General features: G+C 41.1%; 2 protein-coding genes and 2 pseudogenes across 3 annotated transcripts; 1 reads left to right on the top strand and 3 right to left on the bottom strand.

The window, feature by feature from the left end:
* Positions 1-20,299: 20,299 nt before the first annotated feature.
* Positions 20,300-34,505, bottom strand: LOC147316747 (glutathione hydrolase 5 proenzyme-like). Its single transcript, XM_086313313.1, has 12 exons — positions 34,108-34,505; positions 33,122-33,249; positions 32,940-33,047; positions 26,866-27,043; positions 26,617-26,777; positions 26,242-26,388; positions 25,987-26,108; positions 24,935-25,110; positions 24,677-24,768; positions 21,404-21,510; positions 21,124-21,234; positions 20,300-21,037 (listed from the first exon to the last, which is right to left on the bottom strand). The coding sequence occupies exons 1-12, from the start codon at positions 34,434-34,436 to the stop codon at positions 20,900-20,902; spliced, it is 1,797 nt and encodes a 598-aa protein (XP_086169439.1). The 5' UTR covers positions 34,437-34,505; the 3' UTR covers positions 20,300-20,899.
* A 2,545-nt stretch (positions 34,506-37,050) lies between these two features.
* On the top strand, positions 37,051-38,805 carry LOC147316746 (ribosomal biogenesis protein LAS1L-like; annotated as a pseudogene).
* Positions 38,806-41,750: 2,945 nt separating this feature from the next.
* LOC147316745 (uncharacterized) lies at positions 41,751-48,535 on the bottom strand. Of its 2 annotated transcripts, none has more exons than XM_086313315.1 (7): positions 47,612-48,535; positions 45,778-45,896; positions 45,507-45,695; positions 44,756-44,908; positions 43,151-43,309; positions 42,615-42,710; positions 41,751-42,536 (listed from the first exon to the last, which is right to left on the bottom strand). In XM_086313315.1, the coding sequence occupies exons 4-7, from the start codon at positions 44,876-44,878 to the stop codon at positions 42,216-42,218; spliced, it is 699 nt and encodes a 232-aa protein (XP_086169441.1). In that variant the 5' UTR covers positions 44,879-44,908; positions 45,507-45,695; positions 45,778-45,896; positions 47,612-48,535; the 3' UTR covers positions 41,751-42,215. The 2 variants fall into 2 exon arrangements, with proteins under 2 accessions (XP_086169441.1, XP_086169442.1); XM_086313316.1 differs by lacking the exon at positions 47,612-48,535 and adding an exon at positions 46,890-47,595.
* A 1,455-nt stretch (positions 48,536-49,990) lies between these two features.
* LOC147316744 (ribosomal biogenesis protein LAS1L-like) lies at positions 49,991-52,220 on the bottom strand (annotated as a pseudogene).
* Positions 52,221-72,089: the final 19,869 nt, after the last annotated feature.

Here is a 72,089-nt window from a genome sequence, read left to right as displayed (position 1 = left end):
CACCTTTATAGTGTGTTGTTTTAGTTGTTTGTTTTCTGCCATAAAGTATTTACTTAAATTCAGTGTACATATCAAGATGGTAGTGATTACACCATTCTTTCGGAATCTTTCGAAATGCATGGATTATCTTTTTAGCATTCATTTTGAAGCGAGTTTCATAAGAAAATCGGCTTTGTCTATGACAGTGGAATATGTTCATTCTCTTTGTCTATCTGATAACGGAACACGTATTGAGAATATGTGAAATCCTATCTCGCTCTTGACGGAAGCAGTTGCATCTTTTCCCTCTCCCTTCCCTTATCTTTCCTGCTTGGCTTCTCATGTCCTTGTGTATTCTCGTGTAACTTTCTAACCCTCAGAGAGTCTCTCAGTCTTGTTCTCTAAGACCTAAAGAATTATGAATTTGATCAACTGGTCCCTTAACGAAATTGACACCCTATTTTTGATGAGAAGCCTGGGCTCGGGAGAGCCTGATTGTCCTGCAGAGCCCCTTGCTGCCGGATACTTGATGGTCGGTTGCGTCGTGTGTCTGGCGACACTCTCAATAGAGGACGTTGAACGAGATCTACCCATTTGGAACCATGATAACAGAGTTCTGGCTGATCGGAGCTGGCTTGAACCTGGCTTATCGAAAACAAAGAAAGCGGTCCCACAAGGCTGGCCGACGTGATTGACGATGGGCAATCTCTGAGTACTCACACTGCGTTTATTGAACGCAATATGGATAAGATCTTAGAGAAGCTCACGGCTCTGCAATGGGAAATTGACAGATCAAGTGACCAGTGATGGACATTAGACCAACTGTGAAATTGCATGCAGTTGTTCACATTAACCCAAACAATCATCTCCTTCACTCATTTGGCTCCTGAACAAGAAATTCTCTCTGATCGTATCCTTCAAGGACACCTGCGTCGGATCAGGACTGTTGACTTTGCTTAACCAGGTAAAAGGACACTCTCTCTCAAGTTGAACAGGACACACACACACGTACACTGACGCAGATGTACACTCACCCCTCTCCCCCCTCCAAACGCCTCCAATGGTTGCACCCACCCGATGCAGACGGCGATTGACCGGGCCAGCTTGGAATCATGCTGCTGTCTACACTGGCAACCTCTCACCCCATTTACCCATCCCTGTTGCTTGTCATGTGTTTTCATGGTGTTACAGTGTGAAGATTCATGTGCTTTTTGTGCTGAGGAATTTTTGTTTTCTGTTCTCATACTGATCCCCTACCAGGAGCTCAGTCTGAGTAGAGTTCTCTTTTTTCCTCCTCCACTCCCCTATTGTGTTGTACATTTCACTGTTTTTCTGTAAGCTCCCTGTTCTGACCTGTCTCCCCAATGTGATGTTTGTGTAATGTATGTATGGTCAGAAGGGGTCCAATTTTGCTGCAGGCAACTGCAAGTGACGAATAAAGCTTCATCATCATCATCATAATGTGAGCTATTTTTGGAAAAAGTAAATACACAGTTGTAATACTATAAAGTAACAAAAGACTGCATGAGCTTGAATTGGAATAAATAATGGAGCAACGACTAGCCACGTCTCCCTGGCTAGTAATTTCTTTCCTGGTTGCAGGAAAGTAATTTTGGAGTAATTTTTGACCAGGATATGTCCTTCAATGCACATATTAAACAAATATGTAGGACTGCTTTCTTCCATTTGTGCAATATCTCTGAAATGAGGAATATCCTGTCTCAACGTGACGCTAAAAACCTAGTTGTAACACATGATACTTTACCACTACAGAACGTAGAGGAAGTTAGGATCTTGGGTTTATGTTCTCTAGAAATCGACTAAGGAGCACGTGACACACAGCTAAAAGAACAGTTAACATTTATTTAAACAAAACCATAAATAGTCATTCAACAATTCACAATGAGAAAATTCCAATAGTCCATGTTTGTCAGCCTGTGTACTCAGTTCAGAGTTCTTTTCAGTCTTTTCTGTTCAGGTGTGTGAAGTGTGTGTGGATAGTGTTAATGTTAGTAGTACTACCCAGGCAGTGTATTGTTTTGAGATCTCATAAGCTTATCTGTCAGGAAGTAACGCGTCTGTCACTTCTAAGTAGGCTGCAAACCTTCCTCCATCGCAGCTGGGATCCTGAATCCTGGCTCGCTGCAGGTGAATTTACTGGTCTCACTCGCACAATTTCACACTCCAACAAAAAGACCAACCTGCACAGGGCAGTGAACACATTTTGCATTAATATTATAAAACAACTTAATCAACACTAGTGACCATACACCTCTCATTTTCGTAAATGACAACTTAATGCAATCGATAATAACAGAATTAAAGAACCTTAAAACGGTTTCCATAGGCACTTATCACACAAAATTAACTCACATCTCCTCTTTTGTGAACAGCAGTAACAATAATCCAGCGCTTACTGAATTGTGAGAATGCACCTCATCGATGCACGAGAGAAGTACAAAACGTGGTCGCAGTACTATTTATTCAAAGACTGGTCATATTTATTTCACTTCAGTTCATTTTTATTTCAAACATGTACATTCACCATCATTACATAATATCATTCAATTCTTTTGTTTGAAAAGGAGTAGGCAGAAGTATACACTTATTTGCCCCTACCCCCTCAAATTTTACATCTCATTCATTTAATTTTCTTTTAGTCTTAAATTAAACAAACAAACAAATGAAACAACAGCAAAACAAACAAAAAAATGACAATATCATTTCTTTCATATAAATAAAGACAGAATACGTAAATTAGATTCACAAATAATGAAACAAACAAACCAAAACATCACTTCAATTACGGTCCTGGGTTTACCCCGTTTTCTTCATTCTTATATTTGTTTAAGATTTGTTTTTTATATTTTATTTTAAACTGGTTTATGTTAGGGGTGGGTGATATAAACGATATAATTTTGGCCAACGATAGAGATTTTGACTGTATCACTCTATCGCGATGGCGCATGTTGATGATGTCATCAAACTGCGCCTGTTTTGGTTGAAAGCATCGCAGCGGCTACAACCATTATCATCTGCAAATTATGCTGGGCGACAGTCATAGCAAAGAGATGAAGCACTTTTGAAATATGGGGAAAGCCAAAAACTGCGCTTCCTCCACTTCCGTAACATTGATTCATTAATGTTGAATTCTCTCGCAGCTGTTCTATTCTCATGTTGTTGCAGTATATTAATAACTAACCTCGTATTGTGGATGAATAATCTTAGTTGTTCTCCTGACTGAAGTTTGGCCCGTGTATAGCATCCTGCTATGCGATTGCATTTGTCCCTGACCACCAGAATCCCTCACGTTAAGTTTTAATGAGTGATAAAAAAAAGTTGGCGTTCATCCTTCATCCTTCACTGTGCTAATGTTATGCTTAAATAGCTGTGTCGCTAGCAATCACGTAGCACAACATTATATACCAGGTAGTCCAACTTCAGTAACCCTACAAACGCCACTGCTGTTTAGTTTCCTGTTTTCATTTATGTTGGAAGTGGTAGCAGAGCTGTACGTTTGAATTAGTTTCAAAAATCTCTCAGTCAGAACATGGTATGTCATGTTTAGGTGTAAACTAGCGAGCTAACTTCCTGTTAACTTCTAACTCCGTTAAATGTAATAACTTCTGTTTTCATGGACGCATGGATGTTAAACTTAATTGTTACACCTGATAAAGCAGCAACGCTGATAATTTTATTAAAGATGAAAGAATTTAGACCGTTTTTAACTCTCAGTGTTCGTTTGACTTTGGGACCTGAAGCAGACGGAGTTTTGGACCCAGATTACTCCGCGAGGCTCCTCACTACGGCAGCTGTAATGCTCTGACAATCCATCAAGCAGTGCTGCTTAACAAAGTTGTACTAAAACATTTTTTAACAGATTTCTGCACGCCAAAATCGGTTCGAGGTCCGTAAGCACAACCAGAATTCATACATAAGGCACACTCTCGATTTTTGAGAAAATTAAAGGATTTTAAGTGCCTTATAGTGCGGAAAATACGTTATACAGAAGAAAAGAATATATCGCGATATATATCGTTACTGCACATGCTTCAAATTATATCGCGATATGAATTTTAGGCCATATCGCCCAGCCCTAGTTTATGTTGTTACTTTCTTTTATTTGTTCTGTTCTGACTGTTCCGTAATTTAACTCCCGCTATTGAGATAGACATACTTTGTCGTTCTAGGACTTTGTATTTTTAAATTCCATTTTCCTCTTAAGTTATACCCCCCTTCTCTTTCTATAAACAATTTACAGATGTCTTTTGGAAGCATTTTATTTCTTGCTTTATATATTATTTGCGTTGTTTCAAACTTCACCAAGTCTTGGAATTTCATGCATTTTGATAAAGAGTGCATTTGTATGTTCCCTGTACCCTGCATTATTTATTATTCTAATGGCCCTTTTCTGCATTATAGTTATTGTTTGTGTATTACTTCTGCATGTGTTTCCCCAGACCTCTACACAATAGCTCATATATGGTAGTAGTGAAGCACAGTATAATATGTGAAGTGCTTTCTGATCCAAGATTTGCTTTGTTTTCCCCAGAACGGCAATGCCTCCTTTCCAATTTCCCCCTAACAATGATGGTGGTCAATGATCACACCAAGAAATTTTATTTCATTTACTCTTTCTAAATATACATTGTCAACACATATTTCTACTTCGATATTTTTCTTATGGTTTCCAAATAACATAAATTAGCTTTTATCTAGATTTAATGATAATTTATTTATATCAAACCACTTCTTTAATATCTTTAATCCCTGTGTGATCACCTCCAAAACCTGTGGCAATTCCACACCTGAACAAAATATATTTGTGTCATCTGCAAATATTACAAACTTTAGAATCTTCGATACCTGGCAAATATAATTTTTATACATAATAAACCTTCTGCCCCCCAGGCAGGAGGCTCAGGAGCATTAAATGCAAAACCACCAGACAGAGAAACAGCTTCATTCCAGAAACTGTGAGACTTCTCAGTCAATAATGGACAAGAACTGTTATTGTAGCACCTAATCACTACTGACATCGTCACTTTATCAATGCTAGACATCATGCCATTTGCTGCTAAAGTATTTATACCTACATTTCTATATCTATACTCCATACTGGTACTCAGGTTGTTGCACTCTATTTATTTTATTTGTATTATTTTAATACTTGCATTTATAATACTCAGGTTGCTGCACTTAATTTATTTGAAATACTTATTACTTGTTATTCTGTTTTCTTTTTATTCTGTTTCTTCGTTACTCTGTTTCTTTCGCTCCGGGACCACGTGCACGTAATTTTCGTTACACCTCATGTAAACATGTGATGCGAATGACAATAAAGAATCCATGAATTCTTTTGGACCTAATACTGATCTTTGAGGTATGTCACAAGCAACATCCATCAATTTAGATTCCTACTCATTTATTTGTACATATTGTTGCATATTCACTACATAGCTTTTTATCACTCCAAAACCACTCCCCTAAACCCATACTTTCCATTTTTTTTATTAGAATTTCATGACTGACAGTATCGAATAGGGCTGCCACAAACGTTTATTTTGATAGTCGACTAGTCACCGATTATTTTTGCGATTAGTCCACTAATCAGATCATGCAACACAGAGCTTACTGCACCAGCATGCATCTGCTCTAATATAACTATCATTAGCTTACAGCTTTAAGTGTATGTGCTAACTAAAAAATAAAGACAAGATGATAGTTTATTAAATTTTAATTAAATTTGCAGATTGTTTCGGTGAAGTTTAATAAACTCAGCCGTCTGCTCCTTGCTATCTAAAATATAACAGGACACCAGAGTAAATTCTCAAGCATCTCACACTTCTGATGATCAGCTGTCTGCTTGACGTTTATTCAGCTGTGTAAAAACTATAACTTTAATCTCAGCCAAACCAATTTACTCAGGAACAAATAAAATACTGAAAAAAGCCAAACAATAACATTTTTAAGTTATCTAAGTGACTTGGATATCATGTTTAACCTGAGTAGCGAAAGACGGCGGTGGGTTTGAAAATGGTTTGCCAGGAGTCTGGTGTTCTCACCGGCTCTAGCGAGCCTTGAACCCCGGCTAGCTATCGAGCTAGTGGGTAACAGACGTCTCCGAAAATGTCGGGGCGCTTTTGAAAATATGTGGTGTCTTGATAAACTGAGCACATATTTGAAGTTTACACAGCTACATTCTCTCCTGAAATATGTTAAACATTTATTTTGTGACCCAGAAAGAATAATAAGAGTAATATTAAAACTAACTAGCTGCTGCCATTTTTGGAATCTTCTGTTTCAGTCCGTTATTACACTCTTAAATCCTACTACTTATTCCTGTGTCTTTTGGGATCTTACAAAGCTTCAAACGACGTGTCGACTATTAAATTAGTCTTCGACGATTTTGATAGTCGATGTAATCGTGACTAGTCGACTAATCGTGGCAGCCCTGGTATTGAACAGTTTTTTTAATTTAAAAAAACTCCAAGTGTGTACTTCTTATTATGTAGGCAATTCACATTTGTCCACAAAACTGTCAAATCTTTTTATAAATTTTTATAAACTTTTTATAAATAGTCACTGGTCTATAATTTGCAAAGTGATGCTTTTTACCTGTTTTGTAAATTGGAATAACTTGAACAACTTTCATTTTTTCAGGAAAAAAACCTTTTTGAAAAGACAAGTTGAAAACGTATTTTAACGGTTTTCCAATACCATAAATAATCAGCAACTCTCTTACTGTTACAACATCAATGTCATTCCAATCTGTACTGGTTTTGTTCTTAAGTCCTCTAACGATGTCATATATTTCATTCTCTTCCACTGCTCTTAGAAACACTGAGCTTCTATTCCTTTCAATATTTTCACCAGTGTTCCTTTCTATTCCATCGGCCTTTATTTCCTCTGCCAGTTTTGGCCCCATATTTACGAAGAATTCATTAAAACCATTTGCTTTCTCTTTCATTTTGTTAATGCTTTTTGTCCCTTCTATAAAGTACCCAGGGTAATCATTGTTCCTTGATTCATTTTTGATTGTACTGTTTATGACATTCCATATACCTTTTGTGTTTTCTTTATTGTGTTCTAACCTTTTAATAAAATATTATATATATATATATAAGATATAGGGTGTTCTTTTTTTCCTGGCATTTTGCAGTCCTTTAGTCATCCATGGTCTTCCTGCATAGTTGTGTTTCCTGTTGATTTCAATCACCTGGCAGTTTTTACCAAGTAATGTGTTACTAATGTGTGTTTAATGTGTTCTTAAAAATGCTTCATAAGGTTTATTAACTTCTTCGTGTTCATAAACATGAACATGAAGAAGTTTCTTGCTTTAAAAGTTAATTTTTAAGACAGTTAAATGTCTTCTCTGTTCGAATTCTTTTGTAAATAATCTTGTGTTCATTTCTGTTAATTTTATAATGGCAATTATAAGATGCAAAGACTGGTAAATGGTCACTTATATCATTGATTATCATTGATTGATTATCATCTCCTTACAGGAAATAAAACTTACTTCCTAGCTTTCAGAAAAAAACATCTCCGATTGGCTTAGAGTATCAAAGATAATACAGCACTTAAAAAACACATAGAATTTACACTACACTTAACTAACGATTAGCTTGCTATGCTAACGTAGTGAGTCAACTCACCGGAAATGAACAGGGATCATAAAAGAGGTACATCGGCATCAACCAAAAATGTCCGCATTTCCCAACAAGCGGAAGAGTAAAATCCATTTTTTTTTACAAGAAATAGGGAAAAATTCCTGGTGAGTTGCTCCGACCAGCATTTGTAGCCTTAACGTTGTTCTCCTTCGCGATAACGATTCAAGTTCACAAGCACTACACAATCTCAGAGTGCCACCTACTGACATTCTTTGGGAACTGCAGTTAATTTCATGATGCAATTTTAGGTGGGTTACATAGTTCATGCATTTATTACTTCTAGGCTGGACGACTGTAATTCATTATTATCAGGATGTCCTAAAACTCCCTGACAAGCCTTCAGTTAATCCAAAATGCTGCAGCAAGAGTACTGGCAGGGACTAGAAAGAGAGAGCAAATTTCTCCGATATTGGCTTCCCTCCATTGACTCCCTGTTAAATCCAGAATTGAATTCAAAATCCTGCTTTTTGCATACAAGGTCTTAAATAATAAGGCCCCATCTTATCTTAATGACCTTATAGTACCGAATCACCCCATTAGAACACTTCCCTCTCGCATTGCAAGCTTACTTTTTGTTCCTAGAGTATTTAAAAGTAGAATGGGAGGGAGAGTTCTTCAGTTTTCAGGCCCCTCTTCCATGGAACCAGCTTCCAGTTTGGATTTGGGAGACAGACACTATCTCTATTTTAAGATTAGTCTTAAAACTTTCCTTTCTGAAGCATATAGTTAGAGCTGGATCAGGTGACCCTGAATCCTCCCTTAGTTATGCTGCAATAGGTGTAGGCTGCTAAGGGATTCCCATGATGCACTGAGTGTTTCTTCTTCAGATTCACATGGACCAAATTCAAATTCAAATTTTTATTTGTCACGTACACAGTCATACACAGTACGATATGTAGTGAAATGCTTTGACAACTGCTCGTGACCTAAAGAAAACAAAAAAGGAAAAGGCTATGAATAAGATAGGAAATAAATATGAAAAATTAAAAAGGGTAAATTTAACTAGGAAGGAATAAAATATAAATTAAGGTTAAAAATGAAATAACTGTACAACACACTGGGAAAGAATAAGATAAAATATATAAATTAAATTGAAAATAAAATAACTGTACAACAAAATACACAATATAGAACTATATAAGAATGTATGAACAAAATACACAAGAAGTATAAATAAATATATACACAATAACAGCAGCAGTGATTTAAGTGATGAAGTGAAAACAATGTCCAGAAAGTCCAGTGTGTGTGTAAGAACTATATGTGTGGGTCAGTACTGTGTGGTGGTGTGATTGAGAGACCGTATCGCCTGCGGGAAGAAGCTCCTCCTCAGTCTCTCTGTGTTGGTCTTCAGGGAGCGGAATCGCTTTCCTGACCTCAACAGAGAGAACAGTCCGTTGTTGGGATGGCTGAGGTCCTTCACGATCTTCCTGGCCTTGGTCCAGCACCGCCTGCTGTAGATTGAGTGCAGGTCAGGGAGCTCGGAGCGGATGGTGCGCTCAGCTGACCGCACAACCCTCTGTAGAGCTCGTCTGTCCTGCATGGTGCTGTTCCCGAACCAGGTTAAGATGTTTCCCGTCAGGATGCTCTCTATGGTGCACGAGTAAAAGTTCCTGAGCACCTTGGAGGGCAGTTGGAAGTCTCTCAAGCGTCTGAGGTGGTAGAGACGCTGACGGGCCTTTTTCACCACGGAGTTGATGTGACAGGACCATGACAGGTCCTGCGTGATGTGAACTCCGAGGTATTTGAAGCTGTCCACTCTCTCCACTGGGCACTCGTTGATGACGGGGGTCTGGTAGTTCCTCTCCTGCTTAGTGCTGAAGTCCACTATCAGCTCCTTTGTCTTACTGACGTTTAGAAGGAGGTTGTTCCTCTGGCACCAGTTCTCCAGATTCCTAATCTCCTTCAGGTAGGCCGTCTCGTTGTTATCAGAGATCAGGCCCACCACGACGGTGTCGTCAGCAAACTTGATGATGGTGGTGGAGCTGGTAGTGGCCACGCAGTCATATGTGTACAGAGAGTACAGCAGGGGGCTCAGAACACACCCCTGGGGGGCTCCAGTGCTGAGAGTGGTGGAGGCTGAGACATGTCCGCCCATCCTTACTGCCTGTGGTCTGCCAGTTAGGAAGTTGGAGATCCACTGACACATAGATGAGCTGAGTCCCAGATGCTCCAGCTTGGTGGTGAGTGTGGAGGGAATTATGGTGTTAAATGCAGAGCTGTAGTCTATGAAGAGCATTTTAACATAATTCCCCCTTCTAGTGTCCAAGTGAGTGAGTGATGTGTGGAGGAGATGAGAGATGGCATCGTCTGTGGAACGATTTGGACGGTAAGCGAACTGTAGTGGGTCCAGTGTGTCTGGTAGTGAAGAAATGATGAAGTCTCTGACCAGGCGTTCAAAACACTTCATCACTACTGAGGTGAGGGCTACAGGGCGATAGTCACCAGATTGGACACCAGGGATCAGACATCAGTTATAACAGCATCTGTCACCAGATTGAAGAGGGTCTCAAAGAACAGTTTAATGATGCCGAAATTGTGATGTCTGTCATGATATAAAACCTGGTAATTTCAAAGACGTGCTAATGAACAATGATGAAATGACTGTAGAGGACAGTAGAAAGTAGAGCTCAAAGTGTCATGGTCTGGAGTCTGGTGACTCCATGTTCATGTTTTGTGTTTATTAATATTTAGAGTTTTCAGGTTTGTTGTTGTTTTTTCCAGTGTTTAGGTGTTCTCTGTGCTTCCTTTGTGTTTCTTGTGTTCATCTCATTTTACTTTGACGGTCCCGTGTCTCATGTCAGCGTGTCTAGTTTTGTTTTCCCTTGAATGTTATGTCTTATTACTCCCAGCGGTGCTCCTAGCCCTGGGTTTCTCTCTATCAGTGTCGCGTCGTCCCCTCACCACTCCTATGTGTATGCGTTTTTCCTTCCGAGTTCCCTAGCTCTGTTAGCATTTAGTTTCGAGTTTTGGTTTGTTTTTTGCAAGTGTTTTTTCATGGTGTTTTGCAAGTGCAATAAAGCAGCCTCCTTTGGTTAACACTTTGAGTTCGAGTCCTGCATTTGGGTCTACATCCTGCCTGCCACACAGCCGTATCATGACAGAACAATGTGACCAAACAGTGGACCCAAAAGTGGCTGGATCATCCTGAGGAGAAGTATTGCTTGGTTTCCGGTCTCCCCTGGCTACTGAGTTCCCTTCATCCGCTTATACAGGATTTTCTCCTTAACACTTTGCATCTTCACTCACCAACTGCAACCAATCACCTGCCACCTCCGCCGGAGGATTTGCTGCCTGGCCTGCCGGAGGACTCGCTGCATGAACTGCTGGACGTAATGTTACCATTAGCAACTTTGACATAGAGGCATGTGGCTCAAGTCACTTCCATTAATATTTATGTGGCGGGGTGTGGTCAGTGGTGCAGCTGCGGCAAGGTGGACACACCTGAGTAGCATCAGTGATCATCTGTATTAAAAGGCTGTATTGGGTCTTGAGTGTTGTTGTTAGTAGTGTGTATGTTCGGCTGCAAGCTGAAAGGCTGCAGCCGTGTCTCTAAAAACACCAGCCACCAGCCAGGTGATAGTACCTGATACCTGGTACTTTTTTAGTACCTACTCCGTCAGGGTTCCAAGAGATTTGAGGTGATGCCCAACAGTGTGAGCATTCATCCATCCACCTATCATCCAGTAGAGTTAGAAGTCTCGCCTGTATGGGCAGTTAGCTGCCAGTGTCCATCCCAATTATCAGACTCAAGCACCCACCAACCATCTGGGACCAGCACCATTCTTTAGCAGCACAAAAACCCATCATAACATCATTCCAGTATTTTTTTTTTTAAATTTATTTATTTGATTAGCATTCAAATCTCTCAATGAATACAGAATAAAGATCTACCACAAAGTAAGAATGCACGAGATGAGGCTAATCAAAAAGGTACTGGCTGAAGCACATGCTTATTATGCCAAGCCTTTTAACAAAAGATCATTTAGCATGCAGCTCATGTAGATAGAGCTCGAAGCAAAAGAGTAAAACAAAACAAACAAACAAAAGAACAAAACAAAACAAGTATAAACCTCATTCCTCCCTTGCATACCAGCCATCATACATAACTGCACAAAAGAGAATGTAAAACTCCTTCTATTCCAGCCCCACCAGTTAAACTCACAGAAAGATTGCAAGTGTCATGGATGCACCAGATATCCGTCGTGGGGATGTGGGGACTTTTGCGAATTTTGTGCTGCAGATTTGTGCTCTTGTTGGTATACTGAAGACCCTTGGTCTGGATGGTTAAGTGAAACTGATTTGCGGTTCTCACGTGTCATGACTCCTTAGTAAGCTGCCAGCTGAAATGAGGTTTGAGTTTTGGAGACACATGTGACTGGTTGAAGCTGAAAACATGGAAACATTTAGATACTTGGTAAGTTTATAGCAAAAGGACAGAGAGAGGACCATCCAGAAATCAGCACCTGAAAGAGTCAAAGCCAGTAACACGCACAGCCACTATACTCCATGGCACAGAGAATCTGCTGGCAAAGCAGTCTATTGAGCTACTGAACTGCAAATCGTCTGCTCAGAGCAAGAAAGGCCCACTGAAAGCCTACTGTCCATACTGCAATACAGAGGACTAACATTCAAATCCTTTGATAAGGTTCAAATCATAGACTGGGTTAAGACAAACCAACATTGCTGGTGATGTGAAAGATCACATCTAGCAGTACAGTGCAACCTGAAGAAAGTGTGCACCATACATCAAGTCAAACATCTCGGGATCCTACAGGAGGTCAACATCAAGAGTGTGAAGGAAGGTACTTTCCTGGTGAGCTCTGCCACCGAAGTCCTCCAACTAGACAAACCTTCAGACCTCTCCTGTGTTCTGCTTAAAGTGATCAAAGTCCTACTGAAACATGGAGACATGACACTGGACACTTATGCTGTCTTGCATGATGGCTCTGACTGCACCATGCTACGTTCATCTTCAGCTTAGCAGCTAGGATTAACAGGCACTCCTGAGGACCTTTCCATGAGAACTAGCAAATATTTCATGCCTTCACTACTTAGCGTTTTGATTTAGCTCAACATTCATATCCAGCTACTTTCCTCAAGCAATCTACGGACTTCTCAAGTATTTACGCCTACAAACCTTCAGCCAAGTTTCGCAGCTGCACCTTATAAACCCTGCAGAACCTGTGCACTTTGAATCACTAGGGGGGACAGCTGCAAGGGTTGGACACTGCAAGACACAGCAAAGACTCTTGAGTCACAGCTAGAGCTGCAACTGTGCCTCCTGCAGCCCCCTATCTGTTGAGCTTCAGAGGCGTGTTGAAAAACAGTGGCAAGTTGACATTCTACCATAAAAAAGTGAAAAGGAGGTAACAGTGTCCAAGGAGGATCAGAAAGCCCTTTAGATACTGTACCGGTATGCCAAACCCTTGTTGAGGAGAAAGGATATGCCATTTTTCCAAGCAACCCAAGAGGCAATATTGCCAAACTATAAGAGTATAGAGAAACATCTAAGCAATGGGTGCTGCAAACAATGCAGAAATTGAAAAACTGGTAAGCTGTGGTGTTGTAGCCAAACTGCAACCGGATGTTACCTCCCAAGAGCAAAGAGAGATGGTAAATACTTCATCACATGGTCCAGCGCAATGGCAAAAATAGAATGGTCTTGAACTGCTCCTTTCATTACAAGGAACTTAATTTGAACAAGACTCTATTGCCTGTCTTGAGTTCTTCCCCGGTTGGAGTGCGCTTCAAGGAGCACAGCATCAGTGATGTAGGGGCATGTTTCACCAGGTGTGCCTACTCTCCAAAGACAAACAATTCTTGAGGTTTCTTTGGTGCATAAACAGAGATGAGCCCCCATCCATACATGGATAGCAGGTCCTTCCATTTGGGAGTACCTGTAGACCATGTTGTGCATCTTTTGCTTTTCAACCTGCTATCAACATGTCGTCCTACACAGCAAACCCACAGAGGATGTAAGGTTTTTAATCCATCAGACAGTGATTCTATGTAGACAATTATCTGAAAAACTGTTTCATCAGTTAAAACTGGGGTGAAGCGCACCAAAGCGTTTGATTTAGTTGTGATCATGTGACCTGTGTGTTTTGAAAGGCATTCTTTTCTATAAGCTTCTGCAGCTTCATAAAGTTTCCGACTTGTGATTTCCATAAGGGAAATTTGGATGCAATCCAACAATAAAAACAAGGCAGACATTAAAAACTGAAGAAAAGAATTTATTGTACACAAAGCTGACAGTTTCAAAACAAAACATATCCAGTTTAAGTCCAGGTTATCTATTCCTATCAGTAAAACACATAAAACAACTAAAAAGTTCAAGGTCAAATTTATTTATATAGCACATTTCCATTGATTACTGTGGATATATTTCATGGAGCCTCTCGACAATGGTGAAGCCCAAACTTAAGAAGAACGATGCGAGCGATGTAGGCCTCGAAGCCTCTTCAGACTCTGGTCTGGTGCGCCCCCCCGCCTGCACTGGAAAAGGATGAATGCGAGCCGTCGAATAAAGCGCTACTAACCGCTATAACTAGCTTACGTTCAGAGATAAATTCCATCAAGTCTGAATTGTGCGCTACACGGGACACTCGCATATTAGAGATTTCTACCACCATAAGAGGCGAGATATCATCCTTGAACCAGAGCATCCAGGCCTCAATTTCGGACATAAAAAGCGATGTGGCCAGGCATGATAACACTTTAACTGAACTGCAGGCCTGTGCCTCAAACCACTCTGACACCATCGCCACTCTCAAGGCCACTGTGGAGCGTTTGTCTACAGAGTTAAAGAAGTTAGATGAGAAATGTGAAGATCTTGAGGCACGCTCCAGGAGGAATAATGTAAGAATCGTGGGAATACCAGAGGGCACAGAGGGAGTTTGTTTCGCAACTTTTGGCAGAGGCGCTATCTCTCGAGGAGAAGCTACTTATCGATCGAGCACATAGAGTGAATCGCCAACGTCCCAAACAAAGTGATCCTCCTCGGCCCATCATCTTGAGATTGCTCTACTACAGGGGTTGGCAACCCTGGGCACACGTGCCACAGCTGGCACGCGAAGGGTTAAATAATGGCACGACCATAGCTGGACTGGCCAGCGGGCATTTATTTGCCCGGTGGGCCGATGTGATATTTCATTTTTATGGGCCGATGATTTTTTTTTTTTTTGTAACGGTATAAACAATGAAAGGTGGTGGATTGGCCAGATGCTGGTCGTTGTGTAAAAATAACCCAGGATATACAGGAGGAGGAGAGACCCAAGGCGGTGAACTGAACTTCAGGTAAGAAGTTATGAACTGCAGTCTATCTGGGTCAGATATAAACCAAGTTTAGATGTTGTTTATTTTCGTTGTGCTGACTTTTTACAGTCAGTTACAATCAATAGCGGTTTTTGATACGGGCGACACAGGCGGTTGCCCGGGGCGGCATCGTGGTGGGGGGCGGCATCACGGGCATCGGCAAAAAAAAAAAAAAAAAATGCTCGTACTCATGCTGCCCCGACGCCAGCCAGCGCATATTGGGAATGGTACAGGCACCGATCGGTTTTCTATCGCCCATTTGCTGGGAGTAAGGGCGCCCTTCGTTTGCGACGTGCGCCTGCTGCTTGCGGTGCAGAGAGGAGAGGGCGGGGCGGCGGGGGATTTTCTGACCGGCTGGAGCAGCATCTAATAACCATCTCGCAAAGTAAAACAAAATAAAAACAAACCAACAAACACAAAAACATCAGACATCATGATACAGATTTGTAATTTGCACCGATGTTTTTTCGAAATTCTATACACAAAAAGTGAGCGCGAGAGCCCTCGGTGCGCCTGCTCGCTGCTGAAGTCAAAGTAAACTTTGTCATCTCCGCTACATACAGTCCAGTATATAGAGAGACGAGACGGCGAGGCTCCAGTTACAGCAGTGCAAGTAAACAAACAATAAATATAAGAAGAGTAAGAAAATAAATATACACTTTAGGACTCGGGGTAAAGGGATCAATAACAGTTTAAAATTTATAGTTTGATGATTTAAAGTCTCACACACACCCATCGAAAGGGGAGGGGCCGGCTGCTTCCAAATAGAGCACATTTCATTTATAATGTTGTAAATCCAAGCCCATTATGTATTCATGATTTGAATCCTGGGTTGTGTGAAATCTCAGAAATGCACCCTAGACAAAGTGAATCTGTGAACTAAGGTGCAGGTGTGTTAGGTTATGTTGTGGTGATCCTTGGGTTGGGGGATGGGTGTTCATACTGGAGTGCAAAATTAAAACCAATGGAAGATGGACAAGAAAAGTTCAAAGCTATCAGGTCCTCAGTTTAGAAAAAAGAGAAAACAAGAGGAGGAGAAACGAGCAAAAGATACAGGTAAGCAGATGTCTGATTGGACAATGGCAGGTCATCCTGAAACAATCAGAATCAGAATACTTTATTAATCCCTAAGGAAATTATGTGAGTTACAGTTGCTCCAAGAAGAAATGGTAAAAATAGCAACAGTAACAGACTAAACTCCAAACAATACATTATGTTACAGATTTTAATATTAATTAGTCATTGTCAATTGTTGATTTGTCCTGTTCTCATTGTATGACAAATTATGATGGCTGTTTGGTAGCCATTTGCATACTATGCATACTCTCTCTCTCTTCATATGTGTGTGTGTGTGTGTGTACAACAGTTTTATGTTAATGTACAATCCTTAATATGTTTTGTGTGTGGCAGAGGGAGTGTTCGAACACGCCAGAGGGAGTGTTTGCCCAGGGCGCCAAACTGGCTAGGACCGCCACTGGTTACAATAACTTGTACTGCGTGCTAGCTAGCATGACAGAGTTTCTATACATTGGGTGGGTGCTATGATGTTACTGATAGTGCACTATTAGACGGAATCGTCCCGTATTCAGAGAAAATATTGCGCGTTTCGTATTGAGCTGAAAAGAAACACAGTTTGTCCCGAACTTCAGCTAGAATGAAAAAGAGACAAAGCTGGAGTTATTCTGTCTTTGCTGCACAGCTCTTTCTTCTTCTCTCATTTTCTCCCCTCCCTCTCCTGTTGCTACTTCAATCATGAAACTGATCAATGATCAGCTGATCGGCTTTTCTCTCTCGTTTGTTTATCGCCCACTTTGCGCCTGAAAGAGGAAACCAGCGGATGTCGCGCTAAACAACAGCAGCACGTTTAAGCTTGATCAGCTGTTGTTAGAATTTATTTAATATTACGGTAATTTCTAGTATCAGCTGATGTTTGCTGGAGCCACAGCTGTAAAAGCTGCTGGTCATGATGTCGGTTTGGTTATCTGAGGAGAGGGAAACATGAAGATGAAACCAGGAGATGTCCTTATTGAATCATCAGAGCTGAACAGGTGATGGAGAAACAGGTTTACCTTTTAGGTGACATGAATGAGTTGAAGGGGAGTTATGAACTGTTTCTGAGAGACAAATAACCCCAGGATCCTTTTCTAAGTAGCTGACAGCTGGTAACTGTGCAGGGGCAGGCCTAGCAATGTTTTGCCAGGGGGGCCAGGTAGGGCATTAACAGGGAAAGGGGGGCACAAAGAAATACTTTTCTTTCTTATTCTCATTTAAAATGTCTCGCTTTTAACAAATAATTATCTGAATCTTACAACAAACGTTTTCATCTGATGTAAAAAGTATAGAAATCATACATATACCAACAAGACTGTACATCACTGTCACAACAGCGTTTGTTTTCATTCAAAGGCTTTATGGCTTTAATACCTGGGGGGCCGGTCTCTTGTCAAAATGCCCGTGCCGATTTTTTGTTCCAGTCCAGCCCTGGGCACGACACGCAGTGAGTTTATCTGAGAAGGTGCATTAAAAAATAAATGGCCGGGCCATCACTACCTGGCAAGTTTAACTGTCTTCAGAACATTGCAGAGGCCTTATTGACTCTGGCTCTCCAGATCTGTGTGAGAAGATTTTCTCTCACATGACTGTCCTCAGGTAGCCGTCTGAACGCTGGACACTCGGAGACCTGTATCTCTGAGTGGGAGACCAGAGATCACATTAAAATGTGTATCTCTGTATTAACAGACATGCCATATTGGCCCAGTTTATTTTTCTATTCATTGTTGTGAGGAGACAGTCAATAGCATTTGCATTTTCTGTTGTACAGTTCATTTGCTGATGTGGAGTTCTTGTTATGGATCAAATGTCTTTTTTTTTTTGTTTCAAAATATCTGATAACTATTCACTGATAGCTGCCAACATCTGCGAACAAATGTAATTCTATAAAGTTGTTCTATATAGTGTTTAACTGTTAATATAGAGCGTTATTAAATTTATTGCTAATGCAATCATATGGAAGATTGACTTCTGAGGAAATTTTAGATGGCACTCATCAACCAAAAGGTTGCCTACCCCTGCTCTACTACCACGTTCGCAGAGAACAGGAACCTGACGTATAAGGGGCTTAAAATAAACATCTTCCCAGATTTCCCTCTCTCTGTTGTCAAGCGCAGAGCCACATTTGCAAATGTGAGAGGAATGCTACATGGGATGCCCGGCGTCGGGCACGGACTGGTATACTCTGCAAAGCTGTTAGTGACCCATGGTGATGTGAGGAAAACTTTTACCGATCCCAAAGAGGCCCTCGACTACGCAGAGAAGCACCTTTCCCATCCACCTTAAAATGTATTAAAAGCACAGATATATCTATATCTATAACATTGACACAGGACTGTGTTTTTTCTTTTCTATTTATATCCCACTTAAATGTGAATACGGAGCGTTTATTACTATTGACGAGCTGTCAGTTAGAAGGTAAGAGTTACTAGGTTAACAGAGGTTAGCAGTAACAGTACGGGGAAGTATATTGTGTTGTTCTTTATTTGATTTTACTTTACTTTTTGATTGTTATTTTACCTGTTGTGAGTGCTTCCCGTAGTTCTCTTTTCTCACGCCGCTGCTTGTTTACCCTTGTATATGCGGCCAGAGTTCACACCCATGTTTACTGATTTAAATCTGTTTTTAAATCTGTTTCTGCTGTCTCCCCTGCCCATTCAAAAGTCTACATATGATGGCAATGTGGTAATACATAGCACCATACGTATTCTTAAGCAGATTAAACTACACTTTAATTTGAAGTCTCTATCCCCCATTGCACCCATTGTAGGGAATCCATGTTTTAAACTGTCTATTCTAGACAATACATTTAGACTTTGGAAACAGGTAGGACTTTGCACAATCAGTAATCTATACTGGGAGGGTGTCTTTGCCTCTTTCAAGCAGCTACAAGAGATATACAAGCTATCAGGGAGAGACTTTTTAAGATACCTGCAGATAAAGGACTAATAATATTTCCTGACATAGTCTCTTATTTATCCAGGTAAAAATCTCATTTCCAAGAGAGAATTGGCATCATGGCAACATTAGGTTGCAACATGTACAGGGCTTCGAGAGTCTCAACATTTCCGGTCTCGAAAAGTGTCTCCAACTTTCACCTTGTAGTGAGAAATTTATCTCTGGCACCTATCAGAATCTAATGTCAATAAGCCCTGTGACCTCATCCTTTATCAAATCTAAATGGGAAGAAGAATAAGGGATCACAATCACAGACATTCAATGGGAAGAAGGTTTACAAAATATCCATAAATGCTCCTATAATGCAAGACACTGCTTGATTCAGTTTAAAACTTTACATCGTCTACACTTTTCAAGAGAAAGGTTAAATAAAATATACCCTGAGGTCTCTCCTATCTGTAAGAAATGCTCCCTAGCTGAAGATACGTTAAGCCACAGTTTTGTTTTTTGTCCCAAGGTAAAAAAAATATTGGGCCGACATCTTTGATTTAAGCTCTCAAATTCTTCATGTGCAGTTGAACCCTGATCCACTAATAACTATTCTGGGTGTATTTGATGATACTGTGGGAATAGTCCTTGCAAAGTGGTGTTTTATATCCTATTGTATTGTTATTGCAAAGAAACTATAACAAGTTATAACAAGCAGTTATAGTTTCTTGTCTTCTCATTAGGACAAGCTAGCTGGACAGCTGGGACCGGGGTTGTGGGTGTGTGGGAGGGTATTGTACCATGTTATGTTATGCTACATTTTGTTATGCTATGTGATGTTAATGTACAAAAGTAGAGCAACTATCTGATGCTCTAAATTCCACTGTCATACAAACATGTGAATTGCTCAATAAATATATCTTGAAAGAATTAAAACAATAACTAATATTATTAAATAAGACCAAAATGCTTGGGTCATAATGTATTAAAAGCCAGGCCATAAAAATGTGTCTTTAGAAGTGATTTAAATTGATCAAGTGCTTGTGCAGATCGAATATTTATTCCAAAGTCTGAGACCTGCCACAGAGAAGGCTCTATCACCACGAGATGTGAGTTTAGCCCGAGGGATATATAGCATTAATCTTGAACTGGACCTCATGTTTTTTTCTGGAGCATAAACAGACAGGAGCTCAGACAGATACTGAGGTAAAAAGAAAACTGTTGCCTCACAAACTGCTTGTCAGATTAACTTTTACCCTGAGCACATCAGCAGAATTACCCACACTTTATAACAGCAAAACAATAGCAGGATGAACTAACGAAGCACAAAATCTTAATATGAAAACTAAATATAAAAACATAATAATAAAAAACATTGGGTGGGGGCTGGGGGGTTAAACTACAAATCAATTGATAGATAACTTAGGTCTGCCCTAAAGTGTACCCTACTTTATCTCCCTTCTGGACTATCCAGTGGGCTAAAACCTACAAAGTAAACATGAATTTGATGAGACTTGAAAATATGAATTGTTTACTATAACCAAAGATTTCTGCAGTCAGTCTCAACCTGCTGGCCTGCTTTTTAGAAAGAATGCAGGTCAAAGAAACAGGCATGGGCTTCACATTTTGACCTGAAAGCTGTTTCCTTGTTTAGTCAATTCTATATGTATCAAAACCCAAAATAAACAAATATTTAGAAGGTCATATTGATTGTAAAAAATTGAGGCGGATATCAACAGCAATCCCTACTTTTTAAAAAAATTACATTTCTAGTTTTTACAGTGCTATCTTTGCACATTTTTGCATGAAATTTGGGATTTAACTGATCTGATCGTTGCATTATGTTTTCAATATTACAAACTTTTTATACACATGAGCAAAGCATGAATGATCTATCAGTTAACAGACGAATATAGATTTACCAATGTTGTAGCTACAGCAGTGTCCATAACCTTAAGACCATGCTGTATAACTGACATCACTGACTCTTGGTCTCAGTAACCAGCTGCTTTGCCTTTTTTCCTTTCATCAGACCATGCAGAGATACAGCTGCCCGCCTTTTCCACAGCGTTAACTGTGTTGTAGAATTTTGCTATTTTATGTCCCAGAGCTTCAAGACCATCAACTACATCCTGCAGGGCAAAGAGGAGAGAGACTCAGATGGAACAAGAGAAGTAGAACTTATTAATTTATCATTTAAATACATTGAATAAATTACCTTTTCAAGCTTGGGTTCAGGTTTTACTTCACTTTTAGAGTCTACAAGAACAACAGGCGTAATAATTGCCTCCTTAAGGCTCTTTCCAAACCAAAGGTGGTTCATGAGCGCCTTGGAGAGAAAAAAAAATGAGATGAGAAAGTGATGATTACAGGATAAATTAGGGTGAAGAATCTTGTTGCTATGATGCAAGCTTTAACAGCAAAGACCAGCATCAGTCCACATCAATTTATTTTATTTAATATGTAACGGCACCTTTGTGTGTACCATGCATACATACCGAGGCCACAGCCGGTGGAATCGTTTCAGAACCAGACCCTCCAATCACCAGCGTCTTCGATGGAGACTTCAGCACAGAAGGGGCCATATTGGAGGGAGGCCGCTCCCCTGAGAAATACAACAAAGACCTTGAATGACAAAACTAGAAAACAGAAATCAGTCTGTACACACATATCTGTGCATAAATCATTTACACAAATGTTTCATACACGAATCAGTTACTGTATTTTCATGCAGTATTTTCATACCTGAATTTTTTATACTCTACAACAGGGGTGTCAAACTCCCGGCCTCGAAGGCCAGTGTCCTGCAGGTTTTAGATAAGACTCTGGGAGAACACACCTGAATCAAATGATTAGTTCATTACCAGGCTTCTGGAGAACTCCAAGACATGTTGGCTGTATCCCAATTCAGGGTCTGCAGCCTTAAAGGCCGCATTTTAAGGCCGATTATGTTAAAGTGAATTGTTAAATGTTTGTCATTTTTATGCTTACCATTTCTACATTGTTTTAACTCTGTGATGAAAGAAATTATTTCTTCCCCCCTCCCCAGATTCTCGAGGTTCTGGGTGGGGGCTGTAGTGTTTTATCACAGGCACATCCTTGTGAAGGTCTGTTTGATGTTGGTAAACTTCCTCCCCTTTGTATGGCTTCACTTTGTTATCTAGGGTGAACCATGAATTGGGTGTGGGGGAGACTACCCTCTTTATGACCAAGGATGTTGCTCCTGCTTTTATGCTTTTATGACCCTTTTTGGTCAGCAGGAGAACACACACATACAGTGCCTTGTCTTTGTAACCAAGGGGGGTTATGAGGGGAGGTGTTTGTAAACTATTGTTTATTGTGTGAACGTTTTCAATAAAAGGCAGCGAGAGGAGGCCATCATCGGGGTCACTCGTAAGGAGATTCGAAGTGCGTTTCTGAGATACCGACGAGGCCTCCCTTGCAAGTAAATCGATTGATCGCTGTTGCCTTGTTTTTCTTTCACGGGAATAAGTCCTGGATACAGCAGGGTCTGAGTTTAGACCCAACAGATTACGTCACAGCGACGCGACGAAGGCTGTCCCAATTCAAAGGCTGCTCGAAATGCTGCCCTCAAATGCGTCCTTCATTTCCCTGAATTTTAAGGATGTAGCAGTGTAGACTTCGTGGCCCAACATATCCCATAATGCATAGCATGGCGGTGGGTGTCGATAATTTTGCCAAAAAAAAAAAAAACGGCGGATGAGGGGCGCCCGAAGAGTAAACTTTAAGTAAGTACTGAATATTATGTCACTTATTTATGTGCAAATGTTTAATAACGAAGAACATTAAACATTACTGTTGGCCACATGTTGGCAAAGTTATGTGACATTAGTGACGTTTGTGCTAACTTGGTTTTAAAGCCTTTACTTTAAAATATACGCCGTTCAATAGCTGAGCTTAATCTCACAGAGAATGATCAAAGCTCATGTAGAAACAAACAAACAAATGAACAAAAAGGTTTCTCCTTCATTCCTGTCAAACAAAGCTGTATGAAACGTTTCCAGCTGTTAGTATCATGGTTGCTAGGCAACCTGGGCAGCGCGACGGAGGCTAGACCGTCCCATTTCACAAGCCTCGCACTTCCGGCCTCAGCGGTCTTTGATTACGCGGCCCTTGTGGACCGTTAAGGCTGCGTACTTTAAGGCTGCAGACCCTGAATTGGGATACAGCCGCTGAGGAGGTAATTTATCTGTGTTTGATCAAGGACACATGTAAAATCTGCAGGACACTGGCCCTCAAAGCCTGGAGTTCGACACCTGTGCTCTACAAACAAGTTTAGAATTGCATCCGCCCATGCTTATCAACAAATGATGAAAGTGCACACACAACAAGTGAGTTATCTCTACTGAATCTGTATCAAACTAAAGTGAAATGTCTTTCAAAGTGCAGCTATTACTGAGACTCTGTCAGTGTGTTAGATTAATGTTTGAATGATGCTATGTCCAAACTGAATTATACAGAACCTTGAACACACTTGAATCAATATTATAGATCTATATATAGATTCATCCATCGATTATCTTCAGCTTATCCTTCTCAGGGTTGCAGGGGTGGTGGAGCCAATCCTAGCTACCATAGGGCGAGAGGCAGGGTAAACCGAGGTCAGGTCGCTAGCCGGATGCAGCGCTAACACAGAGAGACACTCGCATTCACACCTATGGGCAATTTAGATTCACCAATTAGCCTAACCCTACTAACTGCATGTCTTTGGACTGTGGGAGGATGCTGCAGTACCCAGAGAGAACTCACACAAACATGGGGAGAACATGCAAGCTCCACACAAGTGGGATCAAACTCAGGGCCTTCTTGCTATAAGGCAGGGGTGTCAAACTCAAATACACAGTGGGCCAAAATTCAAAACTGGAACAAAGTCGCGGGCTAACATTAATATTTATTGAAATATATTTATTCCTCCAGATATAAGAATGAATCTTTTCTTATGGACTCAAACACGTTTTGCTGAAAAACTGAATATGGAACAAGCAAAGCTTAATACTAAACAATATATCTATTAGCTGTATAATACCAGTAGGCCAGCTCTAATAGTAATTTGGTATGGCTTTGCGGGCCAAATGTAATTAGGCTCCGGGCCAAATTTGGCCCGCGGGCCAGAGTTTGACACCTATGCTATAAGGCAACACCGTGCCAGTGTGCTGTCCTCTATATAATTTTAAATGAATATAAATATCCATATACCGTCAAATCACAATGGTACATTTATATTATAAGGTTAACCCACTTCAGTAGAGAGAAACCCCCAACAATAAGAAGAGCCCCTTATGAGCAAGTACTTGGTGACAGTGTGAAGGAAAAACTTCACACAACAACACGTTGACATGGAAACAGATTTTACTACAGCAGTAGTAAAACTGTGCCTGTTCTTGAACATTCAAACATTTTAGCAGGCTATGGTATTAAACAGAAAATGCAATTTTAGTCCAAATTCACATGATGTGTTTCAGTTTGGCAAAACATCGTGGAAATGATCAACAAGTTTAGTTTTTCCATGATCAACAAAATATGATGCATCACAATGAATTATGAAATGCCATTTTCTCCTCTCATTTCCTCAATGGCACTATTTTGCCATTAATAGAAATTACTTAAAGAAATATGTCCTGTCAGGAAATTAATTTCAGGAAAAAAATTAAACTCTTTGTGGTATTAGTTTTGAAATAATCCACCTTCCTCGTCTGATTACTTGTATTTCATAAATAATAAATGTAAAAAGCATCCTACTGATCTCTTACCAGGAGAGAAGCTATCAGCTCTACCACAGAAGTCAGACAGCTGGTTGTTGAGAATGATTCCAGTGCTTGGAGAGAGGACCCCGGAGCCGAATCTGTAAACAAAAAAACTAAATTAACTACAAAGCCAAGACACTCTTTGTAGTATAGAAATAGTCTAAAAATAAGTTCCTCCATAATCTCTTAAATCTTCAGTTTCAAGAAAGAAAAATATCTGATAGCTGGTTTCTAGCAGTGAAACAGAATGATGCAGGTACTGACTCGTCGTTGATGCTGCTGGTGACAGACACAGCAGATCCATCTTCAGCCAGCACAGATACATGTGTGGTGCCGATGCTGTCCAGATACAAGTTGATGCCAGGATCACGAGTCTTGTCGCTGCTGATCAAGCTTCGTTTGCTGTCTGCAAAGCTATCCTGTGTCAGTTTCTTTGCCATCTGTGTGAAATACAGAGAATTAATAAAATGAATTAATAAAACTAAATAAATATGCACATTACAGAAAATACATTGCTGTCAAGAAATTTATAAAATTGGAGCCAAATGTTAACAGAATTTTGATCATTGATCCATCACTGATGTAAGATGAATGAATGAATGAATACTAGAGGTTATAATATTGGTTAGTGATCAAGCTCAACATATGACTGCCAAAGATAGAGTCTCTGAAATTCAGTCATCTGTGTGAACTACAGAGTATCTGAAAACATCACATTACACAAAATTATACTTATATTTAAATACTAAGATAATAATAACAATAATATATACATACTAAATTAAAGACAAATATTAAGCCAATTTAGGTTTATGTGCTTTTAAAACTTGTATTTATATGTATATGTTTTAAAAGCTACATCACTGCTCAGAATGATGCTGAAATGAAAATGCTGAGACTCAAAGAAATTCTTACAGCACTCTACTGGTTCTCTTCACCCTTAGTGCTTCTATAAGAACTTTAATTGTAAGTAGCAGCCAGGTACTGATAATCAAATGCCCCTGATTGATCATTAACAAAGGTGAACACTTCTGTAAAAGCACTTTGTTAACACAAAGTCACAATCTCAACCCAACAAATTAACCTAAAGTCCAACTGTGCAAAACTCAGAGATATTACAAAAAAACCTCAACTCATTATCAGTGTGCATAAACTGACTGTGGTGGGGTGTAGTTTGTGGATGAGCTGCAGGCAAGGGGTGGTTTGTTTTGTGTTTCGTGATGTGGTATTGTTACTTTTAATTGTTTAGTCACTTAAATAGAATCATTCTTTATGCAAAAAGCAGGTGCAAATCTGTAGGATTTTGAGATACTTACTTCATCTGAGCTGAAGTTTCGATCTTTCTTTAATTCATTGGCAAATTTTAAAGCTTCAATATAACGGTGATAAAACAAAATCTTTTCATCAGTCGTCTTAGGTTCTGAATTCATTTTGTATCCTGAAAATATAAAAAAAAAATTATTTTTTGGATTGAAAACATCAATTCTTAGTGTATCACATTTGTAAAGATTGATAAGGATCATTTTCCTATATGAATCAAACTCTACATGCTAGAAGCAACAATCAGGAACCTTTCATGATGTTGAGGATGAGGCTGAGGATGGCTCCTCCTGCAGGGGGCGGAGGGAAGTACAGTTTATACTCTCCCAAAGAAATATTCCACGCATCAGTCACTTTAGCTTCATACGATGCCAAGTCCTCCCGTGTGAGGTTTCCTCCTGAGCAAGAACAGTGAAACAAATGATTCTGCTGAGCAAAAATGAACACAATGAATTTCATAATCAAGACTTTGAATGGATCGAGACAGATCACAGTGTAGCCTGTGAGGGATCATGTTAGAGTTTTCCAAAACCAATAGATTTTTGTAATTTGTAATTAGATCATTGTGCCTGGCAGACATAGAAAACGGTCAGAAAGAGAGCAGGATGAAACCCGTCTGATAATACCTGCATCCTGAATGTCACTGGTTAAATTCTTTGCTATTGTTCCGTTGTAAAACACATCTGGTCCCTCGTTTGCGATCATCTCCAAAGTGTCAGCCAGTTTCTCAAATTTCACAGTATCACCGGTCTTAAGCAGGTTCCCATTTTTATCTAAATATAACTCCCTAAAAGACAAAGACAGTGAAATAAAGCTGAACCATTAATTGTTTGCTCTTTGTATTTTTGAAATCACATTGTGGGTGTATTTCATACCGTAGTGACGTGTTACCAATGCGTGGGATGTGTTGACCTTGGTAGTAAGGAATAGGGAATCCTTCTCTGGCTAATTTGATGGTCGGCTGAAAGAGGTCGGCCCACGGCAACTTCCCATAAAGCCGGTGTGCCGCTTCATAACCTCGAATTTCCCCAGGAACCCCAATCCATTTGCTACCTGGTTAGATAGATAATGGGTAGTCAGTGCTGGAAAGTCCCACATACATTTGCTCGTGTTTTGAGTAAACTGTAAGGTCCTGACCTTTAATGATCTGAGATGATGTCTGTTATAATTTGGTGCTTTGTAAATACTCTATTCTATTCTGCTCCATTTCAGAGGGAAATGTGTGTGTTTGTAACTGATTATGTTAGAGATAACATTTTGCATCTTACAGTTATTTTAAGTTTATTTCACTATATTTACACTATTTCTGGCTCAAAGAAGCATTTAGCATATCTTATATTTACTTTTCTTACTGTTTATGCAGCCTGTGTGCAGGAGTGTAGCACAGAACTCTGGGCCCCATAAATAAATAGTGTCTGTAGCCCCCTTTCTTTCCTTGATTCATCTTTCTCACACATATTCTAATGTCTAATTTCTTTATTTTTTAATGTCTGCCACAAGTGAACTGCTCCAACTACTCCCAGTTCTTATTGCTGTCCATCCCATACTCAAATGCTGTCAAAAGACGCTTCTTAACAGAGACTATGCTGATTCTACATATGGATCCACAGCTTCCCTTCAAAGTCAACACACTATAGACAATCAGGGAGTAATGCATGAAGGTCATTTGTACTCTGCTGACAGGAACATATGGGACAGGGACATGTGCATCCACAGCAGCCTGTGTCTCTGGCCCCACTTTAGCATCTCACAACATTTCCAGCTTCACCTCCACAGACAGATAATCTGCCAGGGAACGAGTGGAGATTAGCCAAATTAGAAACAATGACTGATAAAGATGGACTTGTGAGGAGAGTTAAGATTTGTCCTGGGGAGGAATTAACATTAATTGAAGACCAGAAAATGGGAAAGATGGGACAGCATTCTGGCAAGCTGTCTATTGTTGAACAGCCCATTCAGTAACTGATCTTGCTCTTAGAAGCTGTTTAATGCGACGATTATATCTATATCTGGCCACAACCAGGCTCTACCACAGGTCGACTGGGTCTACCTTTTTTTTCCCCCTGTCAGTCAGCATGTTATCCTCAGTAGCCTTTTTTCCTTTATTGATTTTATTGACAGCTTTTTGTCTACATGAGGTGCAGGAACAGTCTGCAGAACAAGGGAAATCATACTTCTTACTCCTCTCAAAGGGAACAAGGTGGGATTTTACATCTTTTAGAAGCTTCTCAAATGTGATCATCAGCAGAGATCTCATTCCATCTGATTTAACTGATTTATTTATTCCATATCACTGGTTTATTTCCCAATTCTCTCACCACCCAAAGAGATTGAGCTGTAAGAGAAATCAGTCTGTTAAACTACAAAAAAAATCTGTGAAAAGAAAATGTTTTTGTTCTTCTGCTTCTTTTATCTGGAAATACAACCTAATCCTGGTCCAGATTGCAAATGCTTGAGTACTCCTTGTGATTTTAAAGCTTGAACGGGTCTTGGTATCACTCATTTAAATGTCAGAAGTCTTCTTCCCAAACTTGATTTCATGAAAATTTGGATGAAAGAGTTATATACTGATATTCTTACATTATCAGCAAAGTGGCTTACAAAATCGGTTACTGACAAAGACATTGCAATAACGCGCTATAATCTTTTCCGTTGCGACCGCACCAGAAAGGGTGGCGGTGTTGCAATTTACGTAAAAAACAAATTCCATGTTACTGTCCAATCATCAGTATCTGTTTGTAAACAGTTTGAACTTCTTGCCCTCAAGCTCTAACTTTTGAAGGGCTATTTTATTACCATTGTGGGCTGTTATAGACCCCCCTCAGCTAGTAGTGAGGCTTTAGTTTCACTTAGTGAAAAACGATCTACTTTAGATTTTAATGAAATTGTGCTGGCTGGAGATTTCAACTGGGACTGGTTGTCTTAGGGTTAGGGTTAATTAATCTAAACTCGCTTTGTGAAACCGAAAACCCAGAGTTTTCGTTAACTCAGGGTATACTTACTCAGAGTTTGCACTAAACCGGCTTCCTGAAATAGGGCCCAGGGCTCGTCGGGGGAGCTACTTAGGAGAATGTTGGAGCTCCCACTGGCGTGGGATCATTGAGTTATCGTACCAAGTTAGTGTGTGTCAGTATATGTCAGTGCTGTTCGTATATACCTGCCGAGGGTTAGTGTTGACGGCTGCTTCTATGGTTTCCCTGCAGAAGGAAGAGTGGTCCAGAAAGGCAGCACGCACGGGGTGTGCGGAAACACAACAGCAGGGAGCACGAACACAGACGTCGGAGGGAAGCATGCACACGGGGTTCAAGGGAGCAACGGGGAGTTATTGTGTTTACAGCTTTTCACTGTAAATAAAGAGCACTGTTTGCATCGCAGAGTCTGCGTTTTGGGTCCTCCTTTCCCCACATCCCCACGGTCTGCCAGCCAGACCATGACATCAGCTCTCCAGTCTACTCAAAAAAAGGGATGCCAGAAAAACCAAATCTGAAGCGGACTGGCTGATTTTTAGACAGCTCAGAAACCGTTCAACTTCCTTAATTTAAAAGGCCAAATCAGAATTCTATCTTTCAAAAACTACTAAACATCTGAACGATCCTAAGAAATTCTGGAAAATAATAAAATCTTCTTATGGAGACATAACTACAAATGAGATGCCAGCCTTTGTCGTAAAAGACTCCTGCACCTTAATGGAGAAATGTGATATTCTAAACTGCTTTAATGAGCTTTTTCATTCTTCAGGATCTCTATTTGAATCTTTATATCCAGATTTAAAACAGCGTAATCAACAGGAGGCTCTCTCTGCAACCACTCAAACTGAATCTTTGGTCCAACCCTTCAGTTTTTCTCCACTAAATGTTTTTGAGGTCCACAGGGCTTTAAATCTGTTGGATCTAAATAAATCTGCAGGACCAGATCAACTTGATCCTTATTGTCTTAAGTTGGCTGCAGATTTTATAGCAGAACCACTAACTTACATTTTTAATCTTAGCCTCTCGAAAGTGAGATCCCTGTAATACAGAAATCTGCCTGTGTTCTCCCTTTGCTGAAAAGAGGTGATCCTTCAGATGTTAATAACTAGAGGCCCATATCTAAATTGTGTGTTCTAGCAAAAGTTCTAGATTCAGAGTTTAGCTGTTCATTAGTGAACAACTGAAAGACTTTTTTGACAAAAATTCAGTTCTTTCCAACATCAGTCAGGATTCAGAAAACAACACAGCACACTAACTGCTGCTATTTAAGTGGTTAATGACATCATTGATTCAATGGACTGCAAACTTCCTCTTTTCTCCCAGTATCCAAGTATCCAAAGAAGTTCCACAGGGCTCCATATTAGAGCCATTGTTCTTTTCTCTTTACATAAACAACCTTTGTGATAATTTGTCAAATGCTGCATTTCATCTTTATGCAGATGATACAATTATCTATTGTTCATCTCCTTCACCAACCCTGCAATTTCTGCAGTCTGCCTTTGATGTTTTTCAGTCCCATTTAACCCAACTTAAGTTGGTGTTAAATCGATAGAAATACAAGTTCGTGTTATCCTCAAATGGCAAAGAGTTGTTAGCTACATCTCCTAAGATTACAACAATTCAAGGAACTGAAATTGAAATGGTCACATCTTACAAGTATCTAGGGATCATTATAGATCAGAATTTGTCATTTAAAACTCAAATTCAAAGGCTTGTGTCGAAGTTAAAACTAAAACTAAGTTTCTTTTTTAGAAATCAATCCTGTTTCTCCCTCCAAATGAGAAAACACTTGATTCATGCAACTTCTTTACCTTTAATGGATTTTGGTGACCTGCTTTTTATTTTTTAATGCACCTGCTCACTACCTAAAGAGGTTGGATACTGTGTACCATTGTGCTTTACTTTTTATTACTGGTTATGGAAATTGTGTACATCATTGTTCTTTGTATGCTGCTGCTAAATGTCCATCTTTCCATATTTGTAGACTCTCCCATTGGTTGATGTTTATCTATAAACCTCTCCTTGGGCTGGTTCCATCTTATTTATGTGTTTATATGTGTAAAAACCACAACCAATACAGCCTTCATTCGCACAATATCATACAATTGATTGGCCCAAAAATCAGAACAGAATTGGAGAAAAAGGCTTTTAATTACGCTGCCCCTGCTTCCTGGAATAATCTGCAGGAGGAACTGAAATGATCAGAATTGGTTACCTTGGGGGAGTTTAAGTCTGTCTTAAAGGAACGAGAGAATAACTCTTTTACTCAGTGTCATTGTATTTAATGTCGCTCTTAATTAGATCTGTTATTGTATATTTCTCACATGTTTGTACGGGATATTGTATTTTTTAAAATGCTATATCCTAATGTGGTACGTCTATTTTGACTTTTGTTGCCATGATGCCATGGCTCTCTTGGAAATGAAATTTTTAATCTCAATGAGATTTTTTACCTGGATAAAATAAAGGACTAATACTGTATGAAGACCTTATGTGTGGACATTCTCTGCAGACTCGATTAGAGTCTATTAGAGTTGGCTGTACCACAGTCACCTTTCATTATTCTCTGGGCTGCAATTGCTTATTAATCCTTTTTTGTCTTTTAACAAATGCATTTAATAAAGGCATTTTAATATTGGAAATTCCCCTAGGTGGCGGTGTTGCATTTTAAACATAAACATGTTGAATGGGCCAAAGCTCATTCAACAAGGACTGAGGCAAAGTGGAAAACTGTTCTAATGTCAGACAAATCAAATTTTTTTTTTAGAAAATGTGGATCCTGCATTCTGGGCTAAAGAGTAAAGGGCTTTAACGTTGTTAAGTGCTGCTGTTTTTGCAGCTTGTTATCAACACTCAATTCAAAACCTCTGAAGGTATGTAATTATTTTACTGCCTATAGAATTGGCTGCTTGCACATCTGGCAATGCACCAGTGCTGAAAGGTGTACACAGGCAACTTGTGCTCCCATCGAGTTGACATCTATTTCAGCAAGACCACGCTAAACCGCATGCTGCATCTATTACAATAGCATGGCTTCACAGAAGAAGTACCTGGGTGTTAAAATGGCCTGCCTGCAGTTCAAACCTTTGACCAAGAAAAAACACATCGAGTGCATCATGAAATGACATATATGACAAAAAGGACCCAGGACTGTGGAGCAGCTATCCTTTGGCAAACAAAAATGTGGGTTTTTTGACCCAGTATTTGAATTTCTCTGGTCTTGTTATATATTTCTTTGAAGAGGTATAAGATCATTTAGGTTTTTGTTGCTGACTTTATTATTATTATTTTTTTCCAATAATTATTATTTTCAATAATTAAATAAGAATAGTTGTGCACTCTTTAGTGTATTAGAGTCTTGACTTTAATTCAGTAGATGAGGTTAGAGGTGAGGAGGAGGATGACATTTTAACAAGACACCAATCATGCTGTCTCTTTCCTTCTCTTCTTTGATGACAAGAACCCTCTCAGGTGATAAAACAAAGGTATGATCCTTCATATCTTGAGTTTGACTTGCAGATTAAGGTGCAGAATTTAAAATATATCTCTACAGATAACTGACTACACCTTTAAAACCTTTGTGTTACATCTTGTGTATCATTTGGAGAAAGACCTGTTAAGACCAGTTTGGAGAAAAACCTGACTACTTCAATCTCTCTGGTTGTTTCTGAAACTAAGGAGCATGTATTTCATGGTGTTTATGCTAGATTATTCTGATAGTGTCATATACGACACCGACTCATTGTCTTTAATATCTGCTGACAGCCAAACCCTCTGTAGTGGTTTGCTTTATCTTTTTTCTTTTCTTTTTATATTATCCCAGTTTTGCTTTTTTGAGGAAAGCTGAATGAGGAATGACTCACAGTGTGCATTAGCAGTGACCTGTACAGAATAAATTAGCTGTGTCATAAAGGTGAGTCCAAGAGCAGATTAGACTAAAACCTTATAAATATTAGCATTATGCCAGATAAACAGCCCACCGTGCGGCCACTCCACGGTCCACTCTGTGGTGTTAGGACACGACTTAAGCAGGTCAGAGGTCACGTTGCTGGGGACAGTCTCTCTGGAGGTGATGATTTTCACTTTACCTTTGAAAAGATGACATATTACTACATTAATCCACAGCAGAGCTGAGCAAAGAGTAGCGAGGGTGTCTTGTTACCGGAGCTGTCCATCACAGTGAATATGACCCCGCCTCCAATCCCCATGCACTGTGGGTTCATGATGGAGGTGCACAGCAGCGCAGCAATGGCAGCATCTACTGCAGAGCCATTTTTCCGAAGAATGTCCCTGAAAGAGTTCATCGTTATCACTTTAGTGTTATTGTTATCATGTGTGCACAATTAATTTAATTTTAATCTTCATCAAAATTGTAATGTCCCACAATTAAATTGTCATGACAGAACAAAAAGAACATGCATACTCTCTGTCATATGGACCTGCATGAATAAACTTTCTGAATCCTTTATCATCCGCAACTGAAAATAGTTGTGGATGATTACTATACCTTTCTAATCTGACGTTGTTGTCCCTGGCTCTCTTTCTCTCTCTCTCCCTCCTGCTCTGTTCCTGTGCTACTGCCAGTGTAACTACCGCCCCTCCCCCCTCATCCCAGCGCAAAGCTCAAATGCGGAATGAAGCAAAAAAAAAAGTGCAAGAGGGAGAGAGGGTGAGAGAAAGAAAAAGGTGGCCATGTCATTATGTCATTAGTTCTTCTTCTTTTATACCCTTTCTTGCCAGCCACGCTGTGGAGTACTTGGACTTGTGTGATGGAGCATTGTCCTGCATGAAAATCATGTTTTTCTTGAAGGATGCAGACTTCTTCCTGTACCACTGCTTGAAGAAGGTGTCTTCCAGAAACTGGCAGTAGGACTGGGAGGCTCGCGATAAGGAGCCGGCTTGCGTCGTTCACGTCAAAGACCCGGCTCTAAGAGCCATTTCGTTCACAACTGACACATCACTAAGGCACACACAAATTCTTTTTACACATACAAATCCTGATTTACAAGTACAAAATATTTATGACCACAATTTGAGCCCATATGTTCGCAGTTCTTGGAGATTTTTTAGCGTTTGCATTTGGATCAGTGCATAATCGTATGTGTAATGTGAAAAAAAAATGTATCAGAAGTTTCAAATGTTACTCACTTTCCAATCTCCGAACAATTCTCGGAGTCTGCGGCCACTGCAGCTTTTGAGAAACGGCAATTAGGGTCCTCGTCGTCCGACGGGGCAACCTGACCTTTACTTTTACATAACCATACCCCTGACCAAATACCACCAACTATTGCACAACCAAAAAAAAAAAAAAAACAAATCCAGAAGATGGCGTGACCGTTTGGGCTGCATATTTTGGGACACCAAGAGAAGCAAGGTAGTGTCACCATAACCCCCTTGGGGCTATTAGGAGTCGTATTTGCCCCCTCAGTGTTCTTGCTGGTGCGGAAAGTACCACGCTCCTCGTCTGACTCAGACATCGCTGTTTTCTTCTCTGCGTAACCGTCAGTAGTTCACTTCCTCTGAAAGTTTACCGCTTGTTGATGATTCCCCAGACAGCACAGCTACGTGTTGCGCACATATTTCCGCTGTGTGGGCACTGATAGGCGCAGTGGCGTGTCTAGAAAATTTTTGTTGGGGGGGCCAGGTAGGGGCACAGATTTGGAGAAGGGTGGCAGATTTAATTGGCAGATAATGTTTTTAAAAAAAAATTCTACCAACCCTTAACCATAATTCAATAATCCTATAAACCTAATAACCAAATGCACTTTTAACTCTTATTAGAATGAGATTTTAACCACTACGGTGCAAAGTTTTTAGATACTGCGTTGATAAAGTACAAGAGATACAATCAGTGCTTTGTCAGTGTTTACTCAGCATTCAAGGACAGCAATATTTGCATAGTATTTTTACTGACATATACTGCACATATGTTTTGGGCAAAAACATTTTTGAATATTAAAATACGAACATTTGTAGCAAACAATTGACAAATTAGCCATTCCAATGCAAAACTTTCTCTGCCTGTTAAAAAAAGAAGATAATCTTCTCACAAACTGGTGTTTGATTTTGAAACAGGAAAAAAGTGGAGAAACAACTGAAAAGACTAATATTTGAATAAAACCTGAAAGCAAGTAAATACTTTCTATGCTGCCTTATGGTAAACTTTGGTAATATTGATAAAGAACAACACTGGCTGATGATGAAATACATTCAGCTGGCATGGTGACACTGCCAGTATAACCTGCAGGGCTGGACTGGGACAGAAAATCGGGCATTTTGACTACAGACCGACCCACCAGGTATTAAAGCCATAAAGCCTTTGAATGAAAACAAACCCTGTTGTGACAGTGATGTACAGTCTTTTTGGTATATGTATGATTTCTATACATTTTACGTCAGATAAAAACTTTGGTTGTAAGATTTAGATAATTATTTAATAAAAGCTAGATATTTTAAATGAGAATAGGAAAGAAAAGTATTTCTTTGTGCCCCCTTTCCCTGTTAATGCCCTACCTGGCCCCCTGGCAAAACTTTGCTAGACCCGCCCCTGCACAGTTACCAGCTGTCAGCTACATAAAAAAGGATCCTGGTGGGTGGTCTTCACGTTTCCCTCTCACCAGATATCCAAACCGACATCATGACCAGCAGCTTTACAGCTGTGGCTCCAGCAAACATCAGCTGATACTAGAAATTAATATTAAATAAATTCTAACAACAGCCGATCAAGCTTAAACGTGCTGCTGTTGTTTAGCGCGACATCTGCTGGTTTCGTCTTTCTGGTGCAAAGTGGGCGATAAACAAACAAGAGAGAAAAGCCGATCAGCTGATCATCGATCAGTTTCATGATTGAAGTAGCAACAGGAGAGGCAGGATGAGAGAAGAGGCAGCTGTGCAGCGTAAAGACAGAATAAATCCAGCTTTGTGTCTTTTTCCATTCTAGCTGAAGTTCGGGACAAACTGCGTCTCTTCTCAGCTCAATACGAAACGTGTAATATTTTCTCTGATTGAGGGACCATTCCATTTTTTTAAGGAGCCGTTGGCAACTCTACTAACTAACCTTATGAATAAAATAAAGTTCACTATCAGTAACATCATAGCAACCGAACAGCTGTATAAAAACTCCAAGCTGGCTAGAACGCAGTATGAGTTATTGCAACTGACAGTAAAAAGTCAGCACAACGAAAATAAACTCCACCTAAACTTAGTTCATATCTGACCCAGATAGACTGCAGGTCATAACTTCTTACCTGAAGTTCAGTTCACCTGACACTCGGACTGGCGGCTGCCTCGGGGCTCTCCTCCTGCCTCCCCTTCCCTCATCCACCTGCTGCCTCTGTGGAAGCCCCGCCATAGCCACCACCAAACAACGGAGTTATTTCTACACATCGACCTGCATCTGGCCAATCCACCACCTCTCATTGTTCATGCCGTTACAAAAATAAATAAAAAATAAGTCAAATAAGCCCGATGGCCAGTCCAGCTATGTTAACCTGCAACCAAATCTGCAGCTCCATACAGCAATGTTACGACTTAGATTACATCTTATAACTCATAACTCTTATGTTAGCTCCCCTCTGTAGCATACTGTCTGAAATATTCCACGGCTGCAATAATTCTTTAAGTGTTATTTTTTCCTTGGTATTCTAATTTCGCCGAAGTTTACTAAACTCAACAAACTTAATATTACTTACCGGGACATTTATTCTGTCCTCATTTTCTTTCACCGAAAAATTGTTTCCTGCAGTGACGTCTTTCGTGCTTGGCTCTCCTACCTTTGCTAACGTGATGCACATAGCGCAGAAGCCGATGCTGCATTCACTTACACTCGGATATCTGAGCGTCACCGTGAAAACATAATCGGACATTTGATATTTGATTGAATTTTATTGTTTTGCCTTTGGGGTGGCACCTGGGGTGGCCAGTCTGGTTGGGGGGGTGGCCTGTGCCCCCCCCCCCCCCCCAGGCCACCCCGCTGGACACGCCATTGACCATAGCCAAAGAAAGCTCGTTTATGACCAGCATCATGTAAATAAGCGCTCTGTAGAACCATCGCTCCATCCTCCAATCCAGCAGGTGGCGTCAGCGTGCCCGCAGGGTGAACGTCAGCCACAAACGAAGCCGAAGAAAACGTTAGCGTCATTTCCTGGTTGCTGTGCGACAAGCAACTGTAAAACTCGAAGCTCTGAACGCGGTCCTCTGTCATATAAATCTGCGAGTGGTCTCTGCGTGAGGCGAGCGGCTTTTCCCGGTGAGTGAGAGATTGAGCGTGAGGTCCGGAGCGCGCACAATGAATAAAAAGGGCTCTGAGAAAACACGCCATGTGGTAGCCTGGCTTAACAAAGCGGAGTGGGATCAGGTTCGGGACTACCTTTACTCGATGGACTCCTCTCTGCAGAGGTTTGCGTTAGAGAGGATATCGGCTTGGAGGGCCAGGTGCGCTGATAGTTTTCCCGTGGCCGTGGACTGCACAGCAGACCTCGTGCGCTGCCAGGTGCGGGACCGGTCCGGACAGCTTACCGGAGATGACTTGACCCTGATGTACGGGACGGCCCTGGTAAGATTTGTTAATCTTATCACGGATCGCCAGCAGGGGAGAAAGGCCCAGCCGCTGAGGCAACTGGCTGGAAACTTGAACATCCCCGAGTGGGTGGTGGATCTGAGGCACGAAATCATGCGTGGGACTCTTCCTTCTTTGAAATGGTGCCGAAAGGGATGTAAGGTGGCCCTGGAGTGGCTCCAGCAGGAGTTTTGGTCCAGACAGCTGGGAGGAGGCCCCGATGAGCAGCTCGTTGCCAGGCAGAAAGAAGTGGATGCCTGCAGAAACGCTCGGGAGCTGCTGACCTCTTTTCAGAAGGACCAGTACCAAGCTTTTGATGATGGGTCTCCTGAAGACAAGGGGAAGAGCTTGTGGCAGGCCCCCTTAGCAGACATGAGTTCGTTGCTGGGTGAGATCAAGCAGTTTGCACTGGGGTCCAGGGAGCTGTTGATTGATGTGCTGCTGGAAGACGGTTTTCTTGTTCCTACCATGGAGCAGCTGGAAGCATTAGGCTGTGCAACATCTGACAGTGCCAGTCCCACTGAGCCCAGAGTCCCACAAACCTTCCTGCGCTTTTGGCTGCCCCTGCTAAAGATGCTTAACTCTTCGTCTTTCATTCACCTCTTCCTGGAGAAGCTCTTTGTGGAACTGAAGCTGCTCAGCAAAGAGCCCAACGGTCACAGGTGTTTCTATATTTCTGCATGGATTTCAGAAGTCTTCCTCTGCAACAACAACAAATTTGAATATCATTTTGAGACAAGGTTGCAGAAGAAAGCCAGAATGAAGGACAGGATTTTCATCGACCGCATCAAGCTGAGGTGGCAGCAGCTTCTCTCTGCATGTCTGGATGCCCCCTGCATCAGCACACCTCACCTGATCCAGCTAGTCCTGGATGACATGGAGCATCCCCCCCCTCAGGAAACCAGAGAGAAGCTGTTCCAGCTCTGCTCCATCTACACACAGACAGAGCGCTCAGAGGCCAGCACACCTCTGCAGCAGCAGCAGCCCATATATACTGTGAGTATGCTGCTGGACCAGATGCAACACTCCTCACCGATGGACTCGGAGAGAAGTGAGGACCGCAAATGGGCAGACGTGCAGGCTGAAAGAGCACTTGCCCTCAGACACGTAGCAGCATCCCCGGGGCCTCGGCTCCAGCCCGGCCAGCTGAGGGCCTCCTCTGGAGCAACAGCGAGCTCAACAAACTGAAATGTGGACTGAAGCTTTTTTAAGTTACTTGTGTTATTTTTGTTACTTGTGTTATTTTTTGTTTTATGTTAAATGGTAAATGTTTTATGTTAAGCACAAGATTGTTGTTGTTGTTGTCATTCCAGCCTCCGCTGACTCTTGTTGTGCTAGAAGCAGTTTTGAAGCAAAAATACAATATTCAGAAGACAAAATGTTGTGGGAGCTTTAACCATGAGCACAGTGCAGGTTCAGCAGTTGTGATTGTTTCTGTCCAGTCGAGCTCGTTAACTAAACATGTTGGCAGAAGCAGAAATAAAACTTTCAGAAGACAAAATGTTCTGATTTAAAGAAGGACCAAAGGAAGGAAAGCATAGGTTTTGATTAAGTCTGATAAACTAGAATTATAAGGTATTGTTACATTAAAAGGAGCAAAATGAAATAAAAAGGCTATATCAAAAACAGGTTATAACATAGGAAATGTGAGGTTTTAAAATGAAGTTAGTGTCAGCGTTTTAAGAGAGTGGTAAAATGATGAGTAACGTTGAAGAATATATATAAATACAAGTCTATAAGTCAAGAACATAATTAGGATAAGGCTTTTGATTAAAGAGTCCCAACTATGATAAGTTAGGGAGATGCAGGAAAAGGTGTTTTGTTTCCTTTGCAGAAGATCTCGGCGACCACAGGGGGTGAGGATCCTGGAGGCCCGAGGCCGGATGGACCACAAGAGAGGGTCAGAGCGAGGACACAATGTATTGCGACCTCTGGTGTACCAGAGGTCGAGAGAGGGAGTGTGGAGCAGGGAAATTATTTTACTGCTATTGTTAAATAATCGTCATCGTCACCATTGCATTAATAATATAATCTGCAGCATTGATATTGCATTCAGAGGTTTAAACAGTGTGTGTCTTTCAGAAAGACTAAGTTGCAGAAAGTTTGCATTAATGAAAGCAGAGTCTAAGTTATTCTGAGGAGCAGGTTAGACGAGGCTATTTGATGAGCCTCTGGTCTGGTGGAAGGTCAGAAGTGCAACGGGTGAGATGAGAGAGCATTTGAGGACGACATATACACACACACACACTTAGTTAGAGAGAATCATTTATAGGTGAGAGGTTAGTTATGTTTACTCGCAACTGTGAAAGAGGAACAGTTTCTTGTTGTCTCGGCAAGAAAGAGGAAATACCTGGTGTGAATACGTATGAATGGACGGTGACTGGACGGACGAACTGAACTAAGGTTGGACCAACTGGACACTGAGGTAAAGACTGGACTAAGGCTAAGCACATGACTGATGACTGTTCTGTTTTAAGTTCATTTTCATGACATAGATTGGATCATGAGTGGGGAAAACTGAGCATTTTTAGTTTTGTACATTATTTTGACACATGAAATGTGTCAAAATAAAGGGGGGATTTAAGGTTTAAGTTGAAATGGGTTTAGGATCATTTTAGGACTTTTGGGGTGTTTGATGATTTAGATATGGTAAAACTGAGGCAGACATTGTTATTTTCATGTTTAAGTTGAAGGATTAAAATGAACTGAATCCTGGTTAGAAGATAAACTCTTTACACACATAAAGAGCATTTAGATTAGGGCTGAACGATATATCGCATTTGCGATAATATCGCGACATGATCAAGTGCAATTTTCTAACCGCAAAGGCTGCGATTATACTGCGATTATATTATACAATTCATGGGCTGCATCCTCCTGAGGCCGCATTTGTAGACCGATTACGTCACAGCGACGCGCCGAAGGCTGTCCAAATTACTACCATATCCCAGAATTCATAGCGCGGCCCAGCCAAACTCCAGTTTCCAGCAATGGCGGCCGCTACTAAGTTTTAAAATTACTCATACTAATCTTTCTGGGTCACAAAATAAACTTTTAACATATTTTCAGGCGAGAAAGTAGTTGTGTAAACATCAAATATCTGCTCGGTTTATCAAGATATCCCATATTTGCAAAAGTGCTTCGACGTTTTCAGAGGCGTCTGCTACCCACCAGCTCGACAGCTAGCCGGGAGCTCGAGGGTTACTGATGCGGCCGAGAACGGCACAACTCCCGGCACATCATTTTCAGATCACCGCGGAGTTTCGCTGCTCGGGTTAAACGTAATATATAAGTCACTTAGACAACCTAAAAATGTTATTGTTGGGCTTTTTTCAGTGTTTTGTTTGTTCGTGAGTAAATCGGTTTGGCTGAGATTAAAGTTATTAGATTAGATAAAATAAAACTTTATTAATCCCCCGGGTGGGTTCCTCCTTGGTTTTCACACAGCTGACTAAACGTCAAACAGAAAACTTATTAAACAGAAGTATGAGACAGTCGAGAATTTACACCAGTGTCTGGTTATATTTTAGATAGCAAGAAGCAGACGGCCGAGTTTATTAAACTCCACCGAGACAGCGGTGACGCTAATCAGAAGGCTAGACCGTCCAATTTCACGCCTTTAAATTTTAAAGGCGTGTTTGTGTGTGTGTTTATACAATTGCTATTATGTTTGCACTTTATGTGTAATGTTACTGACTGCAGAGATCAGTAAGATGTGTGTATTTTTTATTTATTAGTTTTATTTATTTAATATTATTTTTTAATTGAATGACTGTCTCACAGATGTCGAAAAACTGAGTGTGGTAAAGCCACTGATTTTTTTTATGTATATTTCTGCAATCTGCACATTGTACTGACTTTCATTTTAATGTTTACACCAGGGTTCCTTGTCAGCACTTTATGCTCAGATGTTTGTAAGCTAAAAATAAACTATTGTGTATGTTCAAATATACTGTTGTGATTGAAGAAGTTAAATAAAAATGTCAGTCATCAATTCATGCATCACCTCATGTCATCATAACAGAGGTCTGTCTTCCAGGAAAGAACAGTTTAAAATTAATGTAATATAGTATTGGCCATACTATATGATGTATTGCTTGTCTTTGTTTAATAATACAGAAGACAAAGACCTTAAAAAAATAATCGCATATCGCATCGCAATATTGGGGCAAAAAATCACAATTAGATTATTTTCCATAATCGTTCAGCCCTAATAGATAGTCACTAACAAACAGATTCAAAACATCAGATGGCAGGATGTGAACAACTTCCTGGTTTCCATACAGCTAACAACTTTCAAACAAATTTTTCCACCACTTGTCTTTTAATAGTAATGGTATCAACACTCCAATTTCCTGTGAAGTTCAGTATCGCGCCACATTTGTTATAAAACTAATACAAATGTACCTAAAACCAGATTATAAAATTTTTTAAAACAGCTCAAGTTAGAATAAAACCTTTCAACATTTTATAATAACATGTTATACATGAAATCTGCAATCAGCCATGCAAGCTACATTAAGTAAAGTTAGAACAGAAGACATTGATTCAGAACTTTCTGCACCTTACCGTTTTCTTAAAGACAGAAATTAACTTTTTTCAGAGCAACTTGCCACGAAACCCAAAAACAGTAAATCAAAACAAATTGCCATTCTGTTTTACACAAGTTGCATTTGAGTTGAACATGTTGTCAAATAGGTTAGACTTTGGTTAAGAGCTTGGTTTTGAAGCTTCTTATCCTCTGGGAACAGGTAGATGTCAACTCCATAAAAATGTGTTGCACAGCTTCAAATGTGTACTTGAGTTCTTTGGGAAACTCCATGTTGAGCCCATAAAGTAGGCCAAACAAGTAGGCAAAGGCAGTGGGAAGGTCTGGCAGATCATCAAGAATAATGTCCTCTTCCAAAACAATGGCAGTGTTGACCACTGTGGACTGCGAGTTGGGTCCCACGTAGTCCTCCAGAACAGTGAGGATGCCCACCGTAACACCTCGGGTTGCCCTCTCAACTGGATCTGTATCCTATGCAAAATAAAAAACAACAGTACATATAAGTCTCTGAAAACCAAAACTGAAGATTGAGTAGATTTGCATACTCACCAGACATGTTAAGAAGAGTTTGGTCTCGTCGTCGCGAACAAATATCGGTAACCCTTCCAAACTGATGGTTCGTCGATGCTGGACTATGTTTGAGACCTAAAACAAGGAAATCAAATAAGACTCAGTCTCATTTATAAACCTACCATTTTGTTTTTAAAACACATTAAGTGTTGTTGCTCAAAATACAGCCTTAAGAAATAAGATGTTGAAATGAGTTATTACAGATAATTGGTCATGTTTTTGTCAGTTTTTTTTATTTATTTTTTAAGTAATTTTGATGTGCAACAAATGTAGCACACTTATTACAACATTTATAACAAAAAGTGCCATGAGTGGGATGAGAGTTGAACTGTCTGTCATTACCTGCAATCTGCCAAACAGCGCTGCTTGTTAGCTTGTAATCCCATTCAGGACACACTTTTTGAAAACTAACAATTTTTACATCAATTTAGTAAATATTTAATAAAGTATCTTTCGTTACAGTGGGAACTTCAGGTTCCTCATAAACCAGACACAAATACATTTTTATATATTACCTGTTCATCAAACTTCTGCAACAGGGAATCCATGTCATTGCGGAAAGCAGCTTTTCTAATTCGATACAGCTTAATCAGCCGAAGTGAGTAAGTGTCGAGGGCAGTCATGAAGGTCCCCATGAGATCCTTGGTGGTAATGCGTGAGAATTCCGCACAAATCTACAAAGCAACAAAAAAAAAAAAATATAGAAGAAAACTTTTAAAGGTACATTATATAAAAATCACATTGTTTTCAAATTTGGTTAAAAGAGCTTAATTTCAAAACATTTAGTTAGTCTCGGTTGATCTATTGGTCAGGCCTTGATTGGATTTTTTTTTTTCTTTTAGTGGTAGTGGTGGTACAAATTATAACTGACGTATTAAAAAAAAAAAACAAAAAACAAGAAAAATCTGATCGGCAGATTTTACAGTAAGTCTATAGAATACCTAATCAAATGTTGATAAGACAAAATAATGGTTTCAATTGTTACAGGATGTATTGCAGAAAAGAAATAAATCAATAAATTGTATTTTAAATTCATTGAAAAAATTCCATTAATTTTATAGTTATGTAGAAATGAAGTAAGAATAACATCCTGTGGTCAAATTTGTATACTTTCATAACACGTAAGTGACTTTCTCAATCCTGTTCTGTGAGTTTCATGGCTGTTGCCCGCTAAGGGTCAGCACCAAAAGATTCTAGATGCCCAGTGAAGACAAGTCATTGCGGCGACCGTGGTTCAGGGGGTTGGGAAGCTCATCTGTAACCGGAAGGATGCTGGTTCTATCCCCAGCTCTCTCTGTCCTGGTCGTTGTGTCCTTGGGAAAGACCCTTTACCCCACCGCTTACTGGTGTTGGCCAGAGGGGCCAGTGGCGCGATATGGCAGCGTCACTTCTGTCAGTCTACCCCAGGGCAGCTGTGGCTACAACTGTGGTTTCCCTGCACCGATGTGTGAATGTGAGAGTGAGTGAGTGAGTAGTGGAATTATAAAGCGCTTTGGGTGCCCAGAGAAGAGCGAAATAAAAGCAATCCGTTATTATACACAGCAAGTTGACAAGTAAATAGATTTCACTTCAATAGAGTTCATATTTTTAGAGCCAAGTATTTTTTTATATTTTATTGTTCTGCATTGTTAGCTCAACGGTAGCCTTCAACCTTTTCTACAAGATATTGGAGTGATACAAACAGATGCTTCTCAAGGGCACAAGAAATGGAGCTCACGTTCATTTACTCACCCAGACAAGTTTCGAGGCATTTGGAGTTGTTCAGAAGGAATTGTAAAGGTCCTATATCATGTAAAATCAACTTTTTTGGAGCTTTTAAACACATTTTAATGTTATTTCCTTAGATTAAAATCCCTCCAGAGTGGTTTTTGGCTTAATTCAGGCATTTCTTAGTTGTCTCAGTGAATCCTTTCCCCATAACCGTGGCTCAGCTCTCTCTTGCAAAACGACTGACTCGTAACATTGGGATTAAAATTTCTTTCTAACAACTCCAAATGCCTTGAAATTTTTCTGGGTGAATAAATGAACGTTTTCAATTTTAGAAATAAGACCACACTGGGGAAAAAGGGAAGAAGAAAAAAACGGAAGTTTTCCTTTAAATATTTAAGAGATTATCTTACCTGTTCTTTCAAGAAGAGAGCTGGCCATCTGAGCTGCATTTCCTTGACCAAGGGCTGCATCTCCACAACTTCTTTCCTCCTGAGAGAGAATGTGATGTCCATCTTTTGGGTGATGAGTGCCATGTTCTTATCCCTCTTCTTCACCTTTTGGTTCTGTTGAGATAATTAATGGGTTGGTTTTGAAAAGTGCATCATTTATATTTTTAATTACATCATCATCTGCCTCAATGTTCTGTTAAGCAAGCACCTGTTTGATTCTTTGAAATGAATGAACCTGAGAAAATTTTAAAATGTCACTAATTTCCTCAATAATTCTCTGCAAAGCACTTTTAGAAACATGTAACAATGTTTGCATGCATAGAAAAAGTCTAGCTATTTTATGTTCAAGACATTGGTAATCTACAAACTCATTGTCCTCTTTATCACTTGATGCTACACCTGAACCACTTGGTAATGTCTCTGGCTCCTGAGAGGTATTTAAGGATTTATCAGGGGAGCTACTTTCACTAGGACATGCATTTGCATGAGAAATCAGTCTAATACAGTTTTTTATATCTTTTGAGTTTTTGTGCTTTCTGCTTGTGTGTGACGTAAAGGTTGTTAAATTGTTGGTAGCATAGTCACATTTTTGGAAAGGACAGGATACAGTCTGATTTTTTTTAAGTGCCTTAAAATATGTGAAATAAATGTATGCTGTGAGCAGTTTTCCTTAAATTCACAAAAATCACAAAAAAATGTTGAGATCTCCTGCCTTTTCTTAGCCCTGTTGTGTGATCTGCTGAGGTGAGACTTCAATGCCCCTCGTGTCCTGAACGAACAGACGCAGTCACTGTAAACACAGGGCAAATGAAATCCTCTTCTATGTCGTAGCTGGTGATGTCTTAAGAGTACTTCTTGGCTTGAACAGACAAAAGAGCAGAACTGGCACTGCATACAAAAGCTATAATGAGAAGAGAGGAGAGGACAGTGTCAACAATTCAAAAGAAACCTGAATTAATCTCAAATTACCAAAGTTACATTACCTGATAATGTGTTTGGGGCGGGGGGCAGGCACTCCTGTTCTGATTCCTCTCCTTACCAACTCCTCATCAGTCCCTCATAAATCAGGACAAGCAGTGGTCTGGAGTTGGCTTTTAATTCTCTAAATAAATAAAAATAGCAATTAGTTTTAAAATAAAATACCAGCTTCCTGACATTACTTAAGAATTTTTTTGGCTCACTAAAGTGAGCTGATTCTGCCTTGTAAAATGCCATGTGAAACACAGTAAAACAAATAATTTACAAAACATACATTACATCAAATGTTTAATTTATTTAATTTATTATTAACAAATTGTATTCTACATGGAATGCACCAACAGTATACTGGGATGTATTATGTAAGCCAAGGATAATTTTGTGTGATTGGTTTTACAACTTAGAATGACAAACATTGGATTGAGAGTATGAGTGGGATAAAACTCCTGAAGCATCTGTTTAAATTATCAGTGCATTTATTAATGGTGCTCCATAAATAAACCAAAACAATGTTGTTTTGTGCATAACAAAAAGCTCACAATTGTGCAGTCAAAATGTAAAATAAAAGATGCTGAGCATAATAACAAAGACAGATTTTGCAGCTGCTCTGTTTCCAAGTTCTACTGCGCAACTGACAGCCTGGAGTTTGAAATTCTCTTTGTAACCGTGTCTCTTACAGGTGCCATTTATGGTCCTTACACACATAATATGGTAATATTACGTTGAAGCAGAGTACGTATCACTCTGCGAGGCTCCTCGGTAGCCGTAATGCTCCAACAATCCATCAAGCAGTGCAGCTTCATAGCTTACCAAAGTCGTACCAAAACATTTTTTGACATATTTTTTTTAAGCTGTGTACCACATAAAATTGGTTCGAGGTCAGTAAGCACAACCAGAATTCATACATAAGGCAGACTGTCGATTTTTGAGATGAAAGGATTTTAGGCCGTGCGTCAACGCGTTAGCCCGGTTAGCTCACTAACGCCACCCAGCCCCACGCACGGGGTGATCCGCGGTAACTAGTTAACGGAGATTTGCCCCGTTAATGCAGTTATGGCATTAACTTTACGCTGACAGCACTAAAATAGTCATCTTCAAATGTTTTCTTTTTACCGACCAGCTCCTCTTTGATAGCTGCCGTGTCCATCTTGTCGTTGCCTGCAGGTGAAGCGATGGGGGAGGGGGAGTTGTGTTCAGTGAAGGAGAGAGGCGGAGTAACACAGCGTAGAGACAAAAGTGGACGAAAGAGAGGCAAACTTGCGGCTCCACGAGTATAATGATAATGTAGACTATATCGATATAAACTATATTGTCACATCTCATATTTCATTTAGTGGAGCTCGCTGGCCATGAGGACTCCACCACCCCGTTCACACAGAAACTAAAGCACACATTTTATTGGCTAGATGTGATTCGAACAAATTAAACAACATGGCAGCAGGCGCCCCCGAACTTTATTTTATTTTATTTTATTTAAATAGCGGCGGGGGGTTGCTGCCGTTGGTCATGAGTGAGCCAGCCTATTTTGTTTCGTTCGGTGGTATGGCGGCCACAGACTGCACTTCATGAAATACGCATAGGGGGTGTCGCGGAGGCTTGTCAGATATGAGCGCGCCTCTTTAGTAGCGAAGTTTGTCGGATTTTCATTGGTTTGTGACATGGAATCTTAAATGATATAGTAAACACATACCCATAAGCCACAAGGCTTCTTAGCCAAGAAAGTAATGCTATGCTAAGTTTCGGAAAAATACGAAGAACTTCAGTTGTGATATTTCTAACAGACAAATTGAGACTGTTCAAACATATACTGTCTGATATAATAAAAGAAACATTACTTGCCTTTAGAAACTTGAGATGAACGATCTATCCAGCTCCTAGCCTCACGTTCTCATTAAGGCAGACGGGCAGGTGGCTTTCAGTCCTTGCAAAAGCGCAAAGTAGACCCCGTAGCATCCAAAAATATGAGATGCGCATGCGTACTCAGGCACAGAAAGGCGCCAACAGCTTCAACTCATGTAAAACTTGAATTCATTCATTTTGCCAGCAATAAATTTCATCTGAGACCAACTTTTGCTCCAAAACGTTAAATGATTAGTTGAAACCCTTAATGTATTTGAGTTTATGGGCCAACTGAACTTTTATTGTTGAATTGTGAAAGAAATGACTGTAAGCTCAACAACTGCACGTTTGATTTTTTACAGTGAGACAGTCATTCAATTAAAAAATAATATTAAATAAATAAAACTAATAAATAAAAAATACACACATCTTACTGATCTCTGCAGTCAGTAACATTACACATAAAGTGCAAACATAATAGCAATTGTATAAACACACACACAAACACGCCTTTAAAATTTAAAGGCGTGAAATTGGACGGTCTAGCCTTCTGATTAGCGTCACCGCTGTCTCGGTGGAGTTTAATAAACTCGGCCGTCTGCTTCTTGCTATCTAAAATATAACCAGACACTGGTGTAAATTCTCGACTGTCTCATACTTCTGTTTAATAAGTTTTCTGTTTGACGTTTAGTCAGCTGTGTGAAAACCAAGGAGGAACCCACCCGGGGGATTAATAAAGTTTTATTTTATCTAATCTAATAACTTTAATCTCAGCCAAACCGATTTACTCACGAACAAACAAAACACTGAAAAAAGCCCAACAATAACATTTTTAGGTTGTCTAAGTGACTTATATATTACGTTTAACCCGAGCAGCGAAACTCCGCGGTGATCTGAAAATGATGTGCCGGGAGTTGTGCCGTTCTCGGCCGCATCAGTAACCCTCGAGCTCCCGGCTAGCTGTCGAGCTGGTGGGTAGCAGACGCCTCTGAAAACGTCGAAGCACTTTTGCAAATATGGGATATCTTGATAAACCGAGCAGATATTTGATGTTTACACAACTACTTTCTCGCCTGAAAATATGTTAAAAGTTTATTTTGTGACCCAGAAAGATTAGTATGAGTAATTTTAAAACTTAGTAGCGGCCGCCATTGCTGGAAACTGGAGTTTGGCTGGGCCGCGCTATGAATTCTGGGATATGGTAGTAATTTGGACAGCCTTCGGCGCGTCGCTGTGACGTAATCGGTCTACAAATGCGGCCTCAGGAGGATGCAGCCCATGAATTGTATAATATAATCGCAGTATAATCGCAGCCTTTGCGGTTAGAAAATTGCACTTGATCATGTCGCGATATTATCGCAAATGCGATATATCGTTCAGCCCTAATCTAAATGCTCTTTATGTGTGTAAAGAGTTTATCTTCTAACCAGGATTCAGTTCATTTTAATCCTTCAACTTAAACATGAAAATAACAATGTCTGCCTCAGTTTTACCATATCTAAATCATCAAACACCCCAAAAGTCCTAAAATGATCCTAAACCCATTTCAACTTAAACCTTAAATCCCCCCTTTATTTTGACACATTTCATGTGTCAAAATAATGTACAAAACTAAAAATGCTCAGTTTTCCCCACTCATGATCCAATCTATGTCATGAAAATGAACTTAAAACAGAACAGTCATCAGTCATGTGCTTAGCCTTAGTCCAGTCTTTACCTCAGTGTCCAGTTGGTCCAACCTTAGTTCAGTTCGTCCGTCCAGTCACCGTCCATTCATACGTATTCACACCAGGTATTTCCTCTTTCTTGCCGAGACAACAAGAAACTGTTCCTCTTTCACAGTTGCGAGTAAACATAACTAACCTCTCACCTATAAATGATTCTCTCTAACTAAGTGTGTGTGTGTGTATATGTCGTCCTCAAATGCTCTCTCATCTCACCCGTTGCACTTCTGACCTTCCACCAGACCAGAGGCTCATCAAATAGCCTCGTCTAACCTGCTCCTCAGAATAACTTAGACTCTGCTTTCATTAATGCAAACTTTCTGCAACTTAGTCTTTCTGAAAGACACACACTGTTTAAACCTCTGAATGCAATATCAATGCTGCAGATTATATTATTAATGCAATGGTGACGATGACGATTATTTAACAATAGCAGTAAAATAATTTCCCTGCTCCACACTCCCTCTCTCGACCTCTGGTACACCAGAGGTCGCAATACATTGTGTCCTCGCTCTGACCCTCTCTTGTGGTCCATCCGGCCTCGGGCCTCCAGGATCCTCACCCCCTGTGGTCGCCGAGATCTTCTGCAAAGGAAACAAAACACCTTTTCCTGCATCTCCCTAACTTATCATAGTTGGGACTCTTTAATCAAAAGCCTTATCCTAATTATGTTCTTGACTTATAGACTTGTATTTATATATATTCTTCAACGTTACTCATCATTTTACCACTCTCTTAAAACGCTGACACTAACTTCATTTTAAAACCTCACATTTCCTATGTTATAACCTGTTTTTGATATAGCCTTTTTATTTCATTTTGCTCCTTTTAATGTAACAATACCTTATAATTCTAGTTTATCAGACTTAATCAAAACCTATGCTTTCCTTCCTTTGGTCCTTCTTTAAATCAGAACATTTTGTCTTCTGAAAGTTTTATTTCTGCTTCTGCCAACATGTTTAGTTAACGAGCTCGACTGGACAGAAACAATCACAACTGCTGAACCTGCACTGTGCTCATGGTTAAAGCTCCCACAACATTTTGTCTTCTGAATATTGTATTTTTGCTTCAAAACTGCTTCTAGCACAACAAGAGTCAGCGGAGGCTGGAATGACAACAACAACAACAATCTTGTGCTTAACATAAAACATTTACCATTTAACATAAAACAAAAAATAACACAAGTAACAAAAATAACACAAGTAACTTAAAAAAGCTTCAGTCCACATTTCAGTTTGTTGAGCTCGCTGTTGCTCCAGAGGAGGCCCTCAGCTGGCCGGGCTGGAGCCGAGGCCCCGGGGATGCTGCTACGTGTCTGAGGGCAAGTGCTCTTTCAGCCTGCACGTCTGCCCATTTGCGGTCCTCACTTCTCTCCGAGTCCATCGGTGAGGAGTGTTGCATCTGGTCCAGCAGCATACTCACAGTATATATGGGCTGCTGCTGCTGCAGAGGTGTGCTGGCCTCTGAGCGCTCTGTCTGTGTGTAGATGGAGCAGAGCTGGAACAGCTTCTCTCTGGTTTCCTGAGGGGGGGGATGCTCCATGTCATCCAGGACTAGCTGGATCAGGTGAGGTGTGCTGATGCAGGGGGCATCCAGACATGCAGAGAGAAGCTGCTGCCACCTCAGCTTGATGCGGTCGATGAAAATCCTGTCCTTCATTCTGGCTTTCTTCTGCAACCTTGTCTCAAAATGATATTCAAATTTGTTGTTGTTGCAGAGGAAGACTTCTGAAATCCATGCAGAAATATAGAAACACCTGTGACCGTTGGGCTCTTTGCTGAGCAGCTTCAGTTCCACAAAGAGCTTCTCCAGGAAGAGGTGAATGAAAGACGAAGAGTTAAGCATCTTTAGCAGGGGCAGCCAAAAGCGCAGGAAGGTTTGTGGGACTCTGGGCTCAGTGGGACTGGCACTGTCAGATGTTGCACAGCCTAATGCTTCCAGCTGCTCCATGGTAGGAACAAGAAAACCGTCTTCCAGCAGCACATCAATCAACAGCTCCCTGGACCCCAGTGCAAACTGCTTGATCTCACCCAGCAACGAACTCATGTCTGCTAAGGGGGCCTGCCACAAGCTCTTCCCCTTGTCTTCAGGAGACCCATCATCAAAAGCTTGGTACTGGTCCTTCTGAAAAGAGATCAGCAGCTCCCGAGCGTTTCTGCAGGCATCCACTTCTTTCTGCCTGGCAACGAGCTGCTCATCGGGGCCTCCTCCCAGCTGTCTGGACCAAAACTCCTGCTGGAGCCACTCCAGGGCCACCTTACATCCCTTTCGGCACCATTTCAAAGAAGGAAGAGTCCCACGCATGATTTCGTGCCTCAGATCCACCACCCACTCGGGGATGTTCAAGTTTCCAGCCAGTTGCCTCAGCGGCTGGGCCTTTCTCCCCTGCTGGCGATCCGTGATAAGATTAACAAATCTTACCAGGGCCGTCCCGTACATCAGGGTCAAGTCATCTCCGGTAAGCTGTCCGGACCGGTCCCGCACCTGGCAGCGCACGAGGTCTGCTGTGCAGTCCACGGCCACGGGAAAACTATCAGCGCACCTGGCCCTCCAAGCCGATATCCTCTCTAACGCAAACCTCTGCAGAGAGGAGTCCATCGAGTAAAGGTAGTCCCGAACCTGATCCCACTCCGCTTTGTTAAGCCAGGCTACCACATGGCGTGTTTTCTCAGAGCCCTTTTTATTCATTGTGCGCGCTCCGGACCTCACGCTCAATCTCTCACTCACCGGGAAAAGCCGCTCGCCTCACGCAGAGACCACTCGCAGATTTATATGACAGAGGACCGCGTTCAGAGCTTCGAGTTTTACAGTTGCTTGTCGCACAGCAACCAGGAAATGACGCTAACGTTTTCTTCGGCTTCGTTTGTGGCTGACGTTCACCCTGCGGGCACGCTGACGCCACCTGCTGGATTGGAGGATGGAGCGATGGTTCTACAGAGCGCTTATTTACATGATGCTGGTCATAAACGAGCTTTCTTTGGCTATGGTCAATGGCGTGTCCAGCGGGGTGGCCTGGGGGGGCACAGGCCACCCCCCCCAACCAGACTGGCCACCCCAGGTGCCACCCCAAAGGCAAAACAATAAAATTCAATCAAATATCAAATGTCCGATTATGTTTTCACGGTGACGCTCAGATATCCGAGTGTAAGTGAATGCAGCATCGGCTTCTGCGCTATGTGCATCACGTTAGCAAAGGTAGGAGAGCCAAGCACGAAAGACGTCACTGCAGGAAACAATTTTTCGGTGAAAGAAAATGAGGACAGAATAAATGTCCCGGTAAGTAATATTAAGTTTGTTGAGTTTAGTAAACTTCGGCGAAATTAGAATACCAAGGAAAAAATAACACTTAAAGAATTATTGCAGCCGTGGAATATTTCAGACAGTATGCTACAGAGGGGAGCTAACATAAGAGTTATGAGTTATAAGATGTAATCTAAGTCGTAACATTGCTGTATGGAGCTGCAGATTTGGTTGCAGGTTAACATAGCTGGACTGGCCATCGGGCTTATTTGACTTATTTTTTATTTATTTTTGTAAGGGCATGAACAATGAGAGGTGGTGGATTGGCCAGATGCAGGTCGATGTGTAGAAATAACTCCGTTGTTTGGTGGTGGCTATGGCGGGGCTTCCACAGAGGCAGCAGGTGGATGAGGGAAGGGGAGGCAGGAGGAGAGCCCCGAGGCAGCCGCCAGTCCGAGTGTCAGGTGAACTGAACTTCAGGTAAGAAGTTATGACCTGCAGTCTATCTGGGTCAGATATGAACTAAGTTTAGGTGGAGTTTATTTTCGTTGTGCTGACTTTTTACTGTCAGTTGCAATAACTCATACTGCGTTCTAGCCAGCTTGGAGTTTTTATACAGCTGTTCGGTTGCTATGATGTTACTGATAGTGAACTTTATTTTATTCATAAGGTTAGTTAGTAGAGTTGCCAACGGCTCCTTAAAAAAATGGAATGGTCCCTCAATCAGATAAAATATTACACGTTTCGTATTGAGCTGAGAAGAGACGCAGTTTGTCCCGAACTTCAGCTAGAATGGAAAAAGACACAAAGCTGGATTTATTCTGTCTTTACGCTGCACAGCTGCCTCTTCTCTCATCCTCCCTCTCCTGTTGCTACTTCAATCATGAAACTGATCGATGATCAGCTGATCGGCTTTTCTCTCTTGTTTGTTTATCGCCCACTTTGCGCCAGAAAGACGAAACCAGCAGATGTCGCGCTAAACAACAGCAGCACGTTTAAGCTTGATCGGCTGTTGTTAGAATTTATTTAATATTAATTTCTAGTATCAGCTGATGTTTGCTGGAGCCACAGCTGTAAAGCTGCTGGTCATGATGTCGGTTTGGATATCTGGTGAGAGGGAAACGTGAAGACCACCCACCAGGATCCTTTTTTATGTAGCTGACAGCTGGTAACTGTGCAGGGGCGGGTCTAGCAAAGTTTTGCCAGGGGGCCAGGTAGGGCATTAACAGGGAAAGGGGGCACAAAGAAATACTTTTCTTTCCTATTCTCATTTAAAATATCTAGCTTTTATTAAATAATTATCTAAATCTTACAACCAAAGTTTTTATCTGACGTAAAATGTATAGAAATCATACATATACCAAAAAGACTGTACATCACTGTCACAACAGGGTTTGTTTTCATTCAAAGGCTTTATGGCTTTAATACCTGGTGGGTCGGTCTGTAGTCAAAATGCCCGATTTTCTGTCCCAGTCCAGCCCTGCAGGTTATACTGGCAGTGTCACCATGCCAGCTGAATGTATTTCATCATCAGCCAGTGTTGTTCTTTATCAATATTACCAAAGTTTACCATAAGGCAGCATAGAAAGTATTTACTTGCTTTCAGGTTTTATTCAAATATTAGTCTTTTCAGTTGTTTCTCCACTTTTTTCCTGTTTCAAAATCAAACACCAGTTTGTGAGAAGATTATCTTCTTTTTTTAACAGGCAGAGAAAGTTTTGCATTGGAATGGCTAATTTGTCAATTGTTTGCTACAAATGTTCGTATTTTAATATTCAAAAATGTTTTTGCCCAAAACATATGTGCAGTATATGTCAGTAAAAATACTATGCAAATATTGCTGTCCTTGAATGCTGAGTAAACACTGACAAAGCACTGATTGTATCTCTTGTACTTTATCAACGCAGTATCTAAAAACTTTGCACCGTAGTGGTTAAAATCTCATTCTAATAAGAGTTAAAAGTGCATTTGGTTATTAGGTTTATAGGATTATTGAATTATGGTTAAGGGTTGGTAGAATTTTTTTTTAAAAACATTATCTGCCAATTAAATCTGCCACCCTTCTCCAAATCTGTGCCCCTACCTGGCCCCCCCAACAAAAATTTTCTAGACACGCCACTGTACCTGTGTAGTTGGTGCACTGTCCCACAACATCACTCATGCTCAAGATTTACACAGGGCCAGATACCTACATTCAAGCTACCTTCTCGTAACAGCACAGTGATACAGAATTTTAGGATTTGTTTTAATAATGCACAAAAGTATTACAACTTAACTCTTAAAAATGTTAATCAAGAAACTGGGTTTTATGACGTGCAGCATGTCATAGCACGTAAAGCACGTGCAGTGCTTTAATTTGCTTCTCTTGCTATCTATGCATTTTTTCTCAGTAGCCGATTTCTGATACCTTCACAGGTGTTGAATAAACAAATGTTTGACCCTCACACAGAGCGGCTGTGCACGTCAAATAATGAGAAGTGCCACAACTTCCAATGTGTTAATAATGGACTGGATTTATATAGCGCTTTTCAAGGCACCCAAAGCGCTTTACAATGCCACTATTCAGTCACTGGTGAAGGCAACTACGGTTGTAGCCACAGCTGCCCTGGGGCAGACTGACAGAAGCGAGGCTGCCATATCGCGCCATCACCAGTAGGCGGTAGGGTAAAGTGTCTTGCCCAAGGACACAACGACCAGGACAGAGAGCCCAGGGATCGAACCGGCAACCTTCCGGTTACAGATGTGCTTCCCAACTCCCTGAGCCACAGTTGCCCTCAACTTCACTTGCAGCACAGGTGGTGGACTTTAAAGAAGGGTAACAAGATTGAATACACGGTTGTGCAACAATGCTGATGAAGTGAAGAAGCTTCTCGGATGAGAGGTGAAACGTCTTCAAGCAACTTAAAGAAGTCCAGACGCTTTTCTTTACAAGCTCCTTTGACTACGATGACCTGAATGACTGAGAACCTTCACAGACAACAATGCTGATTCTGTAGTTTATTGTATGACACCGTTATGTTTCCTTTACATGAACTGTGGGCAGTAGTAGCACTGATGTTGGTCGCTATGGTATTTGTAACTGTGGGTGTTCCTGTAGGGCTACGCGTGAGAATTCACAAATGTGCTGTTGCAACTTCCTCAAAAGCTGCAGTTGCTGCAGCCTCTGAGAAATGCTCACAGATTGATAGGTATGTTATGGAGCCTCGCAAGGCACATTGAAGAAAAAAAATTTGAACATGTATTTTGCGAGATGAAGATAGTGCTCAGTGGAAGGGGAAACACTCGTGGCTAGGTGTACTTTGATCTGGTGGTCTTTGTTGCATTCATTAACAACCAGCTGCAGTACTCTGTACAGCTTTACAGGTATTGATGGAAGCATGATAAATGCAAAGAAAAAAACTCTCAAGATCTTGCAAAACATTTGTGGGATCTTGCAAAAGTAAGTTTTGACAGAATTTGTTCTGTTTAGTGTGGTGCACAATAGCAATTTTCTAAGATCACACTTTAGCAATAAATTGACTTTGTGAAGTCCTTTATCATTCTTATTGTCATGGGCATATCCTATTATCTTTTTTCTATACATTAGATTTTATTTGTTGTCCCGTATACCAATTTGTCATTCTTTGTGAAATGCAGATGCATAAAACAGTTCTATGCAAAACATGCATGCTACTTTCATGCTGCACATTCTACAACAAACACTTATTTTGTGTGCATTTGTCTCTTTCAAACAGGTGCCGGTCCTCACCTCTGCAGTGCTGCCGTCTCCTGTAGCGCTGCATGGTTCTAAGCTAAGTTTCCTTTCCTTTTTCTGTTCTCTTAGATTTGTCCTCAGGTTGGAAGTGTCTGTGTTGTGCAGCTGGTCTGGTCTGTCTCTAGACAGTTCAGGCTGCACCCACTAGTTAAATGGTGGAGGCTCACAGCGACATACTCAACACAGAAGTTTCTGAACTCTGCATGAGGGTTTCTCCGACGAAGTGAGGGCCGTGAGGCACAGCTCCCCGTCTCCCGGTGACCCTGCTAGGTCCACCTTCTTAGGGAAACCCTCTGCAGAGGAGCTGACAGAGCCAGGAACTTGTGAGTTGTGTGTGTCCACTCAGGCATCATTCATGCTTGTTCTTTAGGCAAGTATGAAGTTTTAATGCAGAGTTGTTAAGGTCAGCATTGTCTTGCTTGGCCTCACTTTTCCTCCGGGCTTAATGGGCGTCTCATCACAGCTCTGTCAGCTGAAGCTGTCTAGAAATCTCCCCCGTGTAGTGAAACGGGCCGACAAAGCAGCCTGTAATCAAGCATAAAGAGAAAAAACAAAACAAACACAAAACAAAAACGAGCGAACAGGAAAATGATGTTATTTTGGCTGCATTATTCAGAGAGGGGAGAAACAACGGGACCAGGCCCTGTGTCAGCCTTCTCTCCCCCCTTTTTTTGTTTTTTCTCTCCATATAATCCACTCATGACCCGCCAAGCTGACAGGACAACACAGGTACATGTTAAAATTCTTAAGATCATGTTTAAAAGCCCAAAAATGGACATTTCTTTCACTCAGTAATCACTTGTATTAATCAATCAGCAGAAAACATGTCACAATTTGAATCTTTTAACCACTAAATTTGTTGTGTCTTCACTGGTTGGTCAGACCAGTGTCTTTTTGAAGTTAAGTTGTTGTCCTGCAACCCAGAGAGTTTATTTGTTAGTAGTGGATAAACTTTATTATTTAACAGCAGGTGTATGTTAAGTTTCGCTACTTTAAACTTGCTGGAAAATCTTCACGTGTTCATGAATGTAAGCTGTTTCTTCATTGCGTGTGTGTGCGTTTGTAGGTGGGTGAATTGAACTTTTTTTTCTCAAACGAGGAATTCCTCTAGCACGTGCCTCTCTCTCACATTACTCTGCTTGTGTGTGTTTTTGTTTCACCTTTTTGTTGTGATGCTCCGGACGCCTTCCCAACTTCCACAAGTCTGGTGGCCTCAATTTTATGAGTTAAAAACTTCTCTTAATTTCTCCTCTAATTCTTTCCTAGCTGCTGTCTTTTCCACAGCTGCTGATTCTTGCTGAGTGTGGTTTCCATTACTATAATTTTGCTTCGGCCGCTGTGCTTGTGGGGGCAGTTGGCCCAGGCCCGTAGCCACCTGTATCAACACACTAAGAGATTTATTTAATATCATTTTCATCACTATGTTACTCTGCCGACTGAAGTGCCAGTCTAAATCATGCACGATTTGTCTCTTCTATATCAAAACCCAGCCAAACATCAAACATTCAGCGTAGTCATTCAAAACCTTATTTGTAATATTATAATCAGCAAAATCAGCGTTTTAATTACAGGCATGTATCATTGTTTGCAAATCATAATTATAAAACTCAAAAACACGCTAAACAGCAAGCAAAAATCCTCTGTGCGCTTCACAGCAGCCACCTCATTTGCATGTTCACACACCGTCTAAAAATAGCTCGCAGCGCTGCAGCTGCACGTCACACACAGGGTCACACAAACCTCTGTTATTTTATATTACAAAGACGTCTTATATTTACAATCACTGCAAGGCCTGACAGATTTAGCACCTAACAAATTTCGACAAATTTTACCATAACGGGTCCAACCGAAGAAAGATAACTTTTTTGCAGCCAATCCCAGTATCTGTTACTTCTGGAACAGCCTCTGGCCTAATTTCTAAAATATACCTAGCCAATTCCCTACCAAACTACTTGAGCCTTTAACTCAATTCCTTGGGACTTGTTAGATTATAATATTATTTTATGCCATGTTATACCCCTAATGAAAGAAAATTCCATTTTTGTGCTTTAAACATGATCTTAAGAATTTTAACATGTACCTGTGTTGTCCTGTCAGCTTGGCGGGTCATGAGTGGATTATATGGAGAGAAAAAACAAAAAAAGGGGGAGAGAAGGCTGACACAGGGCCTGGTCCCGTTGTTTCTCCCCCTCTGAATAACACAGCCAATACAACATCATTTTCCTGTTCGTTTGTTTTTGTTTTGTTTTGTTTTGTTTTGTTTTTTCTCTTTATGCTTGATTACAGGCTGCTTTGTCGGCCCGGGAAGCCGAAGCTGACCCTGGACTCCTGCTCTCCCCTCTACCATCTTTGCTCTCTCCTCCACCATCTTTGATGTGACCCTGACCAAATGCTAAAGCAGCTGGACCCACAACAACAACTTGAAAATGTCAACAGTGCTGCAGGAAAATGATCTCATGCAGCAGAGACGGAGAGCGGTAATCCAAGGCCCGTTTCACTACACGGGGAGATTTCTGTCAGCGTCTTTTCTTTCTGAGAAGACTGAGAAAGGCCCGGCTCCCACCACCGATTCTGACCACCTTATATAAAGGAATTATTGAGAGCATCCTGAGCAGCTATATCACTGTCTGGTTCGGGAACAGCACCATGCCGGACAGACAAGCTCTACAGAGGGTTGTGCAATCAGCTGAGCGCACCATTCGCTCCGAGCTCCCTGACCTGCACTCAATCTACAGAAGGCGGTGCTGGACCAAGACCAGGAAGATCGTGAAAGACCTCAGCCATCCCAACAACAGACTGTTCTCTCTGTTGCTGTGTACGTGACAAATAAACATCTGGATTTGGAAAACGAGGCACTCGCAAAGCCACCAGCATTGTGCCTGATCGGACACACCCCTCTCACACACTCTTCACACTCTTGCCATATGGAAAAAGACAGCGTCAGCTGACAGAGCTGTGACGAGACGCCCATTAAGCCCAGATGAAAAGAGAGGCCGAGCAAAACCATGCTGACCTTAACCACTCTGCATTAAAACTGTGCAGGACAGTGACGGACCAACAATGACCATCGGGCAGCAAGAAGGGCGTGCTAGAGACAGGAGGAGTAACTGAGGTCAGGAGGCACCTCAGAATGGACAAAACACCAGGAGAAAATAAGCTGAAGGCACAGGTGTCGGGGCTCGGCCAGGAGCTGACCTCTGAGAAGAGCCGAACAGCAGAGCCGTAGAAGGCCGTGGAGCAAGGCAAGGGAAACATCAATGGACTTCAATCTGATGTGTACGGAAAAGACTGAGGTTTATGTTCTCAGTGAGAGCTCAAGACATCAGAGCAGAAACTGAGCATGGCTCAAGAGGAGCTGGCTGATAATGGAACCCATCAGACTTGCAGTCCCAGACGCTGGACGTGAAGTCAGGCCGGAGCTTGCCGGGGCCAGATGAGCATCCCAGAAACGTCCTTGAGGCCTTTGTTAAGCTAACAGAACAAACACTGAGGTCTTCCACTGGTGAAGTTGCTGCTGCAGACTCTCATTTACACCCTCTGGATGTCAGCCGTTTCTGCCTGCAACAAATGGACAGCAGCTGCAATTGTACAGGCATAGAAACGGACTCCTCATACATGTGATATCTGCGACTGAGGGGCGAGTGTCGTGGAGGTATTGACACGGTGAGGAGGAAGAGGATACGGTGTCTGGACTGGCAGATCCCAGCAGCTCAGACCCCCAGACTTCAGGAGGGATGGAGCACTGGGAGCTTCTGCAGGCTCAGGACCTCAGCAAGGAGATGAGAACAAAGCAGAACGAGCAGCAGTGACAGCAGCTGAACTTTGACCTGAACAAAATCTTGACTTGGCTGGGAGAAACAGAGGAAGAGCTGGAGCAGCAGCGTAGACTGGAGCTTGACACTGACATCCAGACGATTGAGCTGCGTATCAAAACCCTGAAGGAGCTACAGAAGCAAAAGGGTCAAGCTAAGGAGGAGTGGAATAAGGAGAAGATGCAGGACACTGGAGAAAAGCACTGCCTCAATTGGGGCCAGAACCAGTATGGACAGAACTTTAATCAGCATCACCAATGGACGCAAACAGACTGAAATGGAGGAGGGCAGGACCCAGGGCATGCTTCAGGCCGCGGTTTACTCAGAACACCAGAACAGGAAAGTGATGAACACAAACACACACACACACATACACATCTACATGCACTGACTCAGAATGAAGAGAAACATATACGAACATATGCACTCGTTGATTGAGTGAGAAATGACACACACACGTGCAAAAAATCAAAATGCTGATTCAATTCACTGAGAAGTGATCCACACACACGCTGATGCAATGAAGAATGCTTTACTAACAAATGCTGCACACAAACATCCGAATATGGAGTCGGTTACAACAATAAGAAGCCATTGATTGTTTATGGGTTAAATGCATTTCATGCCACACAGAGGGCATCTGTGTAGATTTAGGGGACAAGGTTTAAAGTAGTTTGGTTGTGAAAACAATGTCTGTGCGTGATGTCGGTTTATGGCTTGAGGCCTCCACTGAATTGTGTACTGTGCTTCACACAGCCTGATAAGGAGCAGTGGTACAGAGTGAAAATGATGAGTGAATGATGTGAGTTTTATTTCGGAGAGAATATCAAAAGGTTGTGTTGATTTGACTCAGTTGTTTAAGTTTCCGCCAAAGCAAAGCGTTTGTGTGTAACCAGTGTCTACTATTGAATCAAGTCAATCCAACGTGTTTTTGTTGGTGCAAAAAAAAAAAAGGAGTTATGGTAACTGTATGCCTACACAATATAGTGTGTGAAGTTCTGGTTGATTTTTGGGTTTTGTTTGACACTAGGTTGATTCTATCAGTGAGGTTTGGATTGTTCTCTTTCTCTAAGAGAGAGAAAGATGGTTTGAACTTTGGACATGTTTGCAATGGGCCCCAGTATCTGTTATTATATGAGTGTTTTATTGTTTACGTTTGTTTTTGCTTTTGTTACAGTGCACTGAGATAAGAACATCTGAGAGGTGTGACCCACCGGTGGTGATATTTTGGTATTTTGTGAGTTCCTGATTTAACAAATCAGCTCTTTAATCCAGGCCTGAGAGATTGAACTTTAAAGCGCTATAAAATATTCTTACTGAAAACAGTCGCAAAGTATTTTTTTTCTCCATGATTATAATGAGCTTGGGAGAAAAATTCACTTATATGGGACACTGATCCTGAAGCCTAAAAGGATTGCACCGAGTCAATCCAGTCCAAAGAAGGAAAAACAAACAAGGAGCTGTTTCCTTTAAAATGATGACGTCATCTTGCTGGTGATGGAGCCTCGAATAGGTTGCGCGTGAGACTCCATTATCAGCAACTTCTGGTACGAATGTGTGTGAATGTATGCATGTGACTGGACTGTGACGGACTGACGACTAAAAGTTTTAACTGACTTGGTACTGAGACAAAAACGGTGCCGACTTTAGGATTATTAAATGTCCACAGACAATTCACCCAGCCTGTAAAAGAAGGGTGGATGTTTTCTTTTGCTTTGTTTTGTCTGCAAGAACAGAAGAATGACAGAGACTAAAGAGCTGTAGCTTCACAGGAGTGTGAACTGCAGGCTGAACCCCTTGGTTGCTAATTTTGAGTTACTGATGTTTGCATTAAGAAAATTGTGTTTTAGTAGCTGTGTTTTAATTAATGTATCACATTATATTGTTGGGAATGTTAAATGCTAAAGTGAAGAAAAGGTTTGATCCCACTCATGACTGAGCATGTTATTATTAACCATAGTGGGTCAATGTAGAGAGTGAATTAATTTTAGAGAAATAAAGAAAAAACAAACAAAAAACCCTCCACCGAGGTCTATGAATAAGAGGGGAATGATAGACAGCCACACTCAAAATGGAGATATGTAATGATAAACACTGGTCCCCGTCTTTTGGGCGCTCTCTTGAAGTAGTCAACATTTTAAAAGTAAGATAAAATAACAGGGGCATGTGCTGAGGGGTGGTGCTGCACAAGAACAAGAGTAAAATAAAGAAAATATTGTTTTTAGTTTTGAGAAGTGGAAATTAAAATGTACCATTACACTCAGAGGATCAATATGAAGCTTGATATTTGTTAATTTTGAATGAAGTACATGACTGGTGACTGCTCTGTCCTGAGCTTTTGTTTTTACAGCACCCGCTTGATCACACCAATGGTTCTCGCCACCGAGGAGGGGTACTTGCAAAGAATAAAGAACGGGGAGGAATATCATCAAAACTGGAAAAAGGTAATCCCCAAAGGGGGTGATAACGCCATAACTTTCACTTAGGGTCAAATTCTCGAAATTTGACCCTCAAAAATTCTTCAAACATTTAGACACAAAGTGGAGATTTAGATAAATATAACGTTGTAAACCACATAAGGATGAAGTATTTGATTCAATAAGATGGTGAAATAACAAGCAGCAAAAGGTTGATCATGTTAATGATGTTTATTCAAGGGTGCAGAGGAGATTATTATTATTAAAGACAACAAATGAAATAACGAAAACTAGAAGTGGGAAAAAATTTTGCGTTAACGGTAATAAAATCAAAACAAAAAGAAATACTAACTAAAACTGTACTGAATGTTCACAAAACTAACTGAAATTAACTAGATTTATAGCAAAACGTGTTTGGTTGCATTGATGTGTGCGTGCCCTGCTATAGTGAAATTAAGGTAGTACGTTAGTCGAGTCGTCTGTGTTGCTGCTTCGTCCACGCGCAGAATCAGGTCAGGAAAAGTCGGGAAACAGCGCCAGAATAGAATTGAGGATGATTTTAATATGACTGTTTTGTAGACATAACAAGAGTCTTGTAGTGGAGAGGGACATAATGTCCACCTGAGACCCAGAGAAGAAAAAACAGGGAGAAATGTTTTCGTTTTTTCTTTTTTTTCTTTTTTCTTTTAAATAAATCAAGTGTTATTAAAATAACAATCTCATAAGATGAAGATCAGGGACCAACCCAGAAGTCACTGACACTTCACTAGCTGTAAACTATTGGTTCAGGAATAAGTGATGGCACTGAACTTTCTACTTCACAAAAGTCAATTTATTTAGGAAATCTGAGGAAGTACTGATTTTATTTGGAGACACAAAGGAACATTTGGCACTTCCCTCATCTCACATCTGTTTCATTGTTGCACCCAATCATTCTACAACTGAAATGCCTTGGACTGCTAACCATTTCAGGCAAGTGGAGTGAACTATATTTTGCTAGACTCTCATCAGATTGGGGCTTCCCTTTATTGATCTTTGGAGAGAAGTCTTCATTACTGGTATTATTCAGGTCTTGTTCACATGTTTGTCCCAGGTTTCTCAGCCAAGAGGAGCTTAAACTCCAGACACTGTGAGTTCCTTTCACACATTGAGATCACTGATAACTTTCAGCAACGACGTGATCTTGTAGAAACAATTAGGTGTTATGGATTCAACTATAATTGCGACTCTTATTTTTTACTTTACTGGAAAACATTTCTGCATTTTACCCATATTTTATTTTTAACCCAAAAGATAGGACGACAGATTTCAGGTGGCCCTGTGTCTTTCTCTATTACATCTGCCACTGCATCTCGATAATCTTTGTGTGGCTTTTAGTGGGTCCTGACCCTCTCATATTTTGAAAAATCTATGTTTGAATCTCCCTTAATAATTGTGTTAAGAATTCTCTTCGCCTTTGTCAAAAGTTGTGTATTAGGAAAAAGTGAAATAAATATAAAGTCCCAATGTGTAGAGCACACATTAATAAATTAGTCATGTTCCCTGTGAAAGTAAATGAGCCTAATTCTTAAAGACCCCTGAAATTATTTACTAGATGTTTATTTTTTGAATAAAATAAAAATCTGAGTTTAACAAAACATTTTAATTGTAAATATCAAGCTTACCTTTCTTTCTTCCATAAAATGTGCTGGTGGGCACGCCAGCCATTTTGAAAAGGTGGGAAAAACAATTGGCAAGGCCACACCCCCACACATGTGACATAATTTTAAAGGTACTGTTGCCCTCTCTAAGAAACATCAGGACTTAGAGGAGTGGCAAGTAGAGTATGCGAGCTACAAGCAAAAACTAAATGTGTACTACAGTGCGCAAAAAATGAATTACTGGGTCATCAGGGGGTCTTGAGGGACATTTATAAAACAAAAAAATCCCACAAACCTTAAAGTGCACTTGAAAAGCTCACACAAGAAGGTTAACCTAGCTTACCTAGAAGACCTCATCAGGGGGAGCACACTCCCCCTCTTTTTAGAGCTCACCCACTTAACTCGCATCCCAAGAAAACCGCTAACCCCAGATAAGGCAGCGTGATGCATCCCGAGACAACAGGACTGGGACATCTAAATAAAGGTGTGAAACAATCGCCTTCAAAAGGTTATCAATTAACTTTAACCAAAATTAGGACCACTCGGTGCGGCAAGAATTAATAGTTATTAGTCTCAACACCCAAGGACAACCAGAAGAGCATGATTGATATGATGGAACTGAGATTTTGTTACACTTAATTTTTTGCAAAACACAAATAAGACTAAATTGAAACTAAGGATTTTCAGAAAATAAAAACTAAACTAAACTAGCAAAGAATTGGTAAAAACTAATTACAACTGGCAAAAAATTGAAAATCTGGAGTCGAAACTAAATAAAAAATAAAACCTAATGAAAATGGCGAAACGTTTAAAACCCTGGTGCAGAGATTGGCAAATCTGACCAGGAACGTTATAAAATGGATTGTCAGAACAGTCAGCGTTAAAGCCACATTTGACAGTCCATACTAGGATGGCATTGGACATCTTCGGGGAGGAGGAGGGTTGGTGTGACCAAGGTGTGGTTTGGCTTGTTGTATGTGTATTTGAGATCATATGGCTCTGGATGGACCAGTTACCAGGGCATGGAAGGAGGACAGACTCATTAAAGGAGGAGAAGGCATTTCCTGGGATTGGAGATCCTCTGGGTGAGTGGTTGATTAAAAGCATGCATAAAATAGAAGTTATCTGTTGTTATTGATTGGTAATAGATTGATAATTGGCCACATTTACAGCTGTATTGACTTGTTGTGGACGTAGTCGACTTCAGGTTTAAACACTCTAATTAACAGGTTGAAAATAGTGACATTAAAGGAAGAGTATGCAGCGCCACCCTGTCAGACGCCAGTGATGGTGGAGCTCACTGATGAATCAGGTGAGCTGGATTCATGGCTGATTCAAAACTAAGATCCCCCTGCTGTGGTCAGTAAGGGGAGAAAAGGGGGAAATAAAATCAAGAATAAAAGAGGCATTTATAAACGTTTAGGTGTCAAGTGAAACGGGACAAAAGGGGGTGTTATACTGTTATTTTAATGTCAGCATTATTATTGTATGAGAATCATGCAACAAGCATTGCATCGATGATCATTTATTGAAGCTTTTGACCTTATACTAACATCTGTGTTCCTGTGATTGTTATAACTTCTGATGAATCTTCTATTTACAGGTGTTAGGATAATGATATAATTTTTCATTGCAGGTGTAACCATGATCATTTTTATACATATTGCAACTTGTTGCTCATTGTAGAGTTGTGCTCAAGTTAATAAGGCTTAAAAGCTACAGTCAGCGCGAATGTCTGACTGATCTATTGAGGGAAAAGGCTTCGAGCATGGAGGGCCGCACGCGCTTACAAAACACTGATATTATTCTTTGTGATCTTTTCTTAAATTATGTCTTTAAAGTTAGTTTAAATAGTGGCAGTTAATTAAACGAGATTTATTAAAATATTAAATACCTGAGTCAGAACGTTACACGCGGATCACCTTAAGAGTCTGGGAAACTTTGTAGCTGCCTAACTTTTTGAATGTTCTAGCTCCGTTGATTTGACACATTGGAATGTGTCAAAAAAGGGGGGGAAGGTTGAGCTTTGACATCAAACAAGGATTATTTGAACATTTTATAACTTCATTTGTGTCTTTAATACCTTAGGAATGGTAAAGCTTAAGCTAATAGCGGTCCGAGAAGACGGACCTTTTAGAGAATCAGTGAAAAAGCATAAACTATCACTTTCATGTTTAATCATTACTCATTGAAATGAACTGAATAGCGCTTAGAAGATTTGTTAATTTCTTTGTCTTTTGTTAAAAAGAGGGGTTTCAATAATTTTCAGACACACCTTGCAAATGTGCTTATAACGAGTTGGCACTCGGCCTTTTGAAGGTCAGAAGCTTCGTTCGGCGTGACTGTCCGGACTGATAAAGTGTAGGAAACGCCTTGAGTGCAGAGGGCTAAATGCAAACACGCTTACACACACATAAGATATGATTAGAATAAGTCCCTGGGACATTCTGAATGTTTTAGACCAATTCTGAATCACTAGAAGGTCAGTAGATAACAACATTAGATTATTAGGGTTAGGAAGAGAGGTGTTTTGGTTTTCTGTCTCTTACAGGGAAAGGAACAGACACCAGACGAGGTCACAGATATACGAGGATCCTCCGTAGCAGAGTCAGACACAGTGACTGCCGAGACATCAACTGGGTCCAAGGGTCATGGCGTTTGGGCTCCAGCTAGTCACCACAAAAGGATGGATCCCATAAACACAGCAATAACCATGAAGGGGTTGGCGGAAATCCGGGAACACCAGACCAACGAAGTTCGAGAGGCTTTTGGGCAAAAAGGGGACACCTTCCTGTTCCTTTTTCTGGAGAATACACAGATCGTTGTTTGAAATCGGGGCAGAATAATCCCCTGATCTGTGTCACGACTGAAGGGTTGTCTAACCCCTAAGGTTGAAGAATGAAGAGCAGAGGATCACCCAACTGGACGACACTGGTAGCTGCAGCAATAGAATAAAGGCTGAAAGCAGTGGGAGACAAGGAGAGTGTCATCTGGACCTGCTACTGTTGGAATCATAGTTTTTCTTGCATCTGAATTGCGCAAACACAGAGGTCATCCCACATATGGTTCGCCCCTCAGGGGGACAAAGGACCTCAGGAGTGAGAAGAGATGAACCCAGCCACACTGGATTGAAGGGTGTTTGTGAGGTCATTATTCTAATGACCTCATCAGGGGGAATTGTTAGATTATAATATTATTTTATGCCATGTTATACCCCGAATTAAAGATTGTGAATTATTATGTAGTTTTAGTTTGCATTATTCTCCTGAATTAGAAGAAGCTGATAACTATTGCATTAGTTAAACTGATTTGCATTACATTAAACTGCTGACTTGTTGTGAATGAATGATATTGTTTTATGATGCATTATACTGCTGAGTTATAAGAAATCTAATTTGTCTGAGTAGAAGAGAACAGAGTGTGCTGGAGTTTTCTGCCCCATTTCAGCAGGAGCAGATAAACAGGGAGCCAAGGTCGTAGCTCAGGCGCTGTGTGAGAGAAAGCATGTGAATGTTTAGGCTTTGTATGATAAGGTGGAGGCACCAGAGGCTATAAAAGTTTGAGCAATGCTCCACCATTTTGAGATTTGAGGCTGTCTGCATCAGTGTCCATCTCCCACGCGTGTGATCATTAAAATCATCGTTTGACTCAACCCGGCCGGACCAGTGTTGTTATTGTGGTTTTTTCTCTTGTCTCCATCCCCAATATTTTGAACCTTAACAGACTCTAACCCAGCATTTCTTTTTCAACTTCATTAAATACTCTTAACCGGCTTTAACTGCATTAGACACACGCGGATCCTCATCAAAATCAAAACAGGCCCTCTACCAGTAATTTCAGTGAGTAGACTTTTAATTTAATCATGTCCAATTTGGCACACTTTGGAAATAATTCAACAGGTAGTGCCTTACCTTTGGATAAGCCGGCTTATGCCCACTCACGTCAGACCACTGGCTTGTGCCTGTCCGTTCGACAACCTCGGACCGTCCAAACCTCTAACTTCCACCCCAATACCACAGGACGAGCCCCCAAGCTGTTACGAGTTCAAAATTGGGGATGGAGACAAGAGAAAAAAAACACAATAACAACACTGGTCCGGCCGGGTTAAGTCAAACAATGATTTTAATAGTCACGCGCGTGGGAGATGGACACTGTATGCAGACAGCCTCAGATCTCAAAATGGTGGAGCATTGATCAAACTCTTATAGCCTCTGGTGCCCCCACTTTATCATAAAAGCCTAAACATTCACATGCTTTTCTCTCACACGGTGCCTAAGCTACGACCTTGGCTCCCCGTTTATCTGCTCCTGCTGAGATGGGGCAGAAAACTCCAGCATGTTCCGTTCTCTTCTAATCAGACAAATAAGGCGATGACTTTCTGCAAACAGTATTTCTTATAACATCATAAAACAATATCATTCATCCACAATAAATCAGCAGTCTAATGTAGGGAAAATCAGTTTAACTAATGCAATAGTTATCAGCTTCTTCTAATTCAGGAGAATAATGCCAACTAAGACTACATAATAATTCACAATCTTTAATTAGGGGTATAACATGGCATAAAATAATATTATAATTTAACAGCCCAGTGTCCTCTTTATGGTCACCCTACCACAGCGGTACTCTCTGTGACTACTGTGTGTGTGTGTGACTGCACAGTTATGTTCACTGCAGGCAGTTCACACACACACACACAAAACATCCTGAACAGTAAAACTAGCAGACATGTAGCAACTCGAGGGCACACTGACGCTAATGTGTGTATAAAAATTTCTTTTATTTATGTATTATTCATATTATGTTATTGTATAATGCCTTGGTGCCACTGGATTGTAGCATGTCTCACACTCATGCAGTTAGACAGATGGTGGGAGTCTGGTAAGGAAGTTGGGGGGAAGCAGAACTCCACAGGAAGAATCTTTTGTCTCTTCGAGGACTCTGGGAGGCAGCAAGGGAGTGTGAACCTTAAGGTGTGAAACAGCTGTGCACTGCCTTTTGTTCCTGAAGAAGGTTTTTAACAGAGAGCCATGCTAGGCTCAGGGAGACTCTGCTGACCGTCTGCCCCGCGATCATGCATGCTCTCCACCAAGCTTGGTTTTCTGTTCTTTGTTTTGATTAAAGAATGTTAGCTACCGCTCGTCTGCAGGCTTTATTTAATGGAAAACTTCCACAACATGTGGCTAATGCTGAAGGCTAACGGGTGGCTGTAGCTCATTAGCAGGTCATCTACTGATCAGAAGGTCGTGGTTCAATCCCTGGTTCCTCCAGTCTGCAGGCCAAGTATCCTTGGTAAATGGTAAATGGCCTGTATTTGTATAGTGCTTTACTAGTCCCTAAGGACCCCAAAGCTCTTTACACAACCAGTCATCCACCCATTCACACACACATTCACACACTGGTGATGGCAAGCTACATTGTAACCACAGCCACCCTGGGGCGCACTGACAGAGGCGAGGCTGCCGGACACTGGCGCCACCGGGCCCTCTGACCACCACCAGTAGGCAACGGGTGAAGTGTCTTGCCCAAGGACACAACGACCGAGACTGTCCAAGCCGGAGCTCAAACCGGCAACCTTCCGATTACAAGGCGAACTCCCAACTCTTGAGCCACAATCGCCCCCATAGCCAAGATACTAACCCCAAGCTGCTCTCCGATGTGTCCGTCTAAGTGTGGATGTTAGACAGGAAGCACTAAGAAACTTAGGAGACAGCTGACCCAGAGTGTGTCCGACTCACTTTGAAGGACTCCATGTCAGATAGCAGACAGGCACTCTGCATCCGAGCACGCAGGTGGGTACCTTCAGCTGATGTGCCCAGTTTGGTCAATACCTCTGACTGCTCTGCTAACAGGTCCTCTGTCATTGGAGCAGGTTCCTGAAAATGAAACATGATGCACAGATATCAGACTCAGTCAGCTTCAGCTGAGGTTAATGACATTTCTGTGAACCACTTATATGAGATCTGCTTTCATGGTTTTGTCACACAAAGGTCGCCTCTGTACTGTTACAACCGCTTTCTTTTAGTTCTAATTATTAACTGCACGTCTTTGAACATGGAGCGAGTGGGGTTGGGTTAACTCTGACTCTAAACTGCCCACAGGTGTGAATGAGAGCATAAATCAGAGGTGTCCAACTCCAGGCCTCGAGGGCCGGTGTCCTGCAGGTTTTAGATGAGTCCGTGATCCAACACAGCTGATTTAATGTTATGTATTTTAGTGTGTTAATTTTAATTTAATTTTAATGTGAGTTATTTTGTGCCTTGGTTTTTCCACGCGCTTCTTCCGACCCTGTTGACTATTTTGAATGAAACGCTTGATTGTTCGATGATCACGCTTCAGAAGCTTTGCAATTTTGAGACTGCTGCATCCCTCTGCAAGATATCTCACTATTTATGGCACCAAAACCAATGCCACTTTCAGCCTGTCAAGTCCTTCTTTTGACCCATTTTGCCAAAGGAAAGGATGTTGCCTAATAATTATGCACACCTGATATAGGGTGTTGATGTCATTAGACCACACCCCTTCTCATTACAGAGATGCACATCACCTAATATGCTTAATTGGTAGTAGGCTTTCGAGCCTATACAGCTTGGAGTAAGACAACATGCATGAAGAGGATGATGTGGACAAAATACTCATTTGCCTAATAATTCTGCACTCCCTGTACTTTTGATTGTCACAGTGTTATTTGGGCAGCTGCCTGCCTAATATAACATAACATCACCACAATATTTTACATTAAATGAGGAAATGTATCTTTGTTTCCTCAGCTAAGACTGCTTGGCTGCTGTAGCTTGTGTTTATGTTGAGAGTGACATCTGATTTAAAAGCAAGAAGCAAAAGCCACTGAGCACCATCAGGCAGCACAGAGGCAATGCTACAAATTTAAGGAACGAAGGTCAATTCTTTGTGTGTGTACATGCACAGAGCACATGTGCACACGGTTGTGCAGATTAACTCACAGATGTATATGACAACTCACGTTTGTGGCATTGACATTGTTTTCCAATCTTAAATGTAATACATACATTTCCGTCATTGGCCATAATTCTTGCAAGGAAGGGACTCAAAGGTCACAAGTTATTAAATCAAATTAATTAAACACACCATTAAAAGAAGTTCACTATTCACTCCTTAACACATTGAAAATAGTGACATCAAGGGAAAAACATGCAGTGCAGCACTATCAGAGTGTCAGGCGCCACCTCTCTGGGGACATCTCAGGCCCTCCAAGGTTTGGAGGCCTATCTCCCCCTACCACCACTTCCCCTGCCAGTGGCGGACTCCCTCAGACATCGGTGCGTTGGTGGTTCTTTGTGTCCGGGGATGGGCGTCCAGGTACACACCGGCTCACTCCTTGGCGGCCGCTTATCGGGGCCTGGAGCCTGGGGTCACTACACCACTTCGGAGGTGGGGTGCCCCCGGCCTCTCGGCCTGGGGCTCGGTCACTCAGGCACGGCTGGCTGCCGGCGGAGCTCACGGGCGCGTCACTGCAACTCCCCCTGGCTTCTGCTCCGCGGCTGCTGAGGGAGCCCTCATCTGGGACTCTCCTCAGCTCTTTCTGGGACAGTGGCGCGGCTGCCCCTCTGTTGGTCTTCCTTGGTCTCTTGTGTTCTGGGGGCCTCTGGATGTCTGGAGTTTTGATCTCCTCCATACCTGCTTCATGCCCTGGAGGACGGGGCTGTGGCCCCCCCACACCCTCTAGCAGATCATTACATGAAGGAACCTTTTTAAAAAAAACAAGCGCATCCATGCTCACAGGTGTACACATGGGTGATCACACCCACAAACTACACCCTTTTTGGCTCCTACCTCAAAGCACACTGTGTTCTGTTGATCTTATGTGCTGCACAATAATGTTTAACATTTAGTATTTACTGTCATATTCCCA

Source organism: Aulonocara sp. 'chitande type north' Nkhata Bay, linkage group LG12, assembly GCF_057382095.1.
Source record: "Aulonocara sp. 'chitande type north' Nkhata Bay isolate Kocher_YH1m ecotype deep benthic linkage group LG12, A_spYH_male_GT1.1, whole genome shotgun sequence".
NCBI lineage: Eukaryota > Metazoa > Chordata > Actinopteri > Cichliformes > Cichlidae > Aulonocara > Aulonocara sp. 'chitande type north' Nkhata Bay.
Note: the sequence above shows the minus strand (reverse complement) of the source record. Positions and strands in the feature narration are given on the sequence as shown.

Coding starts and splice junctions, on each gene's coding strand:
- LOC147316747 (XM_086313313.1), bottom strand. CDS start 34,436: ATGTCTGAGTCAGACGAGGAGCGTGGTACTTTCCGCACCAGCAAGAAC. Junction 26,389..26,616: donor CAGTGACATTCAGGATGCAG/GTATTATCAGAC, acceptor GTTCTTGCTCAG/GAGGAAACCTCACACGGGAG. Junction 25,111..25,986: donor GAAACTTCAGCTCAGATGAA/GTAAGTATCTCA, acceptor TATTTCACACAG/ATGGCAAAGAAACTGACACA.
- LOC147316745 (XM_086313315.1), bottom strand. CDS start 44,878: ATGGCACTCATCACCCAAAAGATGGACATCACATTCTCTCTCAGGAGG. Junction 42,711..43,150: donor TGCAGAAGTTTGATGAACAG/GTAATATATAAA, acceptor TCCTTGTTTTAG/GTCTCAAACATAGTCCAGCA. Junction 42,537..42,614: donor AACTCTTCTTAACATGTCTG/GTGAGTATGCAA, acceptor TATTTTGCATAG/GATACAGATCCAGTTGAGAG.